This window comes from Pecten maximus, chromosome 6, assembly GCF_902652985.1.
Source record: "Pecten maximus chromosome 6, xPecMax1.1, whole genome shotgun sequence".
Classification (NCBI taxonomy): domain Eukaryota; kingdom Metazoa; phylum Mollusca; class Bivalvia; order Pectinida; family Pectinidae; genus Pecten; species Pecten maximus.
The window spans coordinates 7,994,981-8,067,069 of NC_047020.1; the positions used below are offsets into that span (position 1 = coordinate 7,994,981).

General features: G+C 34.6%; 1 protein-coding gene and 1 long non-coding RNA gene across 5 annotated transcripts; both read left to right on the top strand.

Annotated features, from left to right (window-relative positions):
• Positions 1-3,575: 3,575 nt before the first annotated feature.
• On the top strand, positions 3,576-59,090 carry LOC117328860 (coiled-coil domain-containing protein 158-like). 4 transcript variants are annotated; one of them, XM_033886441.1, is made up of 27 exons: positions 3,576-3,647; positions 3,756-3,974; positions 14,889-14,950; positions 18,454-18,560; positions 19,963-20,154; positions 20,413-20,482; positions 21,950-22,059; positions 22,652-22,742; positions 23,339-23,575; positions 23,885-23,961; positions 27,828-27,938; positions 29,291-29,405; positions 30,560-30,679; positions 31,386-31,583; positions 31,807-32,605; positions 32,931-32,996; positions 33,462-33,574; positions 38,682-38,840; positions 40,058-40,135; positions 43,120-43,212; positions 43,601-43,759; positions 43,997-44,160; positions 45,281-45,390; positions 45,732-45,887; positions 46,787-46,840; positions 56,414-56,518; positions 57,859-59,090. In XM_033886441.1, exons 2-27 carry the CDS (start codon positions 3,794-3,796, stop codon positions 57,942-57,944), a joined length of 3,813 nt encoding a protein of 1,270 aa, XP_033742332.1. In that variant the 5' UTR covers positions 3,576-3,647; positions 3,756-3,793; the 3' UTR covers positions 57,945-59,090. The 4 variants fall into 4 exon arrangements, with proteins under 4 accessions (XP_033742332.1, XP_033742334.1, XP_033742333.1 ...); XM_033886443.1 differs by lacking the exon at positions 40,058-40,135 and adding an exon at positions 40,400-40,408; XM_033886442.1 differs by lacking the exon at positions 46,787-46,840.
• On the top strand, positions 36,322-37,874 carry LOC117328861. The gene is made up of 2 exons (XR_004533071.1): positions 36,322-37,038; positions 37,425-37,874. It is a non-coding gene; the product is annotated as an uncharacterized LOC117328861 (long non-coding RNA).
• Positions 59,091-72,089: the final 12,999 nt, after the last annotated feature.

The following is a 72,089-nucleotide window of genomic DNA, read 5'->3' on the forward strand; positions in this document are numbered from 1 at the left end:
TTCCCAGTGTTTATCCAGTTCATAAACTGGCCTTGATATTGTAAAATAAATCAATGTTTTCCAAGTGTTTATCCAGTTCATTTTTGAAACAATTCAAACTACATGTATTAGCACACACTACACTTTCTGGTAGGCTATTCCACACGTTTACAGTTCGGAGTAAAAAAACTATTTTCCCTCTTCATACGTGAACATTGTTGAGGGTATATTTTCAAAGAATTTCCTTTGTTTCCAGACCGATTAGAAACATTTTTCAAAAATCCGGTTACCTCGCGATCGTATTTTCCATTATTTTATATATGTAGTTCGATCATATCTCCTCGCCGTCTTCTGAATGATAATGTTGGTAAATTCAGGTACTTCAAGCTTTCTGGACTTCGGCGACCAGTTTTGTTACCCTTCTCTGAACACCTTCGATTTTTTTAATGTACTAATTATAAGTACTTTGTTTTGTATGGAAACCAAATAACGCTTGAGAAAACATAGAAATCAAGATGAGTTCTGACTAATGATTTATATAATAGAAAAAAATGTTTCTCTGTCTAAATTTATAAATGCTCTTTTTATAATCGCCATCATTATATTTGCTCCCTTGATTTTTTCAAATTCAAGATTGCTATCAATTAATACTCCTAGGTCTTTTTCTGCTTCCGATTTCTTTAAAGTTGTATCTGCAAGATGGTAAGTAAAATCCTTGGTTAGAGTTTATATTTTTCCCTTGATATGTCCCTGTCCGTGGTCTATAATGTCCCTGTCCGTGGTCTATAATGTCCCTGTCCGTGGTCTGTAATGTCCCTGTCCGTGGTCTATAATGTCCCTGTCCGTGGTCTGTAATGTCCCTGTCCGTGGTCTGTAATGTCCCTGTCCGTGGTCTGTAATGTCCCTGTCCGTGGTCTGTAATGTCCCTGTAGGTGGTCTATAATGTCCCTGTCCGTGGTCTATAATGTCACTGTCCGTGGCCTATAATGTCCCTGTCCGTGGTCTGTAATGTCCCTGTCCGTGGCCTGTAATGTTCCTGTCCGTGGTCTGTAATGTCCCTGTCCGTGGTCTGTAATGTCCCTGTCCGTGGTCTATAATATCCCTGTCCGTGGTCTATAATGTCCCTGTCCGTGGTCTGTAATGTCCTGTCCGTGGTCTGTAATGTCCTGTCCGTAGTCTATAATGTCCCTGTCCGTGGTCTATAATATCCCTGTCCGTGGTCTGTTATGTCCCTGTCCGTGGTCTATAATGTCCCTGTCCGTGATCTATAATGTCCCTGTCCGTGGTCTGTAATGTCCCTGTCCGTGGTCTGTAATGTCCCTGTCCGTGGTCTGTAATGTCCCCGTCCGTGGTCTATAATGTCCCCGTCCGTGGTCTATAATGTCCCTGTCCGTGGTCTATAATGTCCCTGTCCGTGGTCTATAATGTCCCTGTCCGTGGCCTATAATGTCCCTGTCCGTGGTCTATAATGTCCCTGTCCGTGGTCTGTAATGTCCTGTCCGTGGTCTATAATGTCCCTGTCCGTGGTCTATAATGTCCCTGTCCGTGGTCTGTAATGTCCCTGTCCGTGGTCTATAATGTCCCTGTCCGTGGTCTATAATGTCCCTGTCCATGGTCTGTAATGTCCCTTTCCGTGGTCTATAATGTCCCTGTCCGTGGTCTATAATGTCCCTGTCCGTGGTCTATAATGTCCCTGTCCGTGGTCTGTAATGTCCCTGTCCGTGGTCTATAATGTCCCTGTCCGTGGTCTATAATGTCCCTGTCCGTGGTCTGTAATGTCCCTGTCCGTGGTCTATAATGTCCCTGTCCGTGGTCTATAATGTCCCTGTCCGTGGTCTGTAATGTCCCTGTCCGTGGTCTATAATGTCCCTGTCCGTGGTCTGTAATGTCCTGTCAGTGGTCTATAATGTCCCTGTCCGTGGTCTATAATGTCCCTGTCCGTGGTCTATAATGTCTCTGTCCGTATTCTGTGGGTATCTCCTTTTCTCGTTCTGTGGAGGACAGATTTAAGCGGCCAAGTCTGCACGCCCCCCCCCCCCCCCCCCCCCCCCCCCCCCAGATATACATAGTATGTTCAATGGGTAATAAACCATTTCCATTTATCGTCTGCGAAGTCGACATCTTCTAACACCCTTGTTGTCACAAAGTCCTTGTCGATGTCCATCCATGTCATTCCTTTTCGAACTTCCTGTTGATTTCCGTCATGACCCTATCCGCAAAGAAAGGGTGACTAGAATTAGAGAAAATGGACAGCAGTGCACAGCCAGTTATCTCCCTCGCCGTCAAAACCCTACTCGCCGATAAGTCAACAAAAGAAGGTATCAATAGCTGTATTTGATATGTTAATATATACATATCAATTTCTAACGGTGTTTCCATATAATGTGTTGATGCTGTGAGATGTTTTTGGGTGTTTTTGGATAGTTTTTTGGTGTTTTGGGGTAAATCGACTCCCTGTAATTCACAAACACTCCACCAGAATGGATATCAGGATAATACTAAGTTTATCAAATGATAATTTATTGTTGGTAGTGTCACCAGTATATATTTTGGAGATTACATATTTTGTTTCTGCATCTTTCTTCGGGCTGTAGTCAATGTCCTACGCACATCTTTTATGCATTAATTTAATGAAAATCATCATTATTTTTCAGTTTTGATTTTGATAAAATGAATGATTATAATTTTGTTCTGTAATACATTCTATAACGTTCTACAACTCGGGGTTTCAAGGTTAAGTAATGCTTGATTTCAAAGTGCAGTTGTACTGAAAATCTTCCGTTATATATATATAATTAATTTTTCTTTGTTTTCATGGTAAATACTCAAATGTTATTGGTCGAAAAATTCTTTTCATTCTTCTATGAAAGAAATTCCGAGAATAGCGCGAAAAATGTGACGTCACAATACGACAATTGACGTTGCGTATTGATTTGAGAAAAATAATCCCATTTAAAACCAGTAAAATTGTACATAAAACATGTTTTAAATTAGAAAATCATTTTCAAAAATTAATTATAAGCGTTGATGTCAATTTTTTTTTAGTTTCATCGGGGTATGAAACAAATTTTGTTTGCAAACTTCTGTAAGAATCCGTGATTCATTCAGTTTGCAAACAAAATTTGTTTCATGCCCCGATGAAACTAAAAAAAAATGACATCAATGCTTAAATATGGTAGGCATTTATATTTTTGTTTACAAATTCTGTTAACCTCAATAGTAGCATTGTGCAACAAGTGAAATACTTGTTACACTTTATGTTTTATTTTATCATTAATGCGTTGAATTTGTTTAGGATTCTATATCAGAGACCTATATCTCTGTCTAGATATATAACAATATCGGTGTAATAAAATCTAATTTGTTTAGAGGAAAAAGTACATGTACGAATTACTTCTACAAAGCTTTATTTTTACTGTTTTAACTTGAAAACCTTTACACTTTAACGAACTGAACAAAGCTGAAAATGCTTAATGACCCCATTAATCACGTTGGGTATTGTTGCCTAGTCAACCGGTGCATTTCCTTTGATCTTGTCTCACCTGTCGATACAAAGGTGAGAATATGCCGTTACTTCCGTCAAACATGCGCGGTGATTCATTTCCGCTCACCCGCTCGATATGAAAACATTGGCACTGTCATTAGGCTAAACAGTTGTTTACAGAGAGGTAAGAATGTCACTAGCGCATTAATGCTGAAGTTTACCAGAGTATTGAATTTACAATGTAACCATACATTCACAATGATCAATTAACATCATTCGTGTTATTTTACAGATATATGAAGCAGTTGAATTAGGTCAAACGCAGACGAAATGGCAACGGGGTTGAGCACCCCCTTTGCTTCTGCTTCACCAACTGTTGCTACGATTGGAGGGGTTACGACTATCCTTCAGGGAAAAGGATTACCCAGTAAAAAGTCGTCTGCCTCTGAACTTCTGGACCAAATACGTCAATTGGAAATTGAAGGAAATAAACTAAGATCTACAAATCTAGGTAAGGCTGTAACGAAGGTAGTTCGTGATTGGACATGCCCTATTGTCGGTGCGCCAAGTTTAAAACCCCGATTATTAGCCAGGTAAATCACAAGGGTATTGTTCGTAGATGTTGTCTTATGACACTTGCTATAACTTTGGAAGGCAATACGATCGCTTGAAGAGCTGTTACGATTTTTAAAACGGATTTAACCTTATATATATCCTTCAAATATTGATATTTGCTTCCATATAAAATTGGACTGAAGTGTGTGACCTTATGAATGGGTCCATCCATGTATTATGATTATAGCTCCCCTTTTGATGGCTGGACAAATACTTAACATGAATATCTAATTGACTTTTATTTACTAGACCACTGTCCAATTACTGCCCTTTGTCCAAAATGCTAATTATTTTTAATTAAAATTCAAAGCTCTTTTCAATGTAAAGAGGGTACTGACATTAGCACATGTACATACAATGTAAATGGCACTTGTGGAACATTAGGACCATGGACAATAAATGACGGTCCAATATCTTGTCAACAGCATTACAAGATTCTAATATCACCATTATTCCCAAATTATTTTGATGTGTACTACAAGGTGTATAATATATTAATCGTGAAAAGAAGAACCACCAAATATTCCTGGGGCGAATTAATGACAGACATCACATGTAACCTAATTATTTTTATTGTGGTCGTTTTCTCCATCATTATTTATATCTCTTTCATTAAAACCATGCATTTATTTCAAATCTTAATAAATCATGAGTACTTCATCTTCAAAATAATTCTAACATAATTATATTTCATCAATGCAAGTCAAAGTCTGTGGTTATTTGTACAGTTAATCTATCACCATTGATGTACATCATTAAATGACATTATGATTATAGATATTCTTCCCTAAAACAATTTAAGGATCATGACCAGAGAATTTTAATGGTATCGCTATTGGACCAGAAAGACAAAGCATTGATAGTTTCCTTTATTGAAAAACATCATTTTATTGTTAACTTAGTATAGTGTTGACGGTTTGGTTTATTTTAAGATATATAAACCAAAATACAAATAGATGAATACCTGACATGGAATATATGTAAAACAAATTCGGCAAGTAGCTGCCATTACATCCTTCATCGGAAACCAAAATATTTCTATACAGAAGATCGATAGGAAGCTAGGGAATCTCTCAGCACTAGTGCCATTTTCCCATTAAAATATCGCTTTAATTTAAAGCCTCTTTCGATTGGGGCTCATCAAATTCTCTTGACAAATCAGAAACCATCTTTGTATATATCGTCGGTCTTCCTTCCGCTGGCGCAAAGTGTATAGACACCCATATACAAATTTACCACTCACGGTGCATGTACCGTAATTTGTCGTTGCTATATTGTGTACCAAACCGAAAGAAAAGTATTGCGGTTCAGTTACACCGCGGTAAACCGTTTCACCACTAGTAGCTTTAGACCACCCTTAAAAAAATATCTTGGTTTAATTTGCTGTAACCGACCAGGGGGTCTTATACATATGTAATTACATATAGGTAGGTAGGTAGAGCTGAATTTTTTTTATTCAGTTCCCAAAACAGATTTTCAACCTTAATTTAATGCGAAAACAAACCAGAATATGGAAATCATTAATCATTTTGTGTTCTTAAACAAAAGATACACACACCAACCTTATTTGGGTTGGGAGACGTAGTTTCAAACCTGCACAGCAACTTCCGGACATAAATATCCGGAACGGTCAAATCGTTAAAAGAAAATGTTGTATTTCTCGCAATAAAATTTTTTGAGTAGGTGCATTTTTTGTGGGTCTGGCGGGTTAGCCAAACCAAGTATTATTTAATGTCGGCCTTACCATTTTTTTTTTTTTTTTTTTCTTAAACTAGTTAAAGGGGCTTGCCCGCAGAGAGATCAGAAAAATTGGCTAATAGAAAAAGATTTTTTACACATGACAGATTGTTGGAATTGTTGAGTTTTTCATTTTATTTTCCTTATAAAACGCTGAAAAGTGATATAAAACCTCATTTTTTAAATATTATTTATTTAATCTCAACCCGCAATAAGTCCCCGTTATAAAGTGGAGTCTAATTTGATTGACACATCAAAGAAACAAGCACGTGCACAGTGCCGCACAGTGATAACTTCAAAGGCAGCGGCGATTTACAAAGAAGATTTGCCGTTATATTCCATACATTTCCCTCTCAGGTTGAGTTTTAAAACGTCTTTTAAATACATATTCTGTAATTGTTTTCAAGAAATAAAGTCGGAAAGCCTCTAATTTTGTCACATAGAAACGTGTACTGAAGTTTATTTAGTGATCGGAGATGTGCCGTTTACCGGTCCGTCTGCGGGTAAGCCTCTTTAACACTCAGAGAATGGGAGTTTTTGTCAACGATTTGAATTAAAAAAGTGTGAATTGCCAATAATTATAAAAAAGGACATTTTTGGGGATTCTAATATATAGTATAGTTAATATGCTTAATTACTTCTGGTGAACAACAATCCGGTTATAAAATTATACAGAAAGGACAGCAAGAACCTATGAGAAAAAAATTAACCATCAAAAGAGAAAAGCAGTAATTAAGTAGTCAAAGAATTTACTTGCAATGCCTAAGATATATACGGGCCTAGAGGGCATATAGCGATAGCAGAACAGCACCATAGACGATCAAAAAACCAAGAAACAAGTATAAAAAAGAAACCTACTTGATGGTGGAGAGAGAGAGAGAGAGAGTACATGTCAGACAATTCGAACAATGCGTTTACTTGCTACCAGGATGTCAATCAAGGGCAACAACTTAAAATATAACAACAAGAACTGACAGACATAATTTAGAAAGATCTTAAAACAATATTCAAGTTCTAGAATCAAGCAGCCAGAATAACTACCTTTACAAAATAAGTTTCTAAGATGTCAGAACATTCCTCTAGAAATAGTGAATAAGCCAAAAGCCGTAAATCTCCTTTGATAGAAGTAATTTATCACTGTAGATTGTAAAGTATTTCTCTGGCCTTACCATTTGTTGCAACATGTACCTGTACAGGACAAAAATTCACATCTAAAAACAAATTCTTCAATCTTGTACGGGGTTAAGAAATTAAACCATTGCCGAGATGTGGATATATATAGCAACCTATTAACGGTAACATTTAATTTATTGGTAATATATATACTAATGTATCCCTAGTTGATTGATAGTTATAGCTAGAGTTACTGATGTTGCACATATATATTCAATTCAGTAGAGCTAATTAATATTCTTTGTTTTCATGCATTTATGCATATGTTACACTAAGAACTAAATGTGAATTGATACAAGTTATCTATGATCAACATCGTCATAAAGCCACAAGACTCATTGGTTTCGGACAACGTTTAATCAAGCATACAAATTACAATGCAAGATTGCAAACTCTAATGAAAATTATAACAGAAAAGATTGAAGTTCACTGGTAGGTTACTGTACTTGATCAATATTTGTGATCAATACATGAGCAGATCCGTTATGGAAACCAAGGTTTAAATGGTAGGTGAAAGAATTCCTATGATCTTGATAACATTATTGATATATGATAGAGGTGCTGTGTACAGATATTAGTGACCCTATCAAGTGTTATTTCAACAAGTAGCAGTGAGGCTTTAACAAGGACACCCTTAGTCTGGCAATGATTTATCAAGTTTTTTTCTGTAAGGTTATCAGATAATTACACAGTGATTTGACATATTATTATATGGTCAGTGATCTCACTACTTAAGTATGATTATGTACAGGTACCACAATAGCTACTTCAGATCCTGTTGCTGATAATTGATAATATGAATTATGAACTACAATGTCAGTGAGAGTAGGGGTTGGTTGGTTACAGGAATCAAGCTGGGTGTCCATCTCTCTGCCTTTCCTTTGTTTTGTAAAATAAGATTATCCTCCCAATGAAAAACGACATAAATTGTACACATCATCATAATTAATGTAGGTATATATTTTAAGACTCTTCGTATGTGTGTATTTACTATAAGGATATGGATATTCCACCTGAGGGGGTCACAAAATGCGGTGGAACCCAAGGCTTGCATTTTGCTGAGGGTGGAATATCCCTATCCTACTTATACACACATAATTAAAGAGTCTTTTTCTCTCATATCACTACCAAATTTTCTGGCAAAAATGTCTGTCATCCATCCATTTTCTTCATTTTTAGCTCACCTGCCCAAAGAGCAAGTGCGCTTATGTTTTGGCACGCCGTCCGTTCGTCCGTCTGGCATCAATTTTTCCATTTAAACAACTTCTTCTGAATAACCAATTCAACAAGACGCCCAGAGATCTAATATTGGGCCTGTAGCATGCTTGGGTGAAGGGCTCCCAAGGTTGTTCAAATGAATAAAATTTACCTACAGTTAAGGTCACAGGGGTCAAATTGGCTAAAAGTCTTAATTAAAGTGACTTCTGAATAACCAAGAGGCCCAGGGACTTGATATATAGCGTCTGTGGCATTCAAGGTCACATGCCAAGGGGTCAAATTTAGCAGATATGAATAGAGTTTATAATCAAACTTCAAAGCAAAAACCAAAATACTGGAAAATTTTAACGAAATTTGTAAAGAAGAGCTGAGTTTTGACAGTTAATTTTTTAATTGTCACATGAACGTACTACTACACATTCATCAGTGTTAAAAATTCCTTCCGAGATGGAAATACAAACGAAAACTGACAGTGAATTAAATCACATTTAAAATTGTGTCAACTTTTATACTTTGAAAGGAAATACTTATATGTTTTAAGAAATTGATATGAAAAACATTTTATATCACCACTTGGTACTTGGCAATTTTCTGTATTCTATTTGAAATAAAATCGATATTAAAAACATATGTTACCAAAATTTGATAATTTTGTATCTTATTCAATATTTGTTAAGGTTAATCTTGGGAATTTTTTAAAGTCGTAGATTTGTGGTCCACTGAAAAGTTAAACTCAGATTTAAGTCCAGACAATGTACTTTTATGTACTATATTTTGGTATGGGCTATATGCAATGCTTTTTTTTACGGCATAAATTTTATAACATTTGAAAACAAAATACTTTTTAGATATGAAGAATAGTATTCATAGACCATAGATACATCTCAGTTGCCAACAGAAAAATTGAGAAATTTTATAAAGATGAAGAACAAACAATGCAAGCTTTAAGTAGTAGACCATACACACCTATTATTACAAGGTACAAAGGACTTTCCGAATCTATATATAAGTAGAGGAGAAGTTAGTTGAAACAAATATTTAATTGATGATCTTGTAATATCAAGGACATGCATACAGTTGTGTTATCGCACAACGTTCCAAAAACATAGTGCGCACATCGTGCAGACATCGTGCGCACAAATGTGTGATGTGCGATACAAACTGCACAACTGTGCGATGTAAACCGCACAGCTAATGATAGGTTTATAAATATTACGAAATAACTAGTTATACGAAAACATATACGAAAAAAATTATAAGATGGTCGCTATTATATATATGTGCTGCATAACAATTGTTTTCGTTCATGGAACATGTATGACCTGTTAATTTTTGCCATTTAAGTACCGTCATTTTGTCTCGCAAGTATTCGTGATGTTTTCGACGGCCTGGTGATCATGATACATCTACATGTACATGTACCAGAATGGTAGACGGCGCGGACTCCACTACAATTATTTATCTTACTTAATACATAAATTACATATATTATGTATTTTTAAACAAAAAAGAAATGTTTCTATTCAAAATAAGTCGTTTTATCTGTTGTTTAGTTCTACATGTATTAAATAGCCTGTAGATCTATATAATCTCGCCGAATACACATCTCTTTGACTTTCCTAGGCCTAGATATCTAGAGGTGTCCTCGACGACGTCCGAGCAAATTATATAAAGTTCTTTAAAAAATAATTTAGATAACTTATTTAATTATGCATCGGTATTTAGTTTCATTCCTAATAATTATTGCATATATTTCAACAAAAATATGGTAATTATAGCTGCCTCGTAAAATGTTAATGGTTGTATATCTTTTACAATCGTTCTACATGTTTAAATAATTAGATGATCATGCATTCCTCATTTTATATCTACCACGATACGTATCGCACATGTACCGTTCTATTCACCCATCGTGTGCACATTTTCCTGCACTGATCCATATCTCACATATCGCACATCATGCAGACTTCGTGCGCACATCGTGCAGACATCGTGTGCACATCGTTGAACGTTGTGCGATCACATGGCTGTATGTAACACATGATGGAAATTAAAATACTAAGACAAAAATGAAGGGATGTCTCATGGATGTACTAAATAAAATGGTGGTACATTTTTTGTAGTCTATCGCGAGGCTAACTGAATAGCTAGGTGAAGGCTTTTCACAACCAAAACCTACCATATCCATTGTAACTGGGTTGTTCACATCAAAGCACTAATCTGTCAATTTAAAAATCAGAGTGTCTCAACGATTGTGTGACCCATGTGTGGCATTTACTGTGTGGACATGATTAGGAAGCATTTTCACCTAAATCTCTTGATCCCTTTCTTCAATAAACAAGGATTAAAGCAATATTGTGTTATCTTCTTCCAATTGGTCAAGGGTGGACACAGTCTGAATCATAAACACAAAGTTAAATAGTCAAGGGGTCTCGTTTTTGTGTTTAAAATGATCAGTGTGTTTTCGGGTATTTTATTTGCTGTTTATATATAGTTATTCAAATGATTCAAGATGAAATCAAGTTCTTGTACCTTTATTATCAATGTATATACAAATGTAAGTAAAAAAAAGTAAGAATTGAAAACCCAAAACAAAACAGAATGCTTATGTATGTACAATGTGACATAGATTTTATTTATTGTGTGAATTATACATATTTTATTCTACATGTATTTGAAAGTTTGTTGCATCTTGTTCTTGTTAAGAATTTGTACATTGTTCAGTATCATGTACAGAATCTATAATGTACATATTCTTAACTACAGATCTTGTATAAACTTGTATACATCAGGTCATTATAGCTAATTTGGCACACTTTTTCTGTCTTAAGGTGTTTTAATGTCTTATTGACACTAGTATATATACGTTACATAGCTTTCCTGTATATACTAGTATACGTTACATAGCATTCCTGTATATACTAGTATACGTTACATAGCATTCCTGTATATACTAGTATACGTTACATAGCATTCCTGTATATACTAGTATACGTTACATAGCATTCCTGTATATACTAGTATACGTTACTTAGCATTCCTGTATATACTAGTATACGTTACATAGCATTCCTGTATATACTAGTATACGTTATATAGCATTCCTGTATATACTAGTATACGTTATATAGCATTCCCGTATATACTAGTATACGTTACATAGCATTACTGTATATACTAGTATACGTTACATAGCATTCCTGTATATACTAGTATATTGTTACATATATATATAGCATTCCTGTATATACTAGTATACGTTACATAGCATTCCTGTATATACTAGTATACGTTACAAAGCATTCCTGTATATACTAGTATACGTTACATAGCATTCCTGTATATACTAGTATAGTGAACATAGCATTCCTGTATATACTAGTATACGTTACATAGCATTCCTGTATATACTAGTATACGTTACATAGCATTCCTGTATATACTAGTATACGTTATATAGCATTCCTGTATATACTAGTATACGTTACATAGCATTCCTGTATATACTAGTATACGTTACATAGCATTCCTGTATTTACTAGTATATATACGTTACATAGCATTCCTGTATATACTAGTATACGTTATATAGCATTCCTGTATATACTAGTATACGTTATATAGCATTCCTGTATACACTAGTATACGTTACATAGCATTCCTGTATATACTAGTATACGTTATATAGCATTCCTGTATATACTAGTATACGTTACATAGCATTCCTGTATATACTAGTATACGTTATATAGCATTCCTGTATATACTAGTATACGTTATATAGCATTCCTGTATATACTAGTATACGTTATATAGCATTCCTGTATATACTAGTATACGTTACATAGCATTCCTGTATATACTAGTATACGTTATATAGCATTCCTGTATATACTAGTATACGTTATATAGCATTCCTGTATATACTAGTATACGTTACATAGCATTCCTGTATAGGGTATATATGCCATAGGACAACCTGAATTGGACCACTTCAGAATTCAGTAGATACTACCAGTACATATTCATCTCGAGAGTTAGGTACACAAACTAAACAAATAGTGACCAAGTATTGGGCATACAGCTATACCCTGTTTCTGTATTGTCAGAGATGTTTTTAAGACTTCTAAATGAATTGGATTAGACTGACTCAGTGGGTCATCACAATCATGGTATTGGGGCGCCAGGAACGTCGACACATTTATCCATGTGGCACGCTCAAAACAATAGCGCTTTCTCTGTGACAACAGTGATCTTGTTTATCACCGAAACCAAATCTATGATATTTAAAATACTTTCCTCCAAAACCTGTACAGACTAGTAGGATATTTGTAATTGGAAAGTATGGTCAAGGTTGTTCAGTGTCTTTAATTCAAAGACTTGCTTTGTGATAATTATCTCTTGAATGGATGTAATTATTTGTGTTCAGTCTTATTAGAATATTTTGGCATTTTAATTTTAAAAGCAATCTATGAAAGATTTAGTCTAGCTAGGTTAACTATGATAAATGAAGGTTTGAAGGGCTGTCATATTAATTGTTGATTTATTGATAGTTTAATATGTATTTTAAAATTAAAAAAAAAGAATATAATGTTAATAAATGTTTCAAGATAATTGTGCATGTACAGGTTTAGAGTAATTCTGTGTTACATGTACATGTATATGCATGCTTTTAACATTTTGCATACTAGCCAGACTAAAAGTGCCCCCTGAGAGAAAGAATAATTAGTTGTGCACTAACATTTAAATCTGAGGTGTGGATGGATCACTTCATTGTTGCTTGGTTAGAAAATATTCAAGTTAACTAAAAGAATGCTGTGTAAATTGATTTACAATGGTGAAATTACCAAAGGGTCGAAATGTGTTCTGAAACCTAGAAACGAGCAAGTTGTATCGGTACATATGACATGTGAAATATTGTGGGTGATTTAGCACAGTTTGGTCCCAGTAGTATTGTTGCCTAATCTGTGCTTTTTATCAGTGTCAGTTCCTGCTGTTAGCTGACTTATACCTTGATCAAAATTTAATTCAAAATTATTTACAACTTCAGACCAAAAGTCTGACTTTAAGGTTGACAATTATCAGTGCAGTAACTGTAAGAATTCCACTGTGAGGCCTTCTTGATCAGTTATAGTCAAACACAACCTTTAAAGGACAGCAACTTTAAAATCGTTCTTACTTAGATTATTTCATCTCATTGCAATATTAATTAATGTTTTTATAAGTACAATTTGACTAATCCAGCATTGAAATATTGAAACAAATATTGTAGTGGAAATAAGAAAGCTCCGGTAGACATATATATACGGAATTATATGTCTGTTACATCATCTCCTGTCCAATTACATATGTATACTAAAAGTTATCATCTCCTGTCCAACTACATATGTATACTAAAAGTTATCATCTCCTGTCCAATTACATATGTATACTGCAAGTTATAATGTTTTTTACTTGGTGAATATCTGTAGAAAAATATTTACCGGGGTAAGTGAAAAGTGAGTGCTAGTAGAACACTAGTGGCCACAACCATATTAAACCCATTAGAACCCTTTTATAAAAACCTGAGTTTTTTCTTTTCCACTTACCACTATCACCTTGCCACCTTCATTGTGCTAAATGTTACTTAGCACTTCATGGTATCTAACCGTACTCACATCCTTATACTTTAAAGGGATGCAAATAATGGCATGTAACCCACCCATTGCTGTCTTAGCGTGGTGAATATTTTAGTCAATAAAAGTAACTGCTTCTCATGCGAAATGAGTGACTATAAATTATTTAGTGAACAGATCATTTTAGATATAGGTGGCGAATATTTAAGCCATATTTGGTTTCCTTGTTAACACATGCCTGCATTCTGGTCATGTACAGCTTTCAGGTAAACCCACCTGTTTTTTATGGTAAGTTAATTAGACTTAATTATGAACAACCCATCTGTTTTTTATGGTAAGTTAATTAGACTTTATTGTGAACAGAATTGGAAACCATAACAATCATATTGATAAATATATGTTTGATAGTATATAAATAATTGTATTTATTGTGATGAAGAGTAATTAAAATTTTATTATGGCATGGTTAATAAAACTAAAAATATGCATACTTTTAATTTTTTTCCAATATTTGGCAATAATTAAATATATAAGTGAGATTTAGTAAGTGGATATATATATACATGTATATCTTCCACACCAAAACAGCAATTCTGAAATCCAAGATGTCTGCTTGTCAAAGTCAAGACCAGTGATAATATATATTGTACTGTAATTATAACTTATAAATTGACAGGGAGCAATATACTTAAAAATATACTGATGTCGTTCTTGACATTGTTATTTTGCGTATTAAGTGGTTTACTTGTTATTTTGTGTATTAAGTGGTTTACTTGTTATTTTGTGTATTAAGTGGTACACTTATATAATTAGTAAACGGAATACATGGTTCTGTATCTTGTTGGTGATCCTTTAATCCTGTGGCAAGATGGCCACCATTTGTATCCAATTGGCCGAGGCCATTTCATGCCACAGAATCTGTTGTGTTCTGTACACAAGGTGCTGTACAGTTGGTGGTTGATAAGTGTTTGCAATGTCTCTATCAAACCCATATTCTTAAAATCCAGATAACCATTATGGTAGTTGTTGATTATTCTAGTTTCAAAGGTGGTAATTTCTTCTTTCAGAAACAGGCTCTATATCATCTGGAGGCACAGACTTTGGAAGTTACAGAACAGATATCTCTGAGGTAAGTGATCATGATGATGACTGATGTATATGGACAATTTGTTGAACATTTAGGTTTATTTACATGTAATACTTTGTGATGAAGATTTTCAATACCTTTTTGAAAATCATTAGCATAGATAATGAAAATCAGGATCTAATAGAGATTTTGATTTTATTTTTTTCCTATTTTTTTTGGCTCATCAAAGGATTTTCTGATTTTTTTGACATGTCACATGATAAGCTATTAGAAGTCATTTTAGAAAATCTTTTCAGGGATGAAGAGACGTAAAATTCCAAAGAATTATCATTAAAAAGTATGGTTAAAAATAGAGAAGCATGTAGCTCTATAAAATTTTCTTAAATTTTGACATTGATACTTACTTTTAGCATTGTACACTTGTTTACTGTTACATGTACTCTTAGCATTAGAGATGGGCTCTGACCCGATCAGTACCGATACAATTCTCATCTCTCAATAATACACTTGTACTTTTCATTTTAAGCCAGTTATGTATATGTGCAGTTCACTTATCACTTTGTAAAGTTTCACTTAAGAGTGCTATGGTTCAGTTTGCATCCATCAAGCAGTCTTATAATATCAATTTGCAAAGCAAATCACGATCTTTTTGGTGCCTTAAAGCTTGTTTACGACCACATTAACAATTTGCATAAGATGTAACACACACATTGAATTGACGTTAACTCTCCATAGGCAAGGCTAACAAAATACAATCCTGTATACCAATATTATACTTCTACGCAATTATTTATAGGTGTAGAATTCTGTAGACTTTAAATCTTCCTTGAGAGGTAGCCTTTTGTTATCTACAAAATGAACTATAATATCTGTACAGCATGGTCTGTCTGTATTGACACTTTTCTTTAATAACAAAATGATCTATCTTTTGACTAAATGCTCAATACCACATGTAGCTTAACTCCACAGTATGTCACCTATATAATGTTATTGTGTATGAACATTTGAGATGTTTAAAAAAATATTATTTTTTTTATAATTTTTGTATTGCCAGTAATGAAAAATGAATCCATTTATACAGAATGTACCGTAGCTTGCCCGCGGTTAGGTGATTTTGAATGGACATGTCCTTGATGAAGCTATGTGTGATTTAAGACTCTGACACCAGATAAGTTTTAAATACCAGGAGTATAGTTAAACTTTGATGAGCAGACAAGTGTTTATTAAATCCAAATAGGAAATTTGAACTTCAATGTAAATGAACTCTTAATGACATCTTTAAAATATCACATAACAAAAGCATGGGTCACACCAGGCACTGTCCGGTCTGTGGATCCCGAGGCACTGTTGTAGGATAGCTGGTACACCTGTATCTTTAAATACTTGTCTTAGAATATATTGATTACCATAAAGGTATTGATCATACCGTTCATGCAAGAATCAAAATGGCTGTACAGTCCCAAACAGAAAATAACATTTCACTGTAACTTAATGAATTATTCAGATATTATACATCTGTATATTCCTTCTCACTTTTTCTGAATAAAATAGGTTGACAAATTACCTGGCACATGCAGACAGTTGTACTTTTTCTATCATTTAACCTTCGTAAATTAATTTGGTATGGATTAATTGGTAAAAAAAATCAGCATTCTAATGGCTGTGATTTATATTCCTATTAACATATGTATGTAATGCTTGATTCTGATAATGATATATAGGACCTTATATTCTAATACATGTAAATAAATTAAATGTGTCCGATTTTAAATAGGTGCATAGGCAAACGTGGCAAGTTTTAACATGTGGCAGTGGGATTGTATCAATAGCTATTTCGACATGACTTTCACCTGACTATTTCGACATGACTTTCACCTGACTATTTCGACATGACTTTCACCTGACTATTTCGACATCACTTTCACCTGACTATTTCGACATCACTTTTACCTGACTATTTCGACATGTCACTTTCACCTGACTATTTTGACATGACTTTTACCTGACTATTTCGACATGACTTTTACCTGACTATTTCGACATGTCACTTTCACCTGACTATTTCGACATGACTTTCACCTGACTATTTCGACATGACTTTCACCTGACTATTTCGACATGACTTTCACCTGACTATTTCGACATGTCTTTCACCTGACTATTTCGACATGTCTTTCACCTGACTATTTCGACATGACTTTTACCTGACTATTTCGACATGACTTTCACCTGACTATTTCGACATGACTTTTACCTGACTATTTCGACATGACTTTCACCTGACTATTTCGACATGACTTTTACCTGACTATTTCGACATGACTTTCACCTGACTATTTCGACATGACTTTCACCTGACTATTTCGACATGACTTTCACCTGACTATTTCGACATGACTTTCACCTGATAGCTATATCAGGGTGATTGATTCTTAGTACATGTGTGTTAATTCATGCATCATCAGTTACAGCTTCCAGCATAATGAACCATGATCATCTGTGACTGCGTTCCTTTATCAAAAATATGATACTGTTTGAATTATCTAACCAATATTTTACAGTAAAAATGTATATGAAGGTTCATAAAGTTGATTAATCGTATGATCTTTGATCAGAAATGTGGATTTTCTACAACATACAATATTAGTAAGTTAGTACTCATTCTACCACAATACCCTGTGTTATTCAACTCTCAGACCATCAGTTAATCATTACATCTGTTGATTAACAATCTGTTTATACCACACGTGGTATAAACTCTATACGCATTTTGATTGGCTAACACAGTGAACTTCGACCCAAGCTGCAATTGTTATTGACGTCATCAATAATCTAATGACGTCACATCACCGGGTCCCGGACGTCACCGGTACACTTTATTTGCATACGCGAAATTATACTTGGTCACGTTTCCCTTTGATTCAAGTCGATATTATTGTGGTAGAAACAGGTCACACGACTCGAAATTGTTGGATATGGAATTTATTTCACACTCATAAGTTATTTTTCAAAAGTTGCAAAAAACACTCGCTAAAGCTTGTGTCTTTTGTAACTTTTAAAAAATAACTTACTCGTGTGAAATAAATTCCATATCTAACAACCACTCATTGTGTAACCTCTATTTATCCTGTTGATCTTATTGTCGTCTTGATAATTCAGTTGTCGCTCTTCCCGTTAATTTCATCTGTACAGTGTCATTTTCAACACTTTAATTATAAGACAGCATCTTACTCAGGCTCTAATTCAAGTCACACATTCGTAATACCATCAGTCACCTCATTCTCTGGGTATACGGCATTCATTATGATGCTTGAAGGTTATCTTAAGCTTGGAATTCAAAAGTTCTATACTGAAACATGAAATGGTGGATATCAAGTCGATCTAAATCAACGTTACTGAATATTTCTAAATGATGAAAATGATATATGTTTACATACATACACTCAAAGGGAGAGTGAGACATATGATATATATAAATGCAAAGTTGCCTTGTTGGAGAAATGTTGAGAATTTGATAATTATTTATGTCATCCATATATTTACAGACACCTGCATTTAGCCATACTAAACCTACCATTGTTCCTACCTCACCTGCTACACTCTCAGCTCTGGTAGACATCTCTGCTGAACAGAAAACTATCTCAGACCTCAGGTAAGTTTTTATCCAACCACTGTTGATGTTAGACATCATCTGACTCCAGGAAAGCTCATCATCTAAAGGTAAAGCTCATTATTTGACTTCAGGTAAGCTCATCCCAGACCTCATGATTAAACTCCAACAGACCTCTGATGTAAGGTGAAGACCTACTTTGTACTTGCATTTCCTAAGTCTCAAATTTCAGGTTAGCTCAATATCTCACTTAGTAGTGATCTCCTGCAGTTATAAATTGAGATAGCTGTCTCTACTATAAACATAAGTACATAAATTGTGATTATACTTTTGTTGGTGGTCAGGGGAAGGTACTTTAGGTTTCCTGACATTAAGACTGCAGCCACTCTGTCTATCCATCTCATCCTCAGCTTCCACAGTTTTAGCTGGACTTCGTACTACAAAACACAGTATGAAGAAGTTGCAGTTTTCTCCCTTTTATAGGGAGTGGTGCCCCTTTCCTTTTGCATTTACAAAAGACTTCTATTGTAAAATTAACTTTAGTTTATTAAGATTCTCTTTGACACACAGAATCAGTAGGGGATGAAGACTTGCCTTTTTCTCATACTGTTATTGATTTATTACATAGACATCAGTCACAAAGTTATTGTATGAAGTTCATCTTTCTAACTTAACACCATGTAATTATGTATGTTAGCATGCGGAATGGGGTCGGAGGGGATATATTTTAATTTGATGTTCTGTAAAGCAGGTTCATAGTCATGTAAGCTAACATGAAATATATGCTTGACTGTATAATAACTTGTTATAAACATCCATGTGTGTCAAAATTATAGTCAAGGGTATCTACTGATAAACCCTTACATTGTAAAACACTAATTTAACCTGATCAGCTTGTAGATGAAATATTTATTGCTCTTTCTAAAAGTACATGTACTAATTTATTGGGTGGAATAAATCAATAATGATGTTTTAAGTATAAAGTAAATAGGTATATTTATTATCATACATGAGGTTGTCCTTTAAATACTAGGTGTAATAAATCATGTTTTATGTTAGAAAGAAATGATTGAAGTTTAAATCTAGAAAAAAAAACCTCTCCATGATTTAGATAGTGATTTAAATAATCTAATAAAAGTGTGTTTTCTAGGTTGTCGTCACAAGAATAAATCTTTCTCTACAGTCAATTTGTCAAGAAGGGAATACTGTGATCATTACGGCTGGCAGTTTTGTTATGATATATATTGATAGGGCAGTTTTCTGTAGTTAATTAATAAAAATAATTATTAAATATCTGGCTATTGTAGGAAATGTGAAAATAACATTTCCCAGCTTTCTAGCACAAGGTCCTTATTTAGGAAGAAACTGGGGCCTTGATTATAATAAAACCTTATTTTGTAATCTTAATCATATTTATCCGTGATATTGTTGTAACTTTGTCTAGGACTCAGCTGGATGCCCAGAGGAAGGAGACAGACAGACTTCAGCACCACATGTTAAATGACTATCCTATGTCCAAACATGTTCCGGTCCAGTCTTCCATGATTCCTAGCAGTCCATCCAAAACTGGATTCTCTACTCTCCCTTCAACGGAACTCTTCTCTGCAAGGAGGCCAGCTTATGATTATGGACCTCCGTATGTTTTTTTAAACAGACTCTCGATATGTTGTATACTTTAAATCTAACTTATGAAAATGTATAATTTGATTTCTTACTGTAGGTATAGATACATTGTCATGATTTCAATTGTTTCAATTTTTGTCTTAGTCTTGAAAATTCAGCTTATATGATCCGTGGTATTTTGCAAATCAGAATCAGTCTTATATTGATAATATGTTGATGTTGATGAGATCCTGGATGATATTTCTGTACTTTAATTTATGTTCATCAACAGATCCCACTTAGAGAAGGCCCTGAAGGATTCCCAGGAACAGGTGACAGATTTGAGACGACGACTACAGGAGGTGGGTTTGACCATGTAACAATGATACCAAGCTGTGTCCACTCAATGTTATCATGGTTAGAGGGTGTCTTCTGATTATGACTTATGGTCCTGAATTGATTGTGGTCATTAATAAAAAAAGTCCTTAATTAAGATCAAGTCAATTAATGTAGCAAAAAATCACTTACTCAGTTTTTCCTTTTAAGAGAAAGCAGACTAACTCCTTAAAGTGCTCCTTAACATTTTCTGGGTTCAGGGGCTTCAAGACAAATGTATTTATTAATTGTGAGTTTCATCCCCATGTACAGATATTTAAACGTATGTGAGGTTGTTGTGAGGGTTAGTAGTGTATTGTATACATGTGTTTGTTTTTAGTTTACACCTACAGAAGAGTTTGTAGAAATCCAATATCCAAGACTTGCTCGACTTCAACAAACTATGCAGCAATATTATCTAGAGGTCAGGGTGTCATCTGTGATGTAAAAAATTAACAGCAGAGCAGTGATATTAGTTAACTTTAGTAGATTTAACAGGAAATAAAAATGTTTGTTAAACATTTATTGTTTATTTTTGTGAATGTCTGCTTGAATTTCAAAATGTCTAACAGTTTGGTATCTTAACATTCTTGTTACCTTTTTTTCATACATTGTTTGGCTTAAATATGGACAGCAGTGAAGTAAGATGAATATTTCATCAGACTTCCATATTTGTGCTGTGTGATGAATATTTCATCAGACTTCCATCTTAGTGTGGCGTTAATTTACAGAATTGCAGGTCTCCAGAATCGTCTTAGTACACTGTACAAGCAATGTGACATAATTAAATACCTTGTCCAAGGTCATTGTTTTGACATCCTATTGAAAGGATGATGACATTTTGATTAATACGTACCTAATTCCTATAACAGCATGGTTAACGAAATAAGAAGGATACAATATGTCAGCTGCTGAAACAAAGGGAGATAACACAGTAACTTCAATGTGTGCTTGACAGTTAAAAACATGTCTTAAGTTAGTAAAGTTTGTCATCAAGTAATGGAATTTTGTTAAAAACATAAAAAAAAACCATTTGTGTTTCTAATACTGAATACTAAATTAAACATAATGCAACATTAGCTCTGTAGCTCTGTAATATTAAAACTGAAATAATTGGCTTAAGTTTTACAGTATTTGAGCTATAAATTTTAAACAATGTTGATCATTATTTCGGTTCTTCATAAAATTATAGTTATTTTATAGATAACTATTGACTTTCAATACTAAAAATTTTAGAAGTAATTTCCTTTATTATTGAATAACAATAAAGACAGCAAACAATTTGATAGATTAATGATTTATTTTGTTTATTTCAGTTGATAAATAATTGCACATTGTTTTATTGATGAATATTGGTTTTTCTGCCTATATATAATGAACTTAATACTACCATTCGACAATGATCTATTTTTGAAATATTTCTAATCAGTAAAAACATGATATTTAAATTTCAGGCAAATGAACAATCAGAATTACAGAAAAGACAATTCCGCAGTAACATAGAGGAGCTGAAGGGGAAACTCCATGAAACAGTGACCAACAGGGAGGCTGTCCTTGATTTAAGGTAAGGATTTACTTCCTCTGGTATGATTAAGGTTAAATTACTTTCCTCTATATTGCAAAGTATGGTTTCCTATATATGGGCTCTGATTATTTAATGCCTACATTGTCAATAAAGTTATGGTTAATGGTTAAAAAATGTGTGTATGAAAACATTGATCTATTTTAAGGATGGCATTTTAGATGATTTCTTATACTGTGTTATGCACATAATGCTGTTCTGTACTATCACTTAGAAAAATGTACAATATGTGTTTTACTTGGTAAATGTGAGGGTTAAACTGAGGCAACGGAAGTAATTGTGCTATATTTCTGGAGTAGTTCAATATTTATACACATTCAAATTAAAACATCAAAGGTTCCATTAGCCTATGCATTCAGGATAAATTTGAAAGTGTAGAAAAAGAAATGTTTCCATAATACAGATTTGAAATCTGCTGATGCAGTCATAAACATATAGATTAATAGGTTTCCCATGACTTGCATTATGAGAGAAGGGAGGTAACTCCATGTAACAGATCAACCTTCATATGAATGACTCGGATTCATAGATATGTTGTACTGCAAATGTGAATACATTTTATTATTATTATCAGACTGAAAGAATCGACCAACCAGGAGGCGATGTTAGCAAAGATGCAGAATCAGGTACAGCAGCTGACAGAGAAGTGTCGGGCACAGGAGGAGGTGAGGATAACCGTTAATCTTAGGTGTAGAGTGTAACCATTGTTAATACCGTCATCTGATGAATCAGTTCCTGGTCCACAATGTTCAATACAATACATTTATCAAGTATTCTTGTTTAATATTGTTGAGGGTCATATCATTAACAGTTTTTTGAAAGTTGAGGTGTGCTGGTGTGGTGTGCTGGTGTTTTGTCTCCTTGTGGTAGTGTGAAACTGATGTTGACTTTATAGTGCTACCTCACTGAAGCATACTGTTGGAGACACCCAGCAGGAATCCCCACCCGGTCACATTACACTGACAAGGGGCAAACCAGGCATTCCAACCCAAAATGCTGATTATCAAGCAGGAGTATCTAGTAGCAACTGCAATTTTTATATACTCTGTTATCTCTTGGCCAGAGGACAGGGCCCAAAGCCTAACTACGACCAGAAGTGAGGCAGCATTTGACATCTGATCACAGGTTACAGACATTGGGTATTTCAAAGTGTCTGTTACATCTATATATAGAGAGAGAGTGTTAATACATCTAGTATGAAAAGTTAACCTAATGAAAAAGTCTGTGTGACATAAATCTCAGGAAAATACTTCATTGTCAGGCACTGAGTGATGCAGGGAGGCAGATGGATGATAACACACGGGACAAGTATCTGTTGGACACCTCTGTCAACCAGATCAGACAGATCCTTGTGGATGCTGAGAGGAAGCGTGGACGGCCATTCTTTGATTCTGACCCTGTGACTAAACAGGCACCCGGTATGCTTGTCCATACTCTGGAGCGGTGTCTACAGGAGATGAGTGCTGACATCACACAGAAATCACAGAAAATGCATGAGGTACGCAATAGTTGTGGGAGGCGCCTTTATAACTATTTTGTCTGCTTTCTAATACAATCTTATTCCTGTGGTGTCTGGTATCTAAAATCTAAATATAGATACGTTCTGATGTGATGTTATGGTTAAAACATTTTCCTTTTAGAAACTTTAATAAATCTAATTTAAATTTTAAAATGTGTACTCTGTGACTAAAATGAGAATCAGAGTCACATCATCAAATGGTAGGAGCTGGTGATCTGAAGTTCTCTGGTTTTAGTCCTGTCACTGATAATAATTTGTGATGAGTTACAGGTTTAACTTATTTTACAGCATGAGAAGGAGATTCTGTCCCTAAAACACAATATTAGCCACGACAAGGACACCCTCCTCCGAGAACAACAGGACAAGTATGTATTGTTTGTAGAGTTACCTCCCTTCACACAATATAGTTTGCATAGAAAAAACTTAGGTTTGCAGTCACTTTATTATGTTAACATCACATTCTTAGATATAATTTCATTGTTATTATATGTATGAAAAATTGACTAAAATCAGTTTTAAAGTATTTACATCCATCTAAATAATTTAATACATTTATTTCTAAATACCTAATTTGTAACTAGTCAAGAAATTTACATGTCATATGAAAATTTGGATAAAACTATTCCTGTAAAATTATCCTTATCACTTTCAAGCTTCATGACCTAACTTACCTTATAGTTGGCTGATTGTTAGAGAGTTCTACAGATGTCATTCTCTGTCATGCCTCGATTTGGTTCCTGTTCATTGATCTTTCGGCTAGGATTTTAACATTAGTAGAATAGATATAAAATTAGTTTTAGATCGTCAATTTATAACCTTTTAAATTTCATATAAAGCTTGGCCACCTTCCCACTAAATACTTTCTTTTACTGTACTTCATACTAGGAAACACATCATCAATTTTGATTTAGTTTTTCCTGTAAATACAAATCTAATTTCCATATATTTTTTGTGTGGTATTACAGTTTATATTCCGTGATATGTGTCACACTCACAGATATTTTGTCATGGCATACCATTAGTATATCATTTTGTTTCACTTTAGCATACCACCATGGTGTGTGATTGATATATGCTACAATGTAGTTCCCCACCACTGTGTTTTTTCTTCAATTAATAACCCACGCCTGTGACCTTAGATTAATACCCTACCACTGTGACATTGGTACCCACCACTGTGACATTAGTACCCACCACTGTGACATTAGTACCCACCACTGTGACATTAGTACCCACCACTGTGACATTAGTACCCCAACACTGTGACATTAGTACCCACCACTGTGACATTAGTACCCACCACTGTGACATTAGTACCCACCACTGTGACATTAGTACCTACCACTGTGACATTAGTACCCATCACTGTGACATTAGTACCTACCACTGTGACATTAGTACCCACCACTGTGACATTAGTACCCACCACTGTGACATTAGTACCCACCACTGTGACATTAGTACCCACCACTGTGACATTAGTACCCCAACACTGTGACATTAGTACTCATCACTGTGACATTAGTACCCCATCACTGTGACATAAGTACCCACCACTGTGACATTAGTACCCAACACTGACATTAGTACCCACCACTGGTGATTACCATTGTTGCTACTTCCACTGCATCATTTATTATCCCTCGATTGTTTTTCTCCTCACTGTGTGTGCCATTATCCCCTCACAGAGAACAGGAGGAGCTAACCATCTACAGGAAGTAAGTCTTGTGTGGGAAATACTGATGTGTCATACACTATAGGTTTGTGTCCTGTATCCAAGGTATACATGCATCACACTTATAACATCCACAAAATTATATGGGAAATCCAGATTGCCTTGCATGAGTATCTTGTATCAAGTCTGTGAGAAAGGTTCCTTTAAACTGATATTAAAATCCACATTGTCATAAATTTGAATCCAGACATCAGGGCTTTTTCTGAGGGCTTTTAGGGGCCAATAAAGGGCCCCATTCCCAATTGAACAATTTTCTTCCCAAAATTAGGTAAAAGGTCCCTTCCAAAATCAGTGAAAAAGAAGCCTGGATGTCTATGGTAAAAGTACATTGATATGAAATCCATATTGCTTATGGGCAAGTTAGTTGCATTGATATTGGAATCCAGAAGGTCTTGGGTAAGATGTGGTCTCCAATCTGTGGTTATAATTAAGTCACACTGATATTTAATCCACATGTTCTTTGGTCAATAAATTGTAGCCAGCTCTGTAGATTGTTTTTGACCTACAAGCAAGTGTTCTGAAGTCTCTTGACTCGGGTGACACGGCTGGCCTCATTCCTCAATACTGCCCACACTAACCCATCCTCTTCCACGGCCATCGCCACGGTCATATCCTTGTCTGTGTGCAGCAGGCGTAGGTACTGTGTCGCTCAGTTGAATGATGGAATGGGACTTATGTAAATCTCCAATAAACTTACAACATATGGATTCATTACATGTTTCACAAAACCAGTCTAATTTTATAGTTTTGTGGTTCCAACAGGTAATCTGATCATTGTCATGTACAGTAACCTGTCCCTCACATGAGCTCATCTTGCTTTCCATTGTAGCTACTAGGAATTTCTAAGTGTTTGTGATCGCACTTTCCCAACCTGTGATGGTTGATAATCTTTTGGTGACAGGAACACAATCTCCCTACCTGTGATGGTATAACCATAATTATTTTAATTCCATAACTTTGATGAATCTTGTGAACATGATTGGATATGGAACCTTGGACCAATTTAGCAGTGCTAATCATGTAGTGAATATGTGAGAGGCCTGCATCTAAATTAAACCTTGAACAACTGCCATAATGAGATCAGTTACTAGACTAAAGTCATGATCATGTCAAATGATCGAACAAAAAGTACATTAATTATAAGTACCTGTATATACCTATTCCCTGCACATTTACAGGTGTTGAGCTGGTTCCAATGATTAGTTGCCTCACAAATCACCGACATCCAATGTACACTTCAAGCTTTGAATCATATACATGTCTATGTACCAGGATAGACTTACTGTTTATTTACCTGGTATAAAGGTGGTGTAGACTTACTGTTTATCTACCTGGTGTAAAGGTGGTGTAGACTTACTGTTTATCTACCTGGTGTAAAGGTGGTGTAGACTTACTGTTTATCTACCTGGTGTAAAGGTGGTGTAGACTTACTGTTTATCTACCTGGTATAAAGGTGGTGCTTTGTATCTGAAGATATGATGTCATATTAATGCTCCATTATCCCCAGTTACCAGTAAACCAGATTATATAAGCTCACATTAGCTTATCATCTTCATGAAATGTTTTTGGTGATAAGGTTGTACTCTTACGCCTTGTCACTTTGGTCATTGATACTACTCTACTGCTTTGATCATTAATCTGACTGCAGGTAAAAGATATGACAATAAAAAAAAAAAGAAAAAAAAGAGAACTTGTTAAATCTTCCCCAAGAAACTTTTGTTATGAATAGGAATATTAAAAAACCCCTCCCTGTTTAAGGTTAGAAGTATTTCAAAAGATATTAGTATTTTGTGATATACGAGAAGATGTTTGTTTCTGTTTGAATAACCAGACTACGTAAACTTGGGGCTTACCGCAGTGTGGTATTTACTGTGGGTCTGGACGGCCAGGAAACGGTCACAAGGTGAAGGTTTGGTAGTGGGATGAAACATAACAGCTAAAACCAGACCAACTGAGATTTCTGTGATAACCTCTTAACATAGGACCTAACACTGTAATAATCTGTCATGTGATCTGTTAAATATTTACTAAAGGAATTGACGTTGAATATATTTTTTGCCTAAATGAAAGTCTTGTTAGTCAAACATGCATGCACTAATGTTTGAAATGTGTAATTGACATTAACTAAAATCTCAATCCAGTCACATTAATGGGGCTATGTCTGATGGAAGATCATATTAAGGCTCGTCATTGTTGGATAGTTGTAGCTTATTTATCAGAAATAATCAACTGTAAGTAAATTTGTAGGAAATTCAATTTCAAAAAAAGAGAAGTTTCATTTTGGAATCTTTTGTTGTTATTTTCAGGAACTTAAGTCTGAATAAAGGTTTCCGTTTCATTTATAAGGAAGTAGGGGCACCCATTCTAAGGTGGAAAACTACTTTGAGAACCTCGGACATGCCCCATTATATAATTCACCCTCAGTCACCCAGTGTTTTTGCGTTAATGCTGACACATTAAGTAATGCATGTGCTTGCTTCATCTGTTTTATTCCAGAATCTCATCAATGACCACTGAACATGAAAAACAGATGCAGTCCACGTCAGAACGGGCGAACAATGCACGGAAACAGACTGTGACTCTACAGTCTCAGCTAGCCATGATGGAGTATGACCTTTACCCTGTCTGTAGCACGGGGTTTACCTCACATATCACCACCTGGGCACCAGCCATGTAGTCCTCTCCTATAGCATGCCATGCTAATCACCAAGCACTTCATGTTACACTGGCTGTGTTGTCCTATTGTTATACAGACTTATTATTTCTTACCTGTGTTCAGTATACCCAAAAAACATCTAAGCTGCTCTGTGTTGATTTCATCATATACATTAATATAATCAGCTCATAAACCTACTAATTACTTTATTGCATAATTCATTATTTCACTCCATGTATTACTCACCTTTTCAACATTCAAATCACTTAAATGATATTATGATTAATTAATATCTTATTATACGGCTCATTGGATACAGATGATAGATATTTGCCCTTTACAAATCTGTAACTTAGAAAAATAGCATTCTTTGTAAACTTGCTTTTTATTATGACATTTTGTGTGGATTTTGAAATTAGAATGTCTTGTGATCATTTTGATCACAGTTAACTCTTGTAAGCTCAAACATTTTGAAGTTGATAGGCTATAATGGAGGATTTGGTTGATAGAAGGGAGATAATTCACATTTCCAGATTCTTCCCTCTGCAGTCATTTACATACATTACTCTGCCTTTGTACATTCTTTCAAGTATGCTTCTTTTCAATATCTTACTAAAACTAGGTATTAATATTAATAAATTATAGGTTCAAAAACTGCATGTTATTTATTTATTAATGTAGCTGATTAAATTGAATATTAAGATGTTTTTGTTATTGAGAAAAAACATTTATACGGAAATAGAAATCTTTTTTTCATTGAAAAGAAAAAAAGTAAAAAAATATATATAGCTGAAATATATGTGCGATATATCAATCTTTGCCTTTTCCCCCCTCAGCAATAGTATTTAAAAAGCTTGTAACATTCAGACAGATGCATATGGTTCCATACATACTGCCTGCTTTCCTTGGTACCTGTGTATAATTTACTGTAATCTACATGGTTAATGTTAATATACATATACTTTACATGGTACTCAACTTCTGAGTCATCAGTGACCACCATAATTAACTTTCATCAGCTAGAATGGGTTACCAGCTTGGCATAAAATTACGTTGTATGTCAATAATAAGAAATGTCAATGTCTTGTATAATTTTTGAGAAAAATTTTGAAAATGTGTCCTTTTTCTGTTCCAAATTTATTATAAGCTATGGCTGTGCATGAGAATTAGAACTTTTTCATAGATGTAAAGTTACCATTGTGAAACTCTTGGAATATAATGATTATATTAGGTTTTGTTTGCCAGGAATTCTTTAATCCATAAGGATGTTATTTGTGTGTAAGTGTAATAATTTTCCCACCAGGGGTCAGTTTGAGCAGCAGATGAAGATGAAAGATGTGATGATACTTGACCTAGAACAGAAAGTCCGCCATTTAAAAGAAGAATTCTCAGATGATAGGACCAAATGGCAGCAGAAGGTAAGACAAGGATCATTATCAGTACACTAATCCTGTGATAGCTAAACTTCATTTTGTTGTACATACATATGTGTTCAATGTCAAGGCTAACATTGTCACTGCTCTATTGGCTTCATTCCTGGAGGGATTTAGATCAAACTTCACACAATAATGAATGACCGTAATAGTACCTGAGAAAAGTTTTAGTGTCATGGATCTAGGTCAAGGTCACTGTGCCTATTTTTAGTGTGAGACAGTAGGGGACATGTATTGCTTTATCAATACCCAATATACTTGTTTCATTAGGGATAATCTGATGAGAAACAGTCTCAACAGACCAGAAAAAGGTGAATGTGAGGTGTAATTAGCATCAGTACTGATGATGAAGAAAACTTTGCTATGGATGGTAGATTAGGACTTCCGCCCACTTCTGTAGAATAAGCTACAGGGATAATTTGTTTCATTGATAAATATTTACATTTTCACTTCGCTCCACCTCAATGAACATAGTAAACTCAGATCACTTCATTTCTCGTTGAAAGATTTTGGGTCGCGTGCTTCTGTTCTGAGAGACGAATCACTTTCTTGCCGGCGTGTGAATACATTCACTGAGTTTACAATGGCGATCGAGTTCTGTACCGCCTCAGACTTGAATGCACTTTCATGTTGTGAATTGTGTAACATTGTTATAAACGTATATGAACACAAGTGGAATAGCCGCTTTATGTGCTTATAAAAATGCCAGTATAATGCAGACAGTTTAGAAAACGTAAATATAAGGATTGATTGTCAATTTTGTTGCTTGCATGGACTGATGAAGGGAAGTGAACCTCGTGCAAATGGTACATGAACTGCTTCGCAGTTCACTTCATTTGCACGAGGTTCACTTCCCTTCATCAGTCCATGCAAGCAACAAAATTGACAATCAATCCTTAAGTGAATTTGGTATAGAATGAATCCTTTGAAAGAGGAAATGTGTCATTGATGATACCCAGATACCAATGGTATCACCTGGGAGGATATCCTCTCAATCCTATATGTTAAAGGAGATCTAAAGATTTCTTTTGAAAAGTAAATATTTTGAAAGTATATTTATGGCTAAAATGTAAAAGGAAAAACGATACAGGTGATATAAGATTTCATTATTGAACATTTTCCCACTTTTCCTATTACAGAAGGAAGCTCTGGATGAATCTTTGGAGAAAACTTATAAGGATGTCAGTGCCATGAGGAAGGAAAGGGATGATGCCATTCGCAATATGTCATCTCTGGAGGGCAAGATTGAGGAACACCAGGTGTGTGTAGTATCAGGCAGTACCAAATTATGTAAACATTGTGACTGAAATATCACAAGAAACAATTGATTTAAAGATGTGTGACCAATTAAGATTAATTTATATAGCTGTGTACTCTACCTAAGCAGTGCTTTAGCCTTGGAGGGGGCTGAGAACTCTTATTTGATGTTATAATGCAGTCTGGTATACAGTTGTGCATCTTTTCTTTATCATCAACCTGTAGAAAATTTAATATAGAATGTCTGCCTTGATATCATACTTCAGCTAGCTGTGTACAAATATTTAAGACAGCTTGAAACCAATACATTTCAATAAACAGTTTTGGGGAGATTTTATTCAGTAAAATATGCAAGTGTCTAGATGACTGGAATAGCACTGTAAGTACTACGAAGAAATGTAAAAAAAAGGATAAAATACTGAAGAAAAAAAACTGAAAATTAATTGAAAATTAATTGAAAATTAATTATTTTTAATTGATCATCAATTGGATTGACAAACCTGATGATCAATCAGACAACTGCAACCAATTCCTTTCATTAGTTACAATCATACATCATGACTAGTGTGTTGATCATAACTCATTGAGCCAATATATACCACATTGTACTCGATACACTTTAGGGATCAGAGGTTCCTGAAGAAAATTTTAACCTTCAAGTTTCTGAAGCACTGCTGGAATCTAATTATATTGACTTGTGTGTTGTAGAACACAGCTGCCCGACTCCAGGCTGAGGTACACCTGGAAAAGCAGCGTTATAGTCAAATGTCTGACAAGGAGACCATGATGAGGACAAGACAGACCGAGCTGGAGACCAAACTGGAGGAGAAACAGAGAGATGTCGACCGAGTGGAGAAAATGTTGGAACTCATCAGACATGAGTGTAATGCTCAGGTCAATGAAAAGGTCAATGAGCATGTTTGATTTAAAAAATGAAAGAAAATTTTACTTAATGTATAAGTTGTAGACTGGCCAGAATGTGTGTATGGTTTTTTGAAAGTAATTATTGCTTCTGAATTTAGACATGTTGTCAAAGTCATAGACCTATATAACAAGAAAAAGTCATCCATATTGTTGTTTGAATACATGGCAGGACAGGTTATTTAAATGAGTTATTTTGGTGTTGTAGATATCGTATGCTGAGCGACAGGAGAGAGACCGTCATTTGGACCAGATTAGCAGTCTCACGTCACAGCTCAGCAGTATGACGGAGAAGTGCAATAGAAACACCCTTGACCTGGAAATGACTAAGTCAGAGTGTGTAAACCTCAAAAAACAATTACGGGAAACTTCAGAAAAGTTCGAGTCAACAAAAATCCAACAAGAATCATTATCTGTGGAGAAAAATCATGTATCAAACATGCTGAGTGATAAAAAGTCAGAAATGGAGAGAGTGTCACAAGAAAAGGACTATTATTCTAATCTATTGGAGCAGAAAAATGAGGAATTATCTCAAGTGAGGACTCAAAAGGAAAGATTAGCTATTCAGTTAGAGGAGAAAGAAAAAAATCTATTAATGTTACAACAGCAATCTACAAACTTTACTCAGTTCATGGAGACAAATTCTCGGGCACATGATAATCTCAGGGAAGAAAAAGACAATCTAATGAAAATAATCACAGACCAAAAATCTACATTAGAAGAACTGAGAAGTTCACGTGAGAATATGGCAAAGAAGATGAAAATACGAGAAAAACGAATCAAAGAGTTAGAAGAAGGAAAGAAGAAGTCAACGGAGGAGATACAACTACGTCTGGAGGAGATGGGGATACTACAGCAGGAAAAGGATACTCTTTATAAGGAACTGAAGGAGAGTCGATACGAGGTGGCGAACCTCACTGAGGAAAAGGATTCTGTCAAACACAACCTGGAGCTACAGAAATCCGACCTGGAGAAGGCCTTGGCACGGGCACAATCCAAATGTAAAAGTAAGTGTAAAGATAGGAAACATCAGTTTCATTTTACATTGGTGAATAATTTCAAACTATGTACATTAAAATTAAACTGGTTATAAAGAAACTCATAGGCAGTCTTAAAACACTTTACAATTCTACATAGATTGATGAATTGTAACTTACATGTCAGTATTTTACCTTGAAATGATATTGAAACCTTATAGGTGAATAAAAGTTTATTTGAGAATTTTGTTATTGTTGACCAAATGAAAGATTTGTGATTAGAAGTTAATGTTAGTATGTTAGGTTACTATGAAATGTAATTAATGGACTAAATGTTTTACCCACTCACTTTCAGCAATGGAGCAGGAATTCAGACTAGCACATAGAACTCTCAAATCACGGGAGTCAGCAGATCACCAAGGTAATCACATGGAGATAAAAGTTTATATGATGATGTTAAAACATAAGATAGAATAAGTTTTATATAATGATGTTAAAACATCAGATAGAATAACAGTTTTATATGATGATGTTAAAACATCAGATAGAATAACAGTTTTATATAATGATGTTAAAACAAGATAGAATAAAAGTTTTATATAATGTTGTGAAAACATAAGATAGAGTAACAGTTTTATATGATGATGTTAAAACAAGATAGAATAAAAGTTTTATATAATGTTGTGAAAAAATAAGATGTTCCTTCCTTCCAGTTATTTGAATTCATAGCTTTTATTACAGCAAATTTAAAAATCCAGTTCACAGCAATCTGCTGTAAAATCAGACATTTTTATATCATTCCTGATTATAAAATCAGATGGAAGTTTTCTGTATACTGTTTCACACAAGGAAGCCGTGATGTTCTAACCTACCTGTTTAATAATAGCTGTGAAGGTGGCAGACAAGATGCAGAAGGAGGTTACGCTGAAGAGGAGTGAGATTGACTCACTAAAGACCAAGGTCCGATGGTTAGAGGACAAACTCGACTCACTCTCACGGGTAAGTAACCAGTGATGATTATAGAAACTGAGGATACATGTTGTCTGTTTAGTCTCAGCAGTAATGTCTATCACTATCTGTCCAGAAAATCTGATTCTGATGAATATTTTATATACATCCACACTTGATATCATTTAATGCAAGACATAACAGTATCATTGTCCTTATTTCTATTGACCACATAACAGTATCTATTGACCACATAACAGTACCTATTGACCACATAACAGTATCTATTGACCACATAACCGTATCTATTGACCACATAACAGTATAATTGTCCTTATTTCTATTGACCACATAACAGTATCTATTGACCACATAACAGTACAGTGGTCCCCCTCTTATGAGACCACGTATGGGACAGGCATCAGATGGTCTTATAACGGGGGTGGTCTTTGTTGAGAGTTTTGTCATCTGAGTGATGTCAGTGAGGTCAATGATCACACAAGCTAGTACATATTACATTATATACATAGACAATTCATTGTGTTAAGTTAAAATGTGTTTTTCAATGTTCTCTGTCAGTAATGTTTTGAATTTGGTTTACTTGTTGCATGTGTAAATTATTTCACAAAATTAAAGTGTAACAGTATATCTCGAATAATAAGCAAAAAACGTAAATAGGCACGCTTGAGTGCAGGATCCACAAAATTACCCCCCTCATCCCTGAAAAATGTCGATCTCTAATGTTAAAATACAGAAAATTTGCAGGTACGAATAGCTGAAAAGCAACAACAAAACTAGTTATAGAAAAAATACTTTTATCTGTTATTGTAAGCCGTAGTCCGAATTTTCTGACGATCTTACTACGTAGATACAAGGCAGCTTGCGATATTAATTAACATCAGAACCCTCAGATTATGTAAGCCGTTGAAGAGAAAATAAAAAATAATCCAAGCTCGGGATCTGAGTTCGGCGTTTTACCGACATTGGTTCCGATGCAATCTTTCTTGCATTACCACCATTGTGTATCATTTCTAAAACACCGATCTTTTGTTTAAGTGTAAAAACTTTTCGTTTCTTGCTGGCTGCTGAGGATGTTCAGCCATCTTTGTAATAAATTGTTTTCATTACCGACAACGATGCGCACGCATACAGGTAACAGGGGAGGTCACTCTAATGGAATTTCATCACATTGTCGTATACTGTAGGCCTACGTTGTACGTACAATTTAATAATAGCTTTGTATAATGAATACATCGTGTACAGATTCCACAATATGTTAAATTTGTGAAATCACAACAAACCATTTGTCTACAAAAGGTAGGAGTAATTATCTTGTTTATAAAAACATCGGTGGACAAAACAGCTCACTAGCTGGCTATCGCAGTGTAAACAACCTGTTAATCCAATGTGTCAAATTTTACCTGGGTCCATGAATTTCAATGAGCTGGACGTTACACGCTTTTATTATTGATTATTCTATAATTTGAATGTCGTAATGAAACGTTGCAAAAATCTTGGTCGTTCACGTGAGGGATACCAAAGTACATTTCACGTTTTTGGGACATGATTAAGCGGTCGTTGGTCGGGTTAGCGGGGTGGTCATTTAGAAGGGGTAATTTATCGTTGGAAAACGTCGGTGAACGCGAAACTTGGTCGCATACAGGGAGTGGTCGTTCTTGAGAGTGGTCGTAAATAGGGGGACCACTGTATCTATTGACCACATAACAGTATCTATTGACCACATAACCGTATCTATTGACCACATAACAGTACCAATGTCCTTATTTCTATTGACCACATAACAGTATCTATTGACCACATAACAGTATCTATTGACCACATAACAGTATATATTGACCACATAACCGTATCTATTGACCACATAACAGTATCTATTGACCACATAACAGTATCTATTGACCACATTACAGTATCTATTGACCACATAACAGTATCTATTGACCACATAACAGTATCTATTGACCACATAACAGTACCAATGTCTTTATTTCTATTGACCACATAACAGTATCTATTGACCCCATAACAGTACCAATGTCCTTATTTCTATTGACCACATAACAGTATCTATTGACCACATAACAGTATCTATTGACCAGATAACAGTACCTATTGACCACATAACAGTATCTATTGACCACATAACAGTATCTATTGACCACATAACAGTATCTATTGACCACATAACAGTACATGTACCTATTTACCACATAAGTATCAATGTCCTTATTTCTATTGACCACATAACAGTATCTATTGACCACATAACAGTATCTATTGACCACATATATGTACCGATGTCCTTATTTCTATTGACCACATAACAGTATCTATTGACCACATAACAGTATCTATTGACCACATAACAGTATCTATTGACCATATAACAGTACATGTACCTATTGACCACATAACAGTATCTATTGACCACATAACAGTATCTAATGACCACATAACAGTATCTAATGACCACATAACAGTATCTATTGACTACATAACAGTATCTATTGACCACATAACAGTATCTATTGACCACATAACAGTATCTATTGACCACATAACAGTATCTATTGACCACATAACAGTACAAATGTCCTTATTTCTGTTGACCACATAACAGTATCTATTGACCACATAACAGTATCTATTGACCACATAACAGTAATTATTGACCACATAACAGTATCTATTGACCATATAACAGTATCTATTGACCACATAACCGTATCTATTGACCACATAACCGTATCTATTGACCACATAACAGTATCCAGTGATCACCACGGGCTGTTTTACTATGGAGCAGCGCCATAGTAAAATGTCTACCCGCCATAGTAAAATCATGTAGCGCCATAGTAAAAAAAAATCTGCCCCGCCGATCTTCGTATTCAAAACTCTGTTAATCCCGTGGTGAGCCCCAGATACCGCCGACTGTGTAGTGTTTTACTGACTGCAAAGGTAAGAGCTTGAGGCCAGTTAATTACCTGTTCACACGCCAGGGCGACTTTTGACACTTCATTCAATGACCTGGACGTCCAATACCCCGACGAATTAACCGATGTAATTATATCAATCATACCAATATTAATTGATGGCTTAATTGATCAGGCCACGAACCGCGTGTTTGTGTTTTGACAGCGGTCGATCTGTGTCGAATAAAGGCTTCAATGGCTTCGACAATTAAAGTCAAACGCATATATGACCCCGATTACTTTATAACACACGTGACATGGATGTTGCGTTTGTGAAGAAATGAGGAGTTTGCAAAACGAAAGTAACATGAACTGTAGAACAAAAAGACCGATGATTATAATTTCATTCTGTAATCATGAAGCGACAACTAAAGCAGCAGTCTATTGAATCATTTTTCGAGAATTCGCCGAAACGACAGAAGGCTTAGCCCGGTCTGTTCACTGACAAAGTCAAAACACAGATCGTCATTTTTACCGACTGAATGAAGAAATATTTATGGCTAAAGTACCACGAAGATGAAGGTAAGTTATTTAGGTGTCAAATGGTTACTAAAATGTATTTTGTATAATATAAATCTCTTACATGTCATAATAAAAAATATAATTTTTAAATTATTTTTTTTAAATGTTATTGGCTAGTTTGTATATGACTGATTTATAAGCCTGTACATATTTAATGTAAACAAACTTAATAGTTGATATTTGATAAAAAAATGTATTATTTCCAAATTTCACATTAGTGACTTATATACTGACTTTGTTTAATCATAAAACCAAAAATTAAAATTAATTCTTTTTCAATATTTTCAGTGATTAGGTCCTAAGTATTTACCTAGAGTGAAAGTTTCATGTTTAAACATTTCATTAATTTATTTTTATTAACTTTGAATGTTTCATTTGATTTGTAGGCATGTTTTGTAAACAGGACAGCAGACCTATGGACACAGATCAGAAAAAGAAATATCACCATCACCACATTGTTTGATCCTGAGGACAATGAAGTGTGAAGTTGGGCTGTAAAAAAATGGACAATTTGTGTGTGAAAATGACTGACAATTGTGAAATCATATTATATTAGTGCTGTGACATTACATATTGTTATTGTGTTTAGTGTGATATCATAGTGCTTATTATTTTATGAAACTTGAGCTTTGGAAGTGTATCAGTAACATTTAATTGGTAATCTTAAAGAGAGATAGAGAGAGACCATGAGTCTGAGAAAGTCTGAGTTGGTAAAGAGAATGAAGAATGAGCAATGTATTAATTTAAGGATGTACAAATATGGATGAGTCAGAGATTGGTAAATGCTGTATTTATTTTTCTTACATATTGAATAAATAAATTCATATTACCATGATTAAAATAGTTTATCATTATTTCTCAAAACAATTTCTAAGGGGATATAAATATAACTACTGTTCAATAAATCATCTTCCTAAAAATGAAAAGGGACATAACTCATGTAAACAAATTATCTCCCTTTAATTAATTAATAATGGTCTTGCGGCGCGCTGGGAAAATGTCCCCGCAGGTTCCTCCATAGTAAAATCTGAAGCCATGGTGATCCCTGGTATCTATTGACCACATAACAGTATCTATTGACCACACAACAGTATCTATTGACCACATAACAGTATCTGTTGACCACATAACAGTATCTGTTGACCACATAACAGTATCTATTGACCACATAACAGTATCTATTGACCACATAACAGTATCAATGTCCTTATTTCTTTTGACCCCATTATTTCATTAGAATACAAATTACTTCTTTGCTATGTAAAATGTATACCCTGTATATCTTAATTGATTATATGTATTAGGTACAGGTATAGACAGGATGACAATTTATGTCAGTGTGTTTAAACTTTCAGTAATGATATCAGTAAAATCTAGTTTATTTCCTGGAGAAGTTCTTTCAAGACACTTGGAAATCGACAATACCAACTTATGTTGGCATAGATTGAAGGTCCTGATCATTTGAAAGTTTTCAGGATTTAAACAGAATTTTCCGACTTTTTCATCAGGTTGGTTAGTATGTATGTGAATAGCTGTATGATATCTATTCACATTTCACATTAACTATAAAGAGGATATCATATATTAGTGATTTTGTTTTTACTCTTACTAAATATGATAGTGTCATTATATTATTGTTACAGGAACGAAACAGTCTGGAGGGTGACAAAGACAGACTGAAAATTTCCCTCAACAAGTCCCTTACTCACAACCAGCAGGTCACTGCTGAGCTCGAGGTGTCCCAGGGCCAGGTGATGGAGCTCCGGACACAGATTAATCGGCTTGAGGTTTCACTTGAAAAGGTCAGTAGATTTTTGGGAATCAAAGATTGTATTTTCAGAATGGGGGAGGGATTACTTGTGAATCACATTTAACTTACCTGTACTATTCTAAAATTCATGATTCCGTAAAAATGAGAATGGGACCTAATTGTGGAGAGGGCTTATACGTGGATAAATCGGTAAGAATATATAAGATGGCGCTGGATGCAAGGGAAGTTTAATGAAATTGGTAGACATGACTTATAGAAGATGTCTGTTCCATGTGAGAATGGTTATATTTATATTAGGTAGACTATACAGGGACAGTGGATGGAACATAATAAATCTGAACTGCTGGTTATGGGTTGTTGTGTACTAGGTAAAATGTACAAAAACATGTTTTGGTGTTATACATTACCAGATTAACGGTACAATTAGTGTAATTGGTTCGTCTGTCAGGTAAAAACATTGTAGCTGGGAATTAATTGTTGTTAAAGTAAAACAAATGTAGCTAAATTCCCATGTGTAAGATGAAAGAAAATTACAATTATGTTACAGTACTGGTTTACCTCTGTGGATTGGAGGAATCTCCATTACTATAGTGCTCTCTGTTCTACACACCTTAAACTAACAGGTTGATTGTGATATTAGAGACACTGTCACCAGGGTATAATCAGGGTGGGAACGACTCTGTAGGCAATTAAACACTGTATGACACTTCACACTCTCAATATCACATAACACTTCAACATAAAACGCTGATAGAATTGATCTTCATCACAGGTTTATTTACGTGGTGTAAATAGGATTGAGACTTAGTAACCTTCACTCCAACACACCAATGTATTCCCTTTGTTATGTGTGTAGACCGTGATAAAGTTACAGAGCTTCAGACATAACAATTTAACTGAGATCAAACACGTGTCAGGGATTGCCTAGGTTTGGGGGCAATCAGATATCCTGATTACTGAATATGGTGAGGATACCAGTATCTATTAGATACTTCTAGATGTTTTGTCGCCATTTGTCTGTTTTCCACCCCTTTTGTAAACAATCCTTTTACCAATAGTCCTGAGAAATAGCATAAGGTAATTGGTACATATTATCTGTGATCTCTTGTTGAGTGGGTGTAAATTCAGAAAATCTCTAAAAAAATAAAATCTCTAAAAAAATATTCTAAAAAAAATCCTTAGCTTATAAAATAAAAATAACATTTATGCAGCTTAAGATATTTGATAAACCTATTGATATCGGAACAGTTGAAACGCTCCACTACTCAGGACCGGAAAAGTGTTCAGGTTATGGTGACAGAAAACCCATTGATTGTGGCTAAAAAGGTTTGTGATGTGAATAGTGGACATTATATATATATATAGGTACCTGTAACTGCACTGTGGTCACTGGGTTACTTCCCTTCTTCACTTTTTCTAATCGTCTATCTTGACTGTCACAATTGTCTGCGTTTTATCAGCTAGCATTAATCTCGCAACTCATAAGAATTTGTTTTTTTTTGTGTGACTAGTTTGGTTTTAAGTTTAATTAATTATAAATGATTAATATGTGAGATTGTAACAGGAAGTTTTGCACATTTTGTTTTACAGACATTGACAGTAATATGCCATTTTCTATTTAGCATGCATCATTGATCTGTTTTTAATCTTTTCAGTATTTTACTAAAAATTAATTTGCAGTGTTTTATTATTAAGCTGTTTGAGCTTTGAGAGTGGGAGGTATGGCAGATTACATCTAATACCATATTATACTGTCAACATTTCACATTTTGTTGTTAGATTTACTACATTACTTTGTTTTATACTTCACAGTCTGTACAGTCTGAACATTTAATTTTCACATTAATGTCGATTGTAAGAATAGAAATACTCCAGCTGAATGGCAAATTCAAAGTGTACAGTATATCTTGAATTTTGATTTCTTTGATTCACCTCGATAAGAATTGCTTAATAATGGAAATGGTCACTCATTTGAAACAGATATATTAAGTACAATTGTATATTCTATAATTATGATATATCTTACAATAAGTTTTGTGAAGGTGTCAGAAGCTAGCACAATCACAGTCTAAATATTTTTTATTTTCATTTTTTAATCTTTGAAGTTTACTTTTGCTATATTTAAAGTTTAAGCTTGTAAATATATATATTTATATATATATAGACAAATTGGATGTAAAGTTTAGCTTGAGAAATTATTGAAAGGCCCTAATTGATATTTATTGTGTAAATATCCAATTCCAATTAGATGTATTGTACTATATTATTATTAACGATGATTACCCTGAAGTTGATGAGGATGTTAATCATATGATTCATTTTGATGTAACAACATATGTCCTATATGATGTACGTGGCCATATGTTACCTAATACACTAACTGCCATGCCTTGAATGTGTACTAATTATATCACAAGCAGACTTGATGATATGCCTCCCACCATAGCTTTCAGCCTCATGTAAAATCAATATGTCAGGTGCTATGATGTGTTATTGGATGTTATGTATGTATTGAATTTCTCTGAAAAGTTCTTTATGGGGTATAATTATGTTTCTGTAGATATGTGTGTAGAGATACAAACTTGAAAGTGTAGTTTCCTTATACAGACTGGTAAATGTTAAAATTCAAATTACAAACGATTATAAGTGAAGGAAACATGTAGGATGTTAGATAAATATAGATCTTGTCCTTGGCAACAATGATGTGGAGAGTCAACACCATTCTATACATAGATATAGGCTCTTGAATTTATTTTCATTCTGTGTGAGATTTATGAAATCATTGCGTCATAGAAGTTTTTATTCTTGTGTGCTTTGAAGAGCAAAAAATTAAAACTATAAGATGAGTTTCATAAAATCTCATATGAAATGAGTACAAATTTACTATACTTTTTATCATGTCATTCGGATCAGAAACTTAATTTTGACAGATTCTAAAGTGAAAATGTGGAGAACAAATTCAAATGGAGGCAGCCATTTTCTTGCACCATTTTCAATTAATGACGTAACGTCATTGTTCAGTATTATGATGTCACAATCAATTTCTGATTGGGGCAGTCAATGCAAAATTCTCCAGGGTATATTACACTAGTGATGTATGCAAAACTATGTTACACAGGGGAACAAGATGATTATGTGATAAATAACTGATTATGTGATAAATAACTGTTAGTACCACAGGCGTCTACTTCTGATTGTATTAGACTCTTGAAACCAGAAGTGTGGCCGAAAAATATGTAATCCCTATCGCTGTACCGCTCAACCGGTGATGTGTATCAGAAAACGTGTACTTGGGATCACAGTACTCGTTTTAACCACATTTCATCTTATTGGCCGAGCAGGCTACTGTTCACCTTGCTGCACACCTTTTCTGATACATATGAACAGTTGAACTGTACAGCGATAGGGATTACATAATATTTCTTGTTCACACTTCTGGTGTCACAATTCTAATAGTAAAAAATATTTGCCCTTAATTCCTACTGTATCAACAAGGTGTACTTCCACTTGAAGATGTCTACTATGCATCGACTGTGGAACATAAAATCGAAGTATATATTAAGGGCTATTAATGCACAGCAATTAGACTTTACCTTAGTATTGTTTACAGAGCTTTCAACCAATCAGATTGCCCCTTGCATACTGCTCTAAAATATTCAGATTGCTTGTGTTCCACAGTTGTTGTGTCGTCGGGTAATATGACTGGTTTTGGTCCATTTTCTCATCTTTAAATCATTGTCATATGATAAAAGTATAACCTGCATTGATATTTAAGGATTCTAATTAAAAGGTACAAAGAAGTTTGCATGCATTTAATATTTTAGACAGATTGAACTTAAATTCAAACCACTTCTGATTGACCTTGTTGACATAGTAGGAGTATAGGAGCTAATATTTTTTCTATAAATACAAACCAGAAGCATATACACCTGTGCACGTGGTATACGTAGTACCTTGTAATAGAATGACCATTTCATAATACTTCCATATTTACCATATTTCTGGAAAAGATTTGAGAGTCGAGGCAAGTACTGTCAAATACAACCAAGTAGTGATGAAAAGAATTGTATATTATGAGTAAAGTGTAGTATTTTTATGTAAAAATTCATATAATTATTTGTTTTCTGTTTTAAAAATAAAAGCCCCTACTCCTTCTGCACCAAAGTCATCATGTCTTTCCCTTGACAGTTAATGGGGTATAATGAAGTGTTGGCTAAAACAGATGGTACAATTTTGTATTTGTTTCAAACTTTAAGGATATGATATGAATTCTATTAAAATGACTTAAGATTATTTTTTTGTGTTTGTAGGCTAACACAAAGACTGCCACTACTCAAGCCCAGCTGGAGCAATTTGAACAGGAGCTCACTTGTCTCAAGCTTAAACACCAGCTCGACATGCAGGTAAGTCAAGTCCTCATGTCTCAAGCTTAATCGCAAGCTCTGTATGCATCTAAAAGCTCACATGCCTTATGCTCAAAATTTACTGCAAACAAAACATTATTTCATGGATACATAATTTTTGATAGTTTGCAAGTGTTGGCCTTGGATTGAAATGCTAATAAATAAAGCTGGTTACTTTTCTCAAACAATATCTAGGTATGCAAGGTGACTCCTCTCAACATTAACCAGACATTTCAGCACTAGCTAATGTTAAGATTCTTGATTTCAGTAATAGTCTATGAAATAGTTTGTCCTATAACTTGATTTAGAGATTAGTGTAGTAAATTTAATGATTATAGAAGTTGACTCTATTTTACTTATTTTACACTTATTACGTACTTTTTTCCAGGAAGCAATTCAGAAGACGACTCAGAGAAAAGGACAAGGTCAGAAAGACTTACCATCCACATACCCAGTAGCTGTGTACTACCCTCAGGAGGACGGTAACTTTGATACGGTCAAGGGAGGGAAGAGTGGTCAGTTTACAGACCGACAAATCCCCACCAGGGTATGTAAATGTCATGTTACAGATCTACATGTAATCAGTTCAGGAAACATCAATCTAAGAGTTTGATTCAAGGCCAAGAAACCCATTTGAATAAAAAAAAATGATGACTACATTGTATTGAGATTAATTTATGGAAGTTTTAATTAATTTTTCTACTTGTCTACACATGTGATGTTCTTTTTATAAAATTATATTAATTTGGTATTTAAGTATTTGAAAAAAAAGATAATCTTGCAGGATACAGATGATTACCGGGGAGAGCTGAAGACTCTCCTCCATGAGATGAGAACACTGATATCAGAGAAAAAGGACAGGAACAACCATGCACGCCCGTCCATACATCGTCGGTACAATTCCACCCAGCTACCAGTGCAGACAAACCTGCCTAAGGGACATTACCGGTAAGTAAACACTGACCTAGTGCGTACTGAACTCTTCATATGAAAACCTACATCTTAGATTCTTACTTAAGGAAGTTCTGATTCTTACTTAAGGAAGTTCTAGGAACTGGATTTTATACAAGTTATTTGTGGGGATTAGGTAGTTTGTTGGTAAGTTCAGGGTTTGTTTGAGGAACAGGAAGTTTTCGTTTGGGGCCATACAATCCTCTCAGTTTTTACCGAATGCTCTTTATGTCAGAAATCTCTCCCTTTATGTGTCATTGCTTTTCTTTTGATGTACACACTAAAGAAAGCGGAGGCTATGTCCCACTTCTATTTCCATGTGTTGTGGTATTTCAATCCTGTCATTGGATCAGAATATCAAAAGAACATTAATTTTGATTTAGAGCATTATTTCTTCATGTAAGAAAATTGGATTCATTAAAAGTTACACATGACTGTGTGTTTTGATCTCAAGTTGTAAGGTTAGAGTATTAGTACTGTAACTCTAGAGAGTTTCTGTCTGAATGATTTAACATGAAGGGGTGTTAAGCTGCCATGTTAGATTATTGTATTTTAGAACTAATGGTAACCCCTTTATCTTTCTCTACTCTCTTGGCTATCACCAGGCTGCAAAACCTCAAATCACAATAAGATTATACAGAGGAAATAGATGTTTTACATCAGTTAATTAGGGGTCGGCATAAGTGTCAATTAAAGGCTGAAGATATATTTTTTTATGCAAATGCTTTTTAGCTCGCCTGGTCAAAGTTCAAGGTAGCTAGTGCATTACCCCTGACGTCAGGTCATTGCTTATAAGGATACATCTTAAGTATTTGTCATGTTTGGTTCTGGTGACACGACCTTTCCATTGGTACTACATTACCTTGGCCAATATGTGTTAACAGTACAAGATATATATCTAGACCTTTCCATTAATTTTGGTACTACATTTATGGACCTGCTGACTTTGACCTTAACCTTTGACCTACTTTAAAAGATTGATTCTGAATTTCAACCCACTTGGTGAGCTATGTTGTCTTCTGACAACTCTTATTTCGACTTTCCTTCTATGACTAGAACACACCTTTTCCCAGGAGATCGTGGATATAGTTTGAACTGACACTTGTTTTCCCAACAGGTTGTACTCATCCTCGGAGACAGAGGAGTACCATTCTGATAACGAAGTGGATAGAACCCTCAACAGGTCAAGGTCAAAGTTTGACTACTCAGCAATGTCCTCAATGAAAGGTGAGCGGTCAACTGACATCTGTATTATCTTATCCTCACCTGTCATTATCATTGTGTGTACAAAACATTATTTTATTGAACAGTGTATTTTATGTTATTTTAAATTCTATTCTATCTAATTGTTCATTTTGTGTTAGAATTAAATAATACATATCCAATATCCATTTAACTGCAGTACAGGATTACTATGTTGTTTCAGTATATATCTGGATTGTCTTCTTTGGTTTTTTCAATTTTGATAAATAAGACTGTGATTCTGGGCTTGTGTAGGCTTTGGTAACAGGATATTTATGGTGTTAGTGAGAGTAGAGAAGTTAATATGAATCCCTCTGTTACATCAGGATCAAGGTCCAGATCTCTGTCACCTGTCCATCAGTATCAGAGACGACACAGTTTAGACACCACTGCAGTAACTAGGTCACCACAAAGCTATATCTCAAGGTCACCAGAATTCTTAAGGAAGTCCGGATCATCCCGACTGGGACCATACAGTAATGGTAAGTGTATCAGTATGTAGATGTAACAATACCAAAGGAAAATAGCTGTGTTTATTTACAGGATGGTGAACAAATATAACCAGAAATCTGAATTTTTCTGTACTTTTCTCTGTTTTGTTTTTGCTAAAAGGAGAAAAAATCTGTTTCATATCCTAGAGTGTTTCTAGAGAGTACATTCAATATAATTCTTGTTTTCAGAATCAGTCGGCTATTTAGTAAAATCTCTGAGATATACAATATAAAATTATACCTTCAAAAAACAAGCCCATTGTCAATTTAAAAAAAATGTTATAGAGTTCAGAAAAAGAATGTTTTTTGACTTGAAATAATTGATTAAATGTGATAATTTAAAAGCTGATATTAAGAACATGTACACTGTTTACACTGCATGAGTTGTGTGGTCAGTTACCACGACATTGCATGTACTGAGCATGTTATTTGATTGGTCAATTACACCACATTAACCAATGAAGATGTGTAGTAGTATTATGGTATTTAATCATTTTTGAGTGTGGAATTTAAATTTTATCAGACAGAATGAGATTTTTGACTGAAATTTTGGTTTTCCTTATCTGATAGAATAAAACAGCATGTTTGTTACAAGATAAACTATCTTCTTATTGAGATGTTTGGCTGCATCCAAATACAGATGTAACAGTAAAATACATATAGAAGTTTGTTTTTTAGGATCATTAATAACAACAATATGATTGATTTAAAATTATATAGTATTTCAGTGGTTCAATGTTTAATTTTCATATTTTTAATTCAAGATCACATAAATTCATAAAACCCAATATAGACATAAGAATTAAAGACATTTTACGGCTTTACTGTATGGATGCAGCTATAACGATGTGTTTGCTGAGCTTTATAAATTTGAGTGTGTTTTATACCAGACCTGAGCCAGGAAAATGAGTCTATGGCTCACAAGGATGACGAGGTCAAACCAGGTACGGCCATCACAGAAATATTAGTGCTGTGTGTCTAGAACGCTTGGTGTGGGATTGTAGTGGTGTGTGGTTTGCATGTCACAGTTATGTATTTCCTCTCTTCCCCAATTTTCTCTTCTCGTGTGGTGAGGATTTTATATACTTGACATAATGTGTACTGATATGTTAACATGAACACTTTCTTCAAATCTGTTGACAGTATTGGTATTCTTATAATATTTTTAATACTCACAAACCCATGTCTAATACAATAAAGGTGCTCAATAAGTACAATTAACATTAAAGGTCAAAACTCCTTATAAATTCAATTATTAACTTTATTATTTTGTCAGAAATGTAGATGAAATTAATATAACCAAACCATAGAAGCAATAACTAAGTCTAATATAAGGAATGAAATATGTACATCCAGATAATCTGTATAACACTTACTAAAAGTTGCTGGACTATATAAAGACTGGCTTATCTTTGTATTAATACCCAAATCACATTTAATTTTTATATAAATCAAATTTATGTTCTATATGGCAAAGCGTTGGAGGAAGAATATGTGCAGACTCCTAAATCTGATTGAAACTTCAATATATTTTTATCATGACTGGATAATGGCACAACACAAGGTTTTGTAACTCAAAGGTCAGGCCATATGTTGGACAAACTTCTGATCTGAGCAGTGTTCATTTTCATTGGTCTATTAAGTCCATTTCTAAAATGTCAAGGTCATTATGTCAATATTTAAAAGGTCAAGGCCATTTGAACATCATTCACGGGTGAAAGCTAAAATTGATGTACAGTAGAGTTTGTTATAAATTGAGCAGGATACAGGAGTTCGGTACATTATATTCTGAGTTTGTTATCAATTGAGCAGGATACAGAAGTTTGGTACATTATATTCTGTGTAAATTAAGTGTTAGCATCTAAAAACTTTCATTGACGAGCTTGGCTTATACACATTTTTGTTTTAATCTGAGCAGATTCCTGTAATTTGTATAAGTTTATAATACTATAGCACATTTGCTTTGGGTTGTTTTGAGCTGTTACTGTACAAACAAAAGTCCAGAAGAACTAGTTGTTAGTTGTGGTTACTAATTACAAAGTTGTTGTTTATATCATAGAGCAATGGGTCTGATTAGCCTCACAAACCTGCTCATAATTCTTATCCAGTTTTTATTCTTGTTTTAGTTTTGAATGCACTTATTTCAACTGACATGTGCTTTGTTGTTGTTAATTTGGTTTGATAATATAACTAAATAATTTCAAATATCTTTAATCTAAATTGTCTGAAAAATTCATTGTGAAGCATGCAGTATTAATTAAGAATGTGTGATTTGTAAATATTTGGTCATCTGTGCCGAAGGCTCATGGTGATCTATTGCAATGGCCTTTCATACATCATTGTGTGTTAATTTTTCTTGTGAACATGATAACTTGTATAGATATGAACAGATTTTCATGAAACTTGGTACGCAGCCTTATATCAATAAAAACTTAGTAACTTACAGAGTAATGTCCCTTTGTAATTTTATTGCCATTTGAATTGCAAGCACGATAACTAGAGTAAACCTTAACAGATTTTCATGAAACTTGATATGAATCCTTATATCAATAAAATTTCAGATGACTTCAACAATGAGACCGATTTGATTGTAACTTACAGAGAAATGGCCCTTTGCAGTGTCATTACTATTAGACCTTATGAACATGTTAACTTGCATGCTTAAATATGAAAGGATTTTGATGAAACTCGGTATGTAGTTTTCATTGGAACTGATTTGTAGTATTCTTACAATTTGACTTTGTGAGCATAACTTGGGTAAATATGAATGGGTTTTGATGGAATTTGCTATCATGATATCAAGCCATTAAGTATGCTAAGATGAATTAAAATGAATAAATTGGCAATTTGTTAGTTTAAAAGCAAAAAATCATCTATCAGTATTTATATCAGAAGATAGGTGTCTGATAAGGCCCATGGGCCTCTTGTTCTTTTGTGCTAGATGTGATGTTACCTGTTGGCCTATTGTACCTATTTTCTATATCTAAGCTAGCATGCTAAACTACAATGACATAATCAAATTTAATCATTTTGCTGTTTGTCTATCTTTCCTGAGTTTTGAGATCTTATGAACAATTTCATTGATCCTGCTTATTTGTTAATATTTGGAATTTATTTTGTTGGTTTGATGGATCTGAAGAAAGATTATCACTAAAGTATTAAATGTGTTAATTGTTATTTCATTTACAGTACATTTCATAGCTTCTCTGATGCAGGAAGCATTTCACACAAATACATCCATTACAAAAAACACCTTTTGGCTTTCTTGTATAACTACTTTGATATTGTTTTTTATGTCCACATACTTCAATATTGCTGTAATTCTCTTACCCTTAATTTACATTGTCTTTGCATGATCATTTGTATAACATTTTCTGTCACAATCTACAGTGTATATGTGGCCACCATTATCTACAGGCCAGTCCTTGATACATTAACTAGGCTGTTGGTGTTCAATGAGCTTCTTATGTGTTATAGGGAAATATTTCAAAACATAGAATATATGATTTTAGAACCAAGTGGATAAATTGGTTTTTTTTTTCATTTGTACTAGTGGCTGATATAGCTGACAAGATGAACAATGGTAATCATTTCCAGGAAAACAGTTTATATTGGTTACTGAGTATTAATGGTTTGAACAAATGTCAACAACATTATGGATGTACATATCAGCTGTAGGGAATTGTTTTGTCTACAGACTAAGGTAAATATAGAGGTGATTTGATAGGCTGACTAAATGTCAGAAGGCTACAAGAAATATTTCCTAATCAAAGAAACTATATCCATGATTTACTGTTGACATTTGGTTGGGGTAGTTATTGTAGTAAGCTAAGACTCAATATTTCTTGTCATGTTACACTATAAATTATTGCCACACCTAGTATAATTGCAGATGAAGTTTTCAATGTTATACAGAAATCAATAGAAATGTTATTATAGACTGGGTGATACAACAAAATTTATAATTATTAATTTGGCAGTAGCTATGAAATAAGGAGTTTCCTTATTGTTTATTTTCTCTAAGTTTGATTCCTAATGGAAATATTGAATGTTATGATCTATTAAGCCATAATTGGTTTTCCATAACTGGGTAACTAAGCATACTATAGATTATACCTGTTTAATGATGTATCGGTGTTTACTGAATGCTTGATTCTATTAAAATTACTTCAGCTGTATTTGTAACTATACCTGCATGCTGTACATGGTTTCTCCACATTTCAATATTTTAAATAAGGTTTCTGTGTTGGAATTATGTTGTAGGTACTTTGACCAATGTTTTATGTTTTAATCAGATATACAAGCAGTTTTCCTACTTTACTAGGATCAGAATGATTTCGTTCTTATTTGGATAACTTTGTGTGCTACAAGGTTAACTCTTTGAAGAAAACAATGATGTCTAGTAAATGTGTTTTCTGTCTTCTTGCAGTGAATGTTGGTTTAAATGATTGCTATAGGGATATAACAAGTATGAATTGTAAGGATCTATACCATTCCTAATCCTGTATTGTGTTATTTTATTAGTTCATGGCTTCTCCGCAGACTTGCCTACTGAGCGCGGGCCTTTTTGTCACTTCCTGTCTAGGTCATTATGGGAATGATTTAATGACATTGTGATGATAATAGGAAGCCAAGATAGACCTTCAATATGAAAACCTTTAATGGTGTTACAACAGGCTTGATGGAATTCAGGGTATCATCCAGAAACAATAATGGCCAATTCCAATAAATGGTTTCTTTAACACAGTCATAGTCTAGCCCTGCCTGCAGCCGAGAGAAGTGCTGTAATTCTCTGTTTGATGTTAAACATGTATTCATCAATAAATACACATCTATCAAATGGATTCCCCAACAACCTGCTATAAAACTGTAATACAGTAGTGTACACAATTATAGTGGTCATTGATGTCAGTCCAGACAATAAAACTGTAATACAGTGGTGTACACAATGATAGTGGTCATTGATGTCAGTCCAGACAATAAAAACTGTAGAACAGTAGTGTACACAATGATAGTGGTCATTGATGTCAGTCCAGACAATAAAACTGTAATACAGTGGTGTACACAATGATAGTGGTCATTGATGTCAGTCCAGACAATAAAACTGTAATACAGTGGTGTACACAATGATAGTGGTCATTGATGTCAGTCCAGACAATAAAACTGTAATACAGTGGTGTACACAATGATAGTGGTCATTGATGTCAGTCCAGACAATAAAACTGTAATACAGTGGTGTACACAATGATTGTGGTCATTGATGTCAGTCCAGACAATAAAACTGTAATACAGTGGTGTACACAATGATAGTGGTCATTGATGTCAGTCCAGACAATAAAACTGTAATACAGTGGTGTACACAATGATAGTGGTCATTGATGTCAGTCCAGACAATAAAACTGTAATACAGTGGTGTATACAATGATAGTGGTCATTGATGTCAGTCCAGACAATAAAACTGTAATACAGTAGTGTATACAATGATAGTGGTCATTGATGTCAGTCCAGGCAATAAAACTGTAATACAGTAGTGTATACAATGATAGTGGTCATTGATGTCAGTCCAGACAATAAAACTGTAATACAGTGGTGTACACAATGATAGTGGTCATTGATGTCAGTCCAGACAATAAGACTGTAATACAGTGGTGTACACAATGATAGTGGTCATTGATGTCAGTCCAGACAATAAAACTGTAATACAGTAGTGTACACAATGATAGTGGTCATTGATGTCAGTCCAGACAATAAAACTGTAATACAGTGGTGTACACAATGATAGTGGTCATTGATGTCAGTCCAGACAATAAAACTGTAATACAGTGGTTTACACAATGATAGTGGTCATTGATGACAGTCCAGACAATAAAACTGTAATACAGTGGACAATGATAGTGGTCATTGATGTCAGTCCAGACAATAAAACTGTAATACAGTAATGTACACAATGATAGTGGTCATTGATGTCAGTCCAGACAATAAAACTGTAATACAGTGGTGTACACAATGATAGTGGTCATTGATGTCAGTCCAGACAATAAGACTGTAATACAGTGGTGTATACAATGATAGTGGTCATTGATGTCAGTCCAGACAATAAAACTGCAATACAGTAATGTACACAATGATAGTGGTCATTGATGTCAGTCCAGACAATAAGACTGTAATACAGTGGTGTACACAATGATAGTGGTCATTGATGTCAGTCCAGACAATAAAACTGTAATACAGTGGTGTACACAATGATAGTGGTCATTGATGTCAGTCCAGACAATAAAACTGTAATACAGTGATGTACACAATGATAGTGGTCATTGATGTCAGTCCAGACAATAAAACTGTAATACAGTAATGTACACAATGATAGTGGTCATTGATGTCAGTCCAGACAATAAAACTGTAATACAGTGGTGTACACAATGATAGTGGTCATTGATGTCAGTCCAGACAATAAAACTGTAATACAGTAGTGTACACAATGATAGTGGTCATTGATGTCAGTCCAGACAATACAACTGTAATACAGTGGTGTACACAATGATAGTGGTCATTGATGTCAGTCCAGACAATACAACTGTAATACAGTGGTTTACACAATGGTAGTGGTCATTGATGTCAGTCCAAACAATACAACTGTAATACAGTGGTGTACACAATAATAGTGGTCATTGATGTCAGTCCAGACAATAAGACTGTAATACAGTGGTGTACACAATGATAGTGGTCATTGATGTCAGTCCAGACAATAAAACTGTAATACAGTGGTGTACACAATGATAGTGGTCATTGATGTCATTCCAGACAATAAAACTGTAATACAGTGGTGTAAAGAATGATTGTGGTCATTGATGTCAGTCCAGACAATAAAACTGTAATACAGTTGACAATGATAGTGGTCATTGATGTCAGTCCAGACAATAAAACTGTAATACAGTAGTGTACACAATGATAGTGGTCATTGATGTCATTCCAGACAATAAAACTGTAATACAGTGGTGTACACAATGATAGTGGTCATTGATGTCATTCCAGACAATAAAACTGTAATACAGTGGTGTACACAATGATAGTGGTCATTGATGTCAGTCCAGACAATAAAACTGTAATACAGTGGTGTACACAATGATAGTGGTCATTGATGTCAGTCAATAAAACTGTAATACAGTGGTGTACACAATGATTGTGGTCATTGATGTCAGTCCAGACAATAAAACTGTAGTACAGTGGTGTACACAATGATAGTGGTCATTGATGTCAGTCCAGATAATAAAACTGTAATACAGTGGTGTACACAATGATAGTGGTCATTGATGTCAGTCCAGACAATAAAACTGTAATACAGTGGTGTACACAATGATAGTGGTCATTGATGTCAGTCCAGACAATAAAACTGTAATACAGTGGTGTACACAATGATAGTGGTCATTGATGTCAGTCCAGACAATAAAACTGTAATACAGTGGTGTACACAATGATAGTGGTCATTGATGTCAGTCCAGACAATAAAACTGTAATACAGTGGTGTACACAATGATAGTGGTCATTGATGTCAGTCCAGACAATAAAACTGTAATACAGTGGACAATGATAGTGGTCATTGATGTCAGTCCAAACAATAAAACTGTAATACAGTAGTGTACACAATGATAGTGGTCATTGATGTCAGTCCAGACAATAAAACTGTAATACAGTGGTGTACACATTGATAGTGGTCATTGATGTCAGTCCAGACAATAAAACTGTAATACAGTGGTGTACACAATGATAGTGGTCATTGATGTCAGTCCAGACAATAAAACTGTAATACAGTACACAATGATAGTGGTCATTGATGTCAGTCCAGATAATAAAACTGTAATACAGTAGTGTACACAATGATAGTGGTCATTGATGGCAGTCCAGACAATAAAACTGTAATACAGTAGTGTATACAATGATAGTGGTCATTGATGTCAGTCCAGACAATAAAACTGTAATACAGTGGTGTACACAATGATAGTGGTCATTGATGTCAGTCCAGACAATAAAACTGTAATACAGTGGTGTACACAATGATAGTGGTCATTGATGTCAGTCCAGACAATAAAACTGTAATACAGTAGTGTACACGATGATAGTGGTCATTGATGTCAGTCCAGACAATAAAACTGTAATACAGTAGTGTATACAATGATAGTGGTCATTGATGTCAGTCCAGACAATAAAACTGTAATACAGTAATGTACACAATGATAGTGGTCATTGATGTCAGTCCAGACAATAAAACTGTAATACAGTAGTGTATACAATGATAGTGGTCATTGATGTCAGTCCAGACAATAAAACTGTAATACAGTGGTGTACACAATGATAGTGGTCATTGATGTCAGTCCAGACAATAAAACTGTAATACAGTGGTGTACACAATGATAGTGGTCATTGATGTCAGTCCAGACAATAAGACTGTAATACAGTGGTGTACACAATGATAGTGGTCATTGATGTCAGTCCAGACAATAAAACTGTAATACAGTGGTGTACACAATGATAGTGGTCATTGATGTCAGTCCAGACAATAAAACTGTAATACAGTGGTGTACACAATGATAGTGGTCATTGATGTCAGTCCAGACAATTAGACTGTAATACAGTGGTGTACACAATGATAGTGGTCATTGATGTCAGTCCAGACAATAAAACTGTAATACAGTGGACAATGATAGTAGTCATTGATGTCAGTCCAGACAATAAAACTGTAATACAGTGGTGTACACAATGATAGTGGTCATTGATGTCAGTCCAGACAATAAAACTGTAATACAGCGGTGTACACAATGATAGTGGTCATTGATGTCAGTCCAGACAATAAAACTGTAATACAGTGGTGTACACAATGATAGTGGTCATTGATGTCAGTCCAGACAATAAAACTGTAATACAGTGGTGTACACAATGATAGTAGTTATTGATGTCAGTCCAGACAATAAAACTGTAATACAGTGGTGTACACAATGATAGTGGTCATTGATGTCAGTCCAGACAATAAAACTGTAATACAGTAGTGTACACAATGATAGTGGTCATTGATGTCAGTCCAGACAATAAAACTGTAATACAGTGGTGTACACAATGATAGTGGTCATTGATGTCAGTCCAGACAATAAAACTGTAGTAACAGTAGTGTACACAATGATAGTGGTCATTGATGTCAGTCCAGACAATAAAACTGTAATACAGTAGTGTATACAATGATAGTGGTCATTGATGTCAGTCCAGACAATAAGACTGTAATACAGTGGTGTACACAATGATAGCGGTCATTGATGTCAGTCCAGACAATACAACTGTAATACAGTGGTGTACACAATGATAGTGGTCATTGATGTCAGTCCAGACAATAAAACTGTAATACAGCGGTGTACACAATGATAGTGGTCATTGATGTCAGTCCAGACAATAAAACTGTAATACAGTGGTGTACACAATGATAGTGGTCATTGATGTCAGTCCAGACAATAAAACTGTAATACAGTGGTGTACACAATGATAGTGGTCATTGATGTCAGTCCAGACAATACAACTGTAATACAGTGGTTTACACAATGGTAGTGGTCATTGATGTCAGTCCAGACAATACAACTGTAATACAGTAGTGTACACAATGATAGTGGTCATTGATGTCAGTCCAGACAATACAACTGTAATACAGTGGTTTACACAATGGTAGTGGTCATTGATGTCAGTCCAGACAATACAACTGTAATACAGTGGTGTACACAATGATAGTGGTCATTGATGTCAGTCCAGACAATAAAACTGTAATACAGTGATGTACACAATGATAGTGGTCATTGATGTCAGTCCAGACAATAAAACTGTAATACAGTGGTGTACACAATGATAGTGGTCATTGATGTCAGTCCAGACAATAAAACAAAATTGATTACATAATATATTCTAGTAATAAATGTTTCCCAGTTTTCATTGTGTTATCTTTATTATTTATTGCACACTGTGCTGTACAGGTTCATGAAAGAGTGCTTTGTTTTCACCAATACATTGTAGACAAATGCATTGCACGATCATATTTCATAGTAATGTGAATAAAAAAATAATAACCGAGTTATTGTAACGTGGAGAATCGCCCTCGTTGTGAAATTAGGTTCCAATTGCCTTTAACTCACATTAGTTCAGTGAATAATTTATTTGTATTAAAAGACTCTATCAGATCAGGTTTCATGTTTTAAGTATTATTAGGCTACCAAATGGTATCAGATCAGGTTTCATGTTTTAAGTATTATTAGGCTACCGAATGTATGACAATATGTCTCGGAATAAACACAGGTCATTTCAATGTATGTGGATACTTGTCATGTTAGTATGAACTGAACATTTCCCCCATTATTTCAAAACACGAAGATACATGTATATTATATATCAAATTCAATTGGAGTAATATAACTATACATGTACATTATATATCAAATTCAATTTAGAGTAACAGAGACATTTAAACATTACATGTGTTTTATCTACAGGCTCTACTCGACTGGTATCTAACACCCAAGACCTTTGTAAGAGGCTAGAAGAGAGAATAGAATCACTGTCCAAGATGGGCGGATCGCTACAGAAAGAGAACAAAGGTGAGACCATTATCATTGCACCAACATTTGAATGATACACTGTTAAAGGTAGACATAATAGTTAAGGGATATCCTTGTATATTTAAAACATGTCTCGTTCAGAACATGTTAAATGCTTTAATTTGTTTGACTGTATCAGGAATCTTAAGTTTAACATCTGACATCCAGTGGTGACAGACAGTGGAAAGTAGTATTTCTGATAGTAACGTATTCTGCCGGAAACGTTTTACGTGTTAGAAACTTTATTTTCTCCAATAGTATCAATTAAGTTTGATCTTATTTACTGATTATATACGTAATGAAAAATGTTAATCCGTATTGAAAAAAATGAAAGAAGTACTTAAGATTTGAGAAAAAGTAATGGAGTTGGAAAGGGAAAATAAGAAACATTTTTTTATATCAATTAGAAAAAAATATCAAGTTGATAATGTGCATGAAGGTGTCCCTTGGTGGAGGGATATATTGATAGATAGGGGTTGTAGATTCTGCTGATGCTATGCTTAAATACAAGTACCGACCTTCATTCATTTGGCAGTATTAACCAATCCTGTGATATTTGCGTCTTTTATTTCATACATGCGTAGATTTACACCACAACAGATTCACGTTAGAGAGTTTACCAGAAAGGTCAACACATGTCTGGGGAGCCATCGGCTATAATCGATTCGAACTCAGTCAGATTTATTGTAGAAGACGAGTATTTTATAGAGCTATTTGTTAAGAAAACAAGAATACTTTAATTACATTTAGACTAGATAAAAACAGAAACATTGAACATTTATAGAACTTTTAGTTACATCAACTCCCAGATACTGAAGCTGCCAACAGACAAAAAGCGGGTATGTGGGCATAGAACTTTTCGTAATAAAAAATAGTTCACTCTCTTTTGCAAAATTGGATGTGTAATGATTGTGTTAACTTCATTGTAACCTAACCCACAGCACTGAAATTGTCTACAAACAAAAACAAAGACTGATTTGTGTGGAGTTTATAGAACTACCTGTAACATCAGCATGGCTTAAGATTAAAGATCTGAATCTGTCTAAAAGTGACAAAACTGGAATAAATGCTTTTTATAGAGCTACCTGTAACATGGATATATCTACTGAACTACATATAAAAGCAGGGACATGTCTGTATGTGAAGGCAAACAGATCACACAGTGGAGGCAGTATCATAATTGAATAAAATCAAAGAAAAACGAAATGGAAAAAAAATAATCAATTTTACACAGAGTTAAGTTGACGCAACGGTGTGACATGGTTAAAGTTTATAAAAGGTATCACAAAGATCTTGAGCCAGAGTACAAATACTAGCACTGATGAAATATATATTTACAGAGATGGCAGACTTGATGAAACAGCAGGGTAAGAAGATCCGCAAGGCGAAAGATAACACGAAGAAGATAAGGAAGGTGGTGAGGTGACACAGCCGAGACTATTGATGTGATTACAGCTTGATAATCGTTTGTATTTACCGGTTCATTATTGACAGGAAAGACCTGTCCACAAACCTAATTATGAGCAGCATGAACGTCAAATGAAGTGTGTTGATTAGATAAGCCAAAATGTGGATAGACAGTGATTTTGCGCAAGGCATATATTGCTGTGTTGATGTTAAAATGTATTAATACATAGTTTTGTTTTCGTCAAAGTTGGAAAAAAACACACTCTAGAATGACATCAATGAGATTTTGAATTGAACCTAATCGTAATTATGTACACCCATTACTATCATCATGTTTGATATAGTGTACTGAAATACATATACCTGTACAAGTACGTCAATAATAAACATAACCATCTCAGTCCGTGCTATTCACACATATGCCAAACGTTCTGTTCTTTCATTAGAAGATGCAAGTGTATAGGAGTTTTTGTAAGAGTTTGCTAGTTCATACATGTGCGACTCCCTTCAAAGTCATCTATGTCCCTCATTTTAGTTGTTTATTCTCTAGAATTATTCAAATTTGTTGTTAACTTGATTTGCAAATATCATTCTACAGGAAGTTTTTTGTGCGATACTTTAAATATAATGGTCACCGAAAATCCTCGATAAGCTTACAATTGAAGTTGATAACTGCAAACATTGGTTTGTCATTGAATCTTAATGTATTTGCATTTATTAGTCAGTTTCGTGTTAGTTTATTTACAATGGTTGTATCATACAATAACTTTTCATTAGTCTGATTAGAATAGACCACCAGACCACCGTGACTGTAAACAATGTCCCTCATTAAGGCAGTAATCTGTTACAGCATTATTGATCCTCGGTTAAGTGCAGCATTTCGATAAGGTCTTGAGCTTTATGGTGATTAAAATCAGACTGTTGACGTAGTCATATGATCGATATTTTCAATATCATGCATATGTCGTTCAGCTCACTCTTTTGAAAGACTTGTGGAATTTATGACATATATCCGTTATTTAATGTTCTGGGTCGTTCAAAGGTGTCTGAAATGGCTTGTAAATTATGAGTCCCGTTAGCATTTGTTATCTGACTTATAATGTTATTTGGACAAAACAGGATATGGCCCATTCGCAAATATGAAACAGATTGAAATTTTGTTACAGATAAGGGGATGTGTTGACTTTTATATCCAGATAAAGATTATATTGGGTTTTAGTGTGATCTGTTGGAAAACATCACCATGTTGTTAGAGCAGTTAATTGGAAAATTGTTAAGTGCTTGACAACATTTATTTACATTACCTTTTCAGTTACAGGATGATGATAAGGTTGAAATGAATTAAATCTATGTTGTTCATGTTAATGACACAATTATTAACTTGTACTACCTTTGCATTGGTTGTACACTTATTGAAACGGCATCTTGAAATTATTTAAATAGTTTAAAATAGATAATTTCAAATTAAAAACGCCTGACTACATATAAACATATATTTGGTACAAGCGGCGAAAAGCAATCTACCGAACAATATGTATGGTCAAGTTATGCCAACAATTTGTCTGCTTCCTGGAAAGCTTATACACTACCGAATTGGTCTGATTCTTAACAACTCAGACGTATAACTCATTATATACTAACAACAAGTATATATTCATATATCTGACCAATTCTTGACTAGAGAACGAAGAATATACTCAAGATTAAAGTAATATATTATATAAACTGTTTTATATTCTATATTTAAAATATTTATCTTTGGTTGCCAATACTGGATATTTCAAAAGTCAGCACTTTGATGGTACTAAAACTCAATTGGGAATAATAAATTCCTATGCATATTTAGAAACTACGTGTTGTAGAAGTTTTTCTGTGCCACGCAAGGTGTAAATCCTGACGCTATCTGTCAAATTCACGAAACCTCATCGAAAATATTTTAATTTACCTCTGTCGTAACATTACATGTTTATCATGACCAAACGTAACTTCTGCAAAAACGTTATATTCGATATACACTGTATACGATTGTTAAGATAAATCGTGGTATTTTTTTTTCACCAGCCTTTGTAGGATATTTCTCCTGCACCATTACGTTACCCCTCTGAAAAGTTAAAGTCGTCATTAGAAATACATATTGCCGTGTCTAGGCCTACATTCCATGTCCAAAATAACTTACTGTAGTATATATAATTTGTCATTAACTTATTTTGTGGAGATGATGGACCAAGCGGATAGGATAATCTACATTTAATGTAAACAACCTGACGTCGAAAGTTATTTTAAGATATTGAATTTTTACTTCTCTTTCTAGAATCTTAATATTTAACAACCTCAGATGACATTTTCGTATATATATATTGCGCGTTTGGCGTTAATGCCTACATATATAACAGTCATGAGCGATTTATATTCGTAATTGGTAGTAAGGATGTCTTAATGATGTATTGAAATGATGATTAGGCCTGTACTATTTAGTTCCACAAATGTCATATTAATAGAGCTATTGTTTTCAATCAGATTGCATATTTGCGCGTTAACCTTTTAAGTCCGATATATTGATACACGTTAACAATTATATAGGATGTTATATATAGTCATGTCTGTAATTGTCACAATCGGAGTGCGCAGGAAGGTTTTACATTGGAGGTTAATGGGTTACCTTAATAAGACCTATGTCTTTGTACAACTGATCCAAAACCGATTCTAGGAAATAAAATTCAGCAAAGTTTGTAAAAGGCGAGTGCATGGTGTACTGCTCCACCCAACCATCATTTCGGATATAATTCTTTGGGCCCATTATCATTCCATTGATAACACTTGTGTTGTGAATTCAACTATTTCCTCATACCAGGTATATACTTGTCACTGGGAAATCGTTTAGTTAGTGTTCTTCACAGCTATGAGTCTATTATCAAGTGTATAATAAATCTATAATTGAGTTTTCCTTTTCCGTCTAAATGTCGTCATCGGTAATTATGCGTGTATTAAGACATTCTCTTTGTTTCCTAACGCCCTGAATGTTGTGTTGAGATTATATTATACCTTCAAACGGTGTATAATGGTGTTTTTATGTTACCGCCCTACTGGCAGTGTTAGACGTCCTTATTACAATACTATCACACCACCCACAGAGACAATCCTCACTAACGGTATATGTTGGTTTCCATGGTCACTAAACCAGTGCAATGAATCCTCGCCTTTTTCGATATTCTGTATTGGTTATTTTATTTATTTTTAGATGTTTGAACGATTTCGATTTGTTTTGTGACGGGATGGGGATTTGAAAGAACTTGATGTGATAGAATATTATGAGTTCTGGATGCATGTAGTTCTGGTATTTATTATAGTTATACAACTAGTTTGAATCACGACACTACAGATGAGCATGTGTTTGTTAAAAAAGACGGAGCTATTCTTTATAGAAATACTTAACATTAATAGAAACTATTACTAACTGCGTGTCATCTTCTTAGAATGCTGTTACGTGTTCTGTGATCTCTATGGATTTTTTCCGCTGATATATATCTTTACTTGAATTCTTTATTCCCCTCAATAACACTATAACATTCTTTATTGAAGTTTGCATTTACTGTATATTATTTTCATATCCCCGTAATAAGTGGAGTCAAGTCAAGTTTTTGAGATCTGTGATATATATATATTTTAAAACTTTCTTTCGCTTTCATCGACCATTATTTATGATTTCCTTTATCATTTGTTTATATTTTTGTATGATTTGTTTGTCTAGATGTGTATATCAATGTACAGTCAGTTTTATTTATTTCCATATTGTATACATATGAAGTATAAGATATATTTCTAAGTAAAAATTATAACATGTACTTGTTTTTGTGTTAAAGTCTTGTCTTTTGTCGATTTAGTAAATATATAATACATTTCTTAATCTCTACTTCACTAATTTGTTTAGCTACGAATCCATTCCATTAAACATATCGATGGTCAACAATTTCTATTTGTATGAAACCTCTCAATAATATCTAGAAGCTTGCCAAGGTCACTGTAACAAGAGTATGGTACGGGTACAAAGCTTGTCTCACATTGTTAATCACTATAACTCACACAGGAAGCAGGGGGCGAGTTCACCAACTGGAAAATATATTGCAACAAATGTTTACCGATATATATACAAACAAAACATGCAATATTGAAAGGTAAAATCGACATAATTTGAAATATGTTTTACATTGTAGGAATCATTGAAATTATTATTATGAAACATATTCGACGCCGGATAGTAATAGTTAACCCCCACAGTAACCCAGAAATCAAATATTGCAACCCTAGTACAGTTATAGAAGAGTTTACTGATGACTCCCAACACTTGCGCCAAAATCTTAACGTTAGATCTGACATACTAAGTCCAAAAGGACACTCACTTCACTGCTGCCTTTCAACACTTGCACATTTGGAACCAACGACGACGCGAAAATATAAGCTCTCGCTCTCTTTGAGAGGCGAGCCTAAAAGAAATCATAAATCGTATCATATCTGTGCATTACATCTATAAGATTATATGGAATTATAATCAATACGGTGTCGGATGGATATGGTCTAACTATACAGACGGAATGTGGATTTTAGAGCCATAATACGCTCACTACCTTGCATAGGAAGTGGTGTACTCTAGATATATTTGGAAAACATGTATTGGGTACAAACTAAATTGTAACTTAGAGGAATGAAAACCTAGCAGTACAAAAAAGCAACTTGCAAATTAAAAAAAAAAACATTGGCGGGAGCACTTAAAGAAAAACTATCACATTTCTTTAGAGAGACCCGACTCGCATTTAGAGGTAACCCACCACAAATTCTGTAATATTTGGCATTCTAATTTCAAAAGCAAGAAACAAGGCACTGTACTAATACCCAAATTTCCGATAATAACCATAAAAGGTAGTGTTCCTTGTTGATTCTTGATACCGTACTTTGTACAGGCTATTCCAGATGGTGTTTGTCACATCAGGTGTTGATTCTAATGTAATCAGACGTACAGAAAAACGCACAGAAACGTCAAATTTCCGGATTTCTACAGAACGGAAATTTTAAGTGCTCACAAATGTGACAATTTGTCATGTTTTCAAAATCCCATGGAAGGATATTCCAATCTTCAACATAATTCTAAATATTTGACTGTTAACGTATTTCCGTTTGTCGTTTTACAGCGTTTTACATATCGATACAAATACTCTGTTAATACTATTTCATGACCTTTTCGGGAAGTAACCGGAATGCTACAATTTAGTTCATTTAAATAGTGGCACGGTTATGAATAAACGTGTGCTTTTGAAATATGATATTTTTTTTATTAAATTATTTCTTTCGATCTTTTAACAACTAACTTTGTCGCTTCAACACTTTAGGTCCTTAATATCACTGGCGAATCCAGAAGGGACGAGGCAACTTTATGATGCAGTTTAATCCATTTAGGATCTAATTATCCTACTCGATTTTAGTCTCGCTTGCGACTTCATGTAGTTAAAACTAACTTTTGCTTTTAGATCCGCTGCTCAAAAAATCCATCTTTAAAGACACTTAGCATATAGTAAAATCAAATAATGTGCGTTGCAGCAATTCCATTTAAGGAATTTCATCCAGAATGTATAGTCGAATGACTGGAAATTAGGGATGGTGCGAATTCGGATGTTTTGTATTTAACAATTAGTATTGTATAATTGGCACTGCATACAACATCATACGATTTTTAGTTAACGTAACCAGCAGGGCAACTTAATATTAATTGATGATTGATAAGCATGAGGATTTCAATTTCCCATTTTTATCGTTTCTAGATAGTAACATCCCTGTTTACCCAACATGTCCCCTCTGATTTGAAATCCAATAATTTATTCCCGTTATCACGATTTTCATGACAGATGTCGAGTTCTGACGGAAAACAACAACACACGAGAGATGCAGTTTAATGACGACCGTGGTCCATTATTATTATGGTATCATTTGGAATATTCTCCTTATACGATATGAAGTCGGTTGTGTTTAATGCCTGTTGATATGCTTAGTCGTTTCGTTGTCACCACATTAACTCTCATTTTGAGAAAATGACTTCCTTCGGACTGACCTAAATTTGTATAACCGTAGAACACTGCCTACACTAACTCGCAGGCAGTGTATGAAACCGGTTTCCATTACCGATAGTGTAGCAAGGCCCGATGTGGTTCACATCGGGCGGTATTATCTCTATGGCGGTAGTTTTTCCGGATTAAAAAAAACCCATGTAAATTCATGATTCTGATACCTATAATCAATATTAAATTCGCAAACCTGCACATTCCATTTCTTCGACAATAAATGGTAAAATCCAAAACAAACAAGACACACAGAGAAATCCATTCAAACATACCACCATCTTTGACACAAATTTCAAGGTCAGTTTCCTTATAAGAAAATCGAGATGAAATGATTCTAATTAGATTTCACCACATAAACAGATTCGGAGTTATTTTTTTTTAACTCGATGAAAAAGATAAAACATTATGAAACTGAATCATTACACAAAATAAGATACATTCACTTTTTTCACCCTGACTTACAGAATGTGGTTAACATATCGCTATATAAGTTTTATCCTAGAAGCTGCCTTCATATATGGCTATGAATACCATATTTGGATCAACATCGATTCTTGCGAGCGTTCCCTGGAAAGTGTCATGGCGGATGACTGAAACGACTCCGATTAGTATGATATTGGAATGTGCTAATTAAAGGGTTCAGACATGATGGTAATCTGCTAATTTGCATTAGAAGTGTTTAATTATACCAACTATTGCAAAGTTACACGACATCCCTATTTGTAGCATGTTCAGGGTTCATTGTTTTTACAACAATACCGTCAATGGAATGGAATCTCTGACGACGACCATCTGTCAGAAAAGGTCCGCCCGTCGTACAGAGCCGATATTCTTGATGAAGCAGAAGACTCTTATCATTTCGGAGTACCTGGTCTTATTAACTTTGTACTATTTCAAGGGTCAACATACAAATCTATATTTTATTCATATTTACTCTTGTTTTATCAGTTTTGGGTCAGAGTTCCTTATTCTCTTGTTTACTTTGAATATTGTGATATATTTTTGGTGATAAAAACCTTAGATTTTGAGAAATTAATATACTCTCTATGATCCTTATAGCTTGTGCAATTGATTAAGGTCTACAAATGCGTTTATAGGCAATTCTAAGTACTGTAAATCTAGCTGAGTTAGTGATTTCTTGAAATTTGTTTTTCTCACTTCTCAGTAATAAAGTTTTTTTTTACTAAAATGTATCAATGTGAATTGTTGATTTTGTGGAATTTGCTATTTGTCTTGCAATGCATCAAATACTAAACATATGCAAGGCTTTCCCATATGTTCACTTTGATTGTGGGGAGGTTGGTTTGGTTGTTTGAAGAAATACTGAAAATTTTAGTGAAATTTAAGCTTATTATTTATTATACTAGCAAAGCGGAGCAGTCGAGGCATATAACTGTAACATGTTAATCACGTTATTGGAAATTGGATAATATTTTGTATCTCTTTGAAACTGCTTAGACACATTACCGCCGACTTTCTTTATTTTACTGGTACCGAATGTAGAACGAGGCTTTTGAAGAGTGTCGCACGGTATGTACATTATCAATTGTACATGCATGATAGGAATACAACAGTTATGAGCATAGTGGTATAAACATATGCCGAATATAAAATATAATTGCATGCAACAATGTTTCTTCCTGCAATTAGTTTCACTCAAGAAGCCATGAATGATTCAATATCTGAAGGTGCCTCGCTAAACACCGAGGAATCGCGCCATTTGGAAACATTTAGGACTTAGTGATATTTCTTCGCTTCATCGGTGTTAAAGTCAATTTTTTAATAAAGTGAAGAGAAAATATAGTTCAATATCAGAAGTAATATTTCCATTTCAAAATGTTATATTTGGTATTAATTAACGGACACATATACATATAGTCATTACATATTATGTATATGATTTTAAACGCCTAAACATGTTAGATATACATGTACATATGTATGCAAATTGCAGAAGTTGTCGGATATGAGTCTTATCTACGTTTAAGGAAACCTGTGTCAGTTCATGTTGCCAATGGTAAAATGATGAAATATTTAATAAGTGACCGACTCTTGACAGAACGTTTTCAATGCGTCATTCTTTTGGATAGAGTCCCTGAACACCGCTCTTTGATTCCATTGGCATTGATTGAACCAATACGAATCACTCCCTCGACCCTACTAGACAGCTTTTCAACGTTCACGCTCTAATTTCAAAGATCATGCATTCAATTTGTCTACGAATGCTAATTTGTCTTGTTTGGTTTGACTGCCAACACACTATCGAACTTCCCTTGTAATCAAGACTTCATCTGAACCATTGACGCTTCAACAAGGCAATAAACGGCGAATCCGTCATCAAGTAAGTGGATCGGTCGCCTAGTCCTAACCGTTTACTTGATACATGCATGTGTGCCCACAGTACAGAAACCTGCATCATGTCATGAACGCCAAGGCGTCTGTTTGGTTAAAATTGGAACTGTAACTTAGTTGTTTTTGTTGATAATTAATTAAAGAGACAATTAGACTATTATCGAGTAAACACACGTCGTTATGAGAGTACAACAACAAACGCAGACACCAAACTAAAGGTGAAGTATAACAAAACTCACCATCCAGACATCTTTGTAAATATTTGATATCACTGGATTAAGGTGCTATGGTGTTATTTGATACGTGGTGCAGCAGTGTCGACATTTCACACAAATTCGGCATTTTCATTCACTTTTCAAACATTTTCGTTTTTTTTTTTTTTTTGCTGTTGTGTTATATGTCTAAGTGTTTTGTTATGTAAGGCTTAGCATTCTTTGTAACTAAGGTACATACAATCCTCACTAGCTTTTTACGAATGATTTTAACAGAAATCCAAATTGGTTGATATCAGTGTATAGCTGTAAAGTAATGTTATGTAAATCTTGTTTTACGAGAGTCATTATGGTAGCCAGCAGTCTAATTACTAGTTAAGTATGCAGGACTTTATATACGTATATATGACTTCCCATATATATGTCTGATTTTATAATCCTTGAATTGCAGCCTTTGGAAAATTCATCTCGTAGACAAGTTCATGACCTCTATCACCGTAACTTTATTAAATATAGCTCTATCCAGTCTTGTTAGTCTAACCTGTGCGCGTATCAAGTGCTCAAACTTAGTTTTGTTTATAATATTGATAAGGAAACAGGTGTTTGTACTTATATTATCTGAAGAGCTCTTTTAAGGTAACAGCTTTCGCTGTCGTCCTTTTTAATCCTGAAACTTGCCCCGAGATAGATAGCGGTTTATCGGTATTGTTGGTCAAACAAATGCCATTTGTACATAATTTATAACACAGGAAGTTTCTATGGTAGCTTCAAGCCCAGTCAGGGCCAGGTACAATTAATGGGCCTGGGAGTTACAAAAGACGGTAGGGTACTATATATACAGCCACAGGAACAATACATTACCTTAATTGATATATAATCAGAGAAACACTAACGAGAGTACGGACAATAAAACGTGCCACTTGTTTCAGGGAACCGGTATCCATAACACTGCACAAACACACAAGATAGTAAATATTAGCATAAAACATTCCCCGTCACTAGCTGTGGGCAGGCAGAGAGGGAATCAAACAATGAAATGAGATGATTTCATCGGAAAAGGGTATTGCATACAGTCGTGTTGAACAGGTGCCACATGCAATACAGGAATATAACAATATGGAACTCCACGAATGTGACTATCGCCACATCACCTTTAATGCGACGTGTTTCATTATTAAACGGGAACTAATTAAATAGTCCCCACCCCCCAGGGGCCTGAGGGGCGGGGCCAAAAAGGGTCAAATTGACTAAAACTTCAAAAATCTTCTTCTCTACTCTCAGATAAGGTGGAATCAAACACTCTTCATAGATGAAAAGGTCTTAAGGTGCTTTACCAAAATTGTGAATTTCATGACCCTGGGGTCTCATGTTTGCCCCTGGGGAGGGGGTAAACTTTACTATAGTTTATATTGGGAAATCACATTTTTGACTATCATTTGTTGGATTTGTATTGGAATTCATTCTAACTTGTATCAAATTATCAGCATGGGATGACAGTTTGATGGTATGTACATGTTGGCCCTAGTTGACCCCCAGGGGCTGGTGGGCGGGGCCAAAAAGGGTCAAATTGACAAAAAAATCGAAAATCTTCTTCTCTACTCTCAGATATGGTAGAATCAAATACTCTTCATAGATGGAAGGGTCTTAAGGTGCTTTACCAAAATTGTGAATTTCATGACCCTGGGATCTCATGTTTGCCCCTGGGGAGGGAGTAAACTTTACTATAGTTTATATAGGGAAATCACATTTTTGACTATTGTTTGTTGGATTTGTATTGGAATTCATTCTAACTTGTATCAAATTATCAGCATGGGATGACAGTTTGATGGTATGTACATGTTGGCCCTAGTTGACCCCCAGGGGCTGGTGGGCGGGGCCAAAAAAGGTCAAATTGACAAAAATTTCAAAAATCTTCTTCTCTACTCTCAGATATGGTAGAATCAAATACTCTTCATAGATGGAAGGGTCTTAAGGTGCTTTACCAAAATTGTGAATTTCATGACCCTGGGATCTCATGTTTGCCCCTGGGGAGGGAGTAAACTTTACTATAGTTTATATAGGGAAATCACATTTTTGACTATTGTTTGTTGGATTTGTATTGGAATTCATTCTAACTTGTATCAAATTATCAGCATGGGATGACAGTTTGATGGTATGTACATGTTGGCCCTAGTTGACCCCCAGGGGCTGGTGGGCGGGGCCAAAAAAGGTCAAATTGACAAAAATTTCAAAAATCTTCTTCTCTACTCTCAGATATGGTAGAATCAAATACTCTTCATAGATGGAAGGGTCTTAAGGTGCTTTACCAAAATTGTGAATTTCATGACCCTGGGGTCTCATGTTTGCCCCTGGGGAGGGAGTAAACTTTACTATAGTTTATATAGGGAAATCACATTTTTGACTATTATTTGTTGGATTTGTATTGGAATTCATTCTAACTTGTATCAAATTATCAGCATGGGATGACAGTTTGATGGTATGTACATGTTGGCCCTAGTTGACCCCCAGGGGCTGGTGGGCGGGGCCAAAATGGGTAAAATTTACAAAAATTTCAAAAATCTTCTTCTCTTCTCTTAGATATGGTAGAATCAAATACTCTTCATAGATGGAAGGATCTTAAGGTGCTTTACCAAAATTGTGAATTTCATGACCCTGGGGTCTCATGTTTGCCCCTGGGGAGGGGGTAAACTTTACTATAGTTTATATAGGGAAATCACATTTTTGACTATTATTTGTTGAATTTTTATTGGAATTCATTCTAACTTCGTTAACATTATCAGCTTGGGATGACAGTTTGATGGTATGTACATGTTGGTCCTGACTGACCCCCAGGGGCTGATGGGCAGGGCCAAAAAGGGTCAAATTAACAGAAATTTTAAAAATCTTCTTCTTACAGCCCAAATAAGGTAGAATTAAATACTCTTCACAGATCGAAGGGTCTTAAGGTGCTTTACCATAATTGTGAATTTCCTAGCCCTGGAGTCTTGCGTTTGCCCCATGGGAGGAAATAAACTTTACTATAGTTATAGGGAAATCTACTATAGTTATAGGGAAATCACATTTTTGACTATCATTTGTTTTATTTGTTTTGAAATTCATTCTTTCATTCAAATTTACTGAAATATTTCAAAAATCAGGTGACCGTTAAGGCCCATGGGCCTCTTGTTAAAGAACACAGCATTAATTTCTTTCCTAATCAGCGGTATTTCTGAAAGGGTATCGTTTCAATCCTATATAAATCTTACTTATATTGCTTTCCTATAAAACTTCTTGTTCCACGCCTTTCGTGAGTAAATGTAAAAGTATACGTTAAAAATCAAGTAAAACGTTTCCTTTTTCTAATTCGGAAACACCCAAACTGTATAACACATGTACGTAGGGGATGATAATAAACTTTGTCCAAAGCTGTATTGCATTGGATGTATGTCGAAAACATCAGTCAAGACTTAGGCGAGCCATTTGGGTATTCACAGACACGTTTGGAAATAAGTGAACATGACGTTTATGTTTACTTGGTAAATTCCTGACAAAGTGAGAGATATATAATTTAGAAAAAAAAAAGAAAAAAACGCAAAAAAACACGAAAATTTTTTATTCAAATAAAGTTTGATAATTTTAATTGCAGCTCATCCTATCATCTAAGCCAATCCAATAAGACGAGCATATCAGTCATGAGAACAAGGATTTTTTGGGGAAAAACAGATTCTCGCATTGACAATATCAGATTATGCCGCATTGACAATATAAGATTATGCCGCATTGACAATATCAGATTATGCCGCATTGACAATATCAGATTATGCCGCATTGACAATATAAGATTATGCCGCATTGACAATATCAGATTATGCCTCCTACCTCTTATTGCAAATCAATATTCTTAAAAAAAAAAAAGATAAATAAATAGAAAGCAAAAAATGAATAAAAAGGAATGAAGCATTTCTCAACCTTACGACTTGAGCCAAAGTTAATACATCGCACCTGATATCAATATTTAATGACGATAAAGAAGTCATACGATATCAAATGGAATTCAACACAGTTATCATGAAGATCGTCATGGTTGCCCTACAGCTGATATAATGAAGGAAAATAAAGAAGAAAATAGTTCCCAGGAACTGCGAGTAGCTGCCTTGACGACAACCAGTTAGTTCGTTAAATCCTGCCACACCAGGACGATGTATATTTTCCGTGTAGGGTAAACACAAGAGGGTTGTCAAAGCATTTCAACCCAAGGCGGATGTTTTTTCGTCTGCCAGGATTAATAACAGACGTCCATCCTGTTTTTACTTGAGATATTATACAATACACACGTGACATATATCTAAAATATCAATCTTTACAAAGGCATGACACAGGTTAGTGCGATGCTATCCTTGCCGTTTTATATCGAGACAATCTTTTTTATCTATTTTTCTATATTATATCTGTGACATGGTGTTACATAATGTTACTGTTGAAGTTATGATATTTTCATAAAATAACTCCAGAAATATCATTTGATATTTACGTTATAATAACTTTGAAATGAACAAATGCTGTGTTCATTAAGGACAAATATGATATCTCTACATTTTATTGCAACAAGCAAAACAACACGTCTCCTCTAAATATTGATGTTTTTAATTGTCGGAAAGCCCCCTTCTTTCTGTACCATATCCTGTCAGGTTGTTATACATTTAAGGGATGAAATAGCAATATAATCTCTACATTAAAATTCGTATGATAAACAAAGCTCCAGATCACTTGGCATCAAGTATCCTCTTATAGATATAATGTAGGAACACTCCAGTTTTACACCTAATTATGCATTGTATACAACTTAAAAAGAAATGAAGCAGCAACATCTATTTCTTTATTTCAAATACTGCAAATTAGAAAACACATTTTAATTGGGCAAACAGATTCCGAAAACAGCACAGGTTTTGCGCGTCCGTCTTGGGAATACCCCCTCTGTCATTCACACACAATACCAACGTGTCCAGATAAATAGCGTTGTACTTGACAGCAGACAGTTTCTGTTACGAGTCATTTCGTAAGTCTCAAGAGGTAAGTGGCTCCACATTTACTTCAATCTTGCTCGACATAACAAGTCTCCAGAGAGATCTATCATCAACGCCCTCTCCGTAAAGTGAACTGCTTCGTCTTGTCATGAAAAAAATGAAATATCACCAGCGTTGCGATTGTCGTCTGCGATCGGACCATATTAGGTTAAAATAGAATTGATATGTTGCGTTATTAGAATTGCAGCTGAGTATGAGATTTTCGAACGCTTTTCAGTAACAGGCAAGGTCATTGAATCGCTTTACAGTGTCAATGTATACCCCTTGTCGAAAAACTAAAAACATCAGGTTTAACTTGATATTCTTTTTTCAATAACTTTATTAAACACCATCTTCCGTTATATGCCATTTCCCTACTAAGTACGCGTATGTGTATTTTTTATCGGTAGGTAAAAATAACACATTAACAAAACAAACTGATATGGATCCT

Bases quoted from the DNA above. Each gene is read 5' to 3' on its own strand.
- LOC117328860 (XM_033886441.1), top strand. From the start codon at position 3,794: ATGGCAACGGGGTTGAGCACCCCCTTTGCTTCTGCTTCACCAACTGTT. The intron at 20,155-20,412 runs GTATGTTTTTTT...GTTCATCAACAG, and splicing joins GCTTATGATTATGGACCTCC to ATCCCACTTAGAGAAGGCCC. The intron at 43,213-43,600 runs GTAAGTCAAGTC...ACTTTTTTCCAG, and splicing joins AACACCAGCTCGACATGCAG to GAAGCAATTCAGAAGACGAC.